Genomic DNA, 71,837 nt, shown 5'->3' on the forward strand with positions numbered 1-71,837 from the left:
CTCAGCCCTTCTCTCATCTCTTCGCTCTTTCACTCGCACTCACATTGGCGACGACGACCTCGCCCTTTCCACCTCTATCTCTCACTCTCTGTCACCTCTTTCGACCTCCATGCATGGCATGTCAGGTAGCCAGCTCGGCTTTTTTCCTTCACATTTGGGTTTTCTTCTCCTAGTATCAATTTCATATATGGGTTTGGATTTTTGGTGCTTGATGTGAGTTCAAGACCCTCCAAGTCAAATTTGAGTGAGATTGTACAGAAATTTGTTGAAACATAATTGTGGGTTCTTCTTCTTCTATGATCTGCTATCTCTGAGATGACATCCTCAATTGCTTTCTTCTTTTACTTCTCTTCTCTGATATGCTCTATCTGAGATGAAATCCCAATTTTGCATATCCTCTCTCTCTCTCTCTCCCTCACACACATTGATTCCCATCCCTAATTCCCAATTATCCATGTTCTTCTTTTCCTAGGTCCAAAGACCCATCTTCCTCATCCACATCATTAGCCACAAGCATCACCAATGAGTTTGCAAACCCAATTTGTAATATTTGTTCTTGAAATGGGTGGATTGGCATTGATTTTAAATTTTTGTTTGAATCAGAAGCATTTATTTGTCTAAAACCCAACAAAAACTTTCCAAGACAGACTTGAAAAAAGAAGTGGTACGACAATGATAAAATAGTAATACAGGGCCAATACGATGACAATAGTAAGACAATAAAAAAAACTTGGAAACTTCAGATTTATTGCGCGTATATTGCTTGTTTATTGCAATAAACATGCTCAGCAAGATAACTCTAATACAAGCTCTCTCCCTTCGTGTATATTGCTTGTTTATTGCATGTATATTACATGCTTATTGCGTATTTATTGCATGTGTATTGCTTGTTTATTGCATGTGTATTGTGTGTTTATTGCATGTGTATTGCTTGTTTATTGCGTGTATATCGTATGTTTATTGCATATCTCACCAAAAAACCCAAAAAGAATCAGTTGCTAGTTGGAAGAGATAACTAAGAGGAGAGGAGCTACGAGTTAGACGTCACGAAAAACCCAAAATTTGTTGCACAATCCCAAAACAAACTGAGAAAAATTTGTTGTACAATCCCAAAGTTTTATAAACAAGATTCAAGCATAATATTCCTCAAAAAGTTCTTGTATAATCCCACTGAAATAACATTCTCTACACAAGCTGAAAATATTAATTGTAAACCCATAGAGTAAAATTTTAAATTAAACCCGCAATTATGTTTCAACAAATTTCTGTACAATCTCACTCAAATTTGACTTAGAGGGACTTGAACTCACATTAAGCACCAAAAATCCAAGGAGAAGAAAACCCAAATGTGAAGGAGAAAAGCCGAGTTGGCTACCTAAGACGCCATGCATGGAGGTCGAAAGAGAGAGTGAGAGATGGAGGTGGAAAGGGTGAGGTCGTCGTCGCCGATGTGGGTGCTAGTGAAAGAGATAAGAGAGGAGAGAAGGGATGAGAGAGTGAGACTAAGAAATTGTGAAAGAGGATTTGGGCAAGCTCAAAACGACTAAACAAAAGTGAAAGAGGGGCAGAAGGAAGAAGAGGAAGAGGAAGCGAAGAGGAAGAGACTAGAGAGATGAGAGTATTTCAAAGAGCAACGACTTAGAAGAAAAAAAACTAAGCGAAGGATGGGCAATAAGCTGTCAATAGCGAGTTTTTATGAAAGGCATTTGTGATTGTGTTTCAAAATAAGGATATTAGTGAATAAATTAGGTGAGCCAGGGATAAAGCTGCCAATTTCCCAACAAAAAAACCCATCAACCCCAAGGCACTCCCTTTCCCGACCCCAATCCCTAGACCCACTCCATTGCCCAGATTCATCCCTAAAGACCCAACTCAGAGCCTCGACACCACAACCTTTCTATATGCAATCCAATTTATCAATTGCATATCTCGATGTCAACCCAATGGTTCATGGACATACGTTTATATAAGTAACTAGAAACAAGCACTATATGCTTCTTAATGTATTTGATCTGCATAATCCATGCATCATTTATGAATGCAAAATTTATATGAACAACCAGAAGCCCAACAAATGGATTTAACAGCCTATAACCGTTAGAAATTGAAAATCAAATTTTTAGTTGGATCACGTCCAGACACAATGGCTTCATTTTATATAGACAGGAAATGGTCCACCGTGCATACATAATTTTAGATTGTAAAAAATTTACAACCCACTTGATTCAAGTTTATTCTTCACATGTTGACCATGAATTTACCAACTAGTGAAATAGATGCAACGGTTAACAAACACAAACAATTAACTTGTTCAACGAGATGTGACCACATGCCCTCATCCTCAAAGTCAATTTGAAAGTTATATCAATTGTGCTATTATGTATACTGAATATACATAATTTCGCATAACATCCAGCAATTGTTCCCACGAGTTTAAGTAAAAACTAAGTTTATGTTACACTTAAAATATAGCAACTACACCATATTAATTTGTCTTAAGATTGTTGGAAATATGAGTGCTAAATTGCTATAAAATAAATAAATAAACACTACAACAAAACAGATTTTTACAACAGCAGAATGTATTTAAAAGAACTTTAATTGAGTCAAGGCAAATGTTGGACACTTTGACCTTAAGACGAATTACGCCCCACACTAATGCTTATGGTTCACTACCGTTTGCCTCCTAGGATACAACGACTCCCCTCCTTATGAAAGAAGCACTACGATTCACAAGGAACTTTGAACCAAAATTATGCAGGAACCTCTCTTTATGAAAACTCTAATGCTCTCTATATATGAAAGTATGTATGTAGAGAATTGATTGAATGAATAAAACTGTAGGAGGATTGTTCTATTTATAGATGATGAAATACCCTTTCTAAAAAGGTATCTCAATCTGAAAAGACAAACAATGCATCCCTTGGTCTGAAGATTTGTCACTCCAAACAAAGCATTCCTTGGTTTGAAGAGTTGTCACCCCCATGTGAAGATGTCTTAACCCAAAGGTCATATCTTTAACCCAATAAATTTTATTAATTTCCATTCAAATAGGAAAATCAATATTAATTAATATTAAATTTTCCAACAACAATATAATCAGTTCAGCATATCCCACTTCAATTTCACGAACCCAACAACAAACCCCATTATTTCCTTTCTTTTTTTCCTATCCACAACAAAATCAATTCTTTGTTTTCAGTGCTTTTGTTCCGACTTCAAAGTTGTTTATTAAAGGATCAATTCGTGGTTTACCTCTTTTCCTATGGATGAATTTGATATGTATGTACCTCTCTGCAATGATGAGCTAGAATGGTAGAGAGAAAGGAGGAGAAAAAAAGGTAGAGAGAGAGAGAGAGCGAGAGAGAGAGAGAGAGAGAGAGGATGAAGAGGAGATGGATGGCTGATGTGGGTGGATGTATCTAGATTTAACTCTCGGATTTGGAGGGAGGAGCGATGAAGGCGATTGAGAGAATGGAGTTGGAGTTGGAGTAGTCGTGAGGCTTGAGAATTTGGGTTAAGGGCTCGTCATAGTTGTCAGCCGCCTCTGAAGCCATGTTAGAGAGAGAGAGAGAGAGAGAGAGAGAGAGAGATATGATGGATTTGGGGTTTGGAGATTGGGTTTTGGTCTTGGGTTACTTGGGGTTTTTAGGGATGAATCTGAATGGTGGGGGTGGAGAATCTGGGGTTCTGGGTTCGTGGGGTTGGAGGGTGGTGGTCATGGGGAATCCAGGGATAAGAGAGAGATATATATATATATATTTGTTTATTTTTAAAATGTTTTTTGGTTTTTTAATATTTTATTCATATTTTAATCAATTTAGGCAACTAACGAAGAGATGTGACAGAAACACTAACAGTGGAACTATATTATAATAAATTTAAAAGTTTGGGGCAAGTTATTGTAAAAATTAAGAAGATAAGGACTAACATGTCTTAAAAGTGTAACTATAGGGGTACTAAAGTGTAATTAACCCAAAAAATTATGGAGAGAGAGAGAGAGAGAGAGAGAGAGAGAGAGATGTTTGGCAGGCGGTGGGATGGATGCGATGGCCGTTGAGATGGGGAACAGTGGGGGTGGTTGCGATAGGGGTTCAGATGTGTAACACCCTGATTCAAATTTAAGTATTCGTTTAATTAATTACTTTTATAAATTATGAAATTACAATTTTGCCCTCGAGAATAAGGTTATTTTGGTCACTTTTTAATCCAAAAGGATTTTGGAGAAATGAATGGCACTATGACGTAGATTGCATCGAGATAAGTCCGTAGACACGTAGTTAGCTCAAATCGGAGTTGTAACAAAAAGTTACGATTAATGGAAGGATAATTGCATAACCACAAATATTTCGAAGTGGGTTTTTAAAAACGAGATTTCTCTCTCTCTCTCTCTCTCTCTGATCTTCTTCTCCCACCCCTCCCTAGGGTTTGCACAGCCAGCCACCGTCGCATTTGACCACCAATCAGCACAAGACCGGAACCAAAAGAACCAATGCACTTCCCTCTTCCAACTCCACCCCATTCCCGCCTCCATCCGCATCCCAGGTTGTCGGAAAAACGCAAAATCGAAATGATTTCGGCCCAAAACTTCCACCACTCGTTCCGAAGATTCTAGCCACCAATTTCTTCAATCTAGGTATGCATTTTTATCCTCTTAATGTGATATAGTTGATGGTTTGGTTGATGTGTTTTGGAACTCAAATTATCACTTAAAGTTCGGCATATTTTCGGTAAGTTTCGATCACTCTGGGCACCCACATGTGCCGGGGTGTGTGGCGGCGCGTGGGCATTATTTTGGTGATCCACTTGGTCCTATAATGATCCCCATGTCGTCCCCAACATGAATGTATGCTCGGAGTTGCATTTGGATACTGTTTGACTGTCGATCGGATTACGCATATTAGGCATTATCTGGTTTCGATATGTTCAAACCGTTGGATCAACTCCAATTTCAAATATGTTGATCTAAGCATATCTAGGATCGTGTGGGAATTCATAGATCATGAATCGTAGCACCAGATGCTCTGATTCAATGATATAAAGTTTAGGTTAAATGGGAACCGATCCGACCATTCGATTCGGACCGAACTTGCAGGACATGTATAATTGTGGGGGACTTTTTCTTCCTACAGCTAATGGGCTGGGCTGCTGTAAAAGGCGGACTAAGGAGACTGTCCCCTTTGCCTGGTTCAAAATTAAGCCCCAAAATACCTCGAAAGAGTAGCAAAATCTTAGGAGATATTCTGGCTATCTTCAGGGATCAGAATAATGGTGACTTACAGATAATTTTGGCATGCTTTCAGATAGTCTTTTAGCTCAGCAGGAGTGGCATGTGGCATGGGAGCAAAACCAACATAAGTTTAGCACTAAGAGAGAGATTAGGCTTGGTTCATGAGAAAAGAAAGTATTAAGGTAAGGAATGAGGTGTTTTGTGGGGGATTTTGACTGAGAAAGAGGAAAAAGAAAGGCAAAGTTCTTCTGGCAACTGCCAGAAAAACAAATTGGAGAAGAAAGTGAACAGTGCACGAGGTAGTTAGATTTTGCAAGTTTAGAGAGAAAGCTTGCTCCCTGAATTTCGAGTTGCCTCTGTTGGGTAAGGGAAGCCTCAATTTATAGCTGCTGGAAATCACCATTCTTCAAGAAACCCTATTGGCTTCTACTTATTTTGGCTAAGCTTTTTCCTCCTTTCTCCTCCTCTTCTCTGACTTCCCTATCTTGGCAAAAATTGCCTCTGCTTTATTTGCTTGAATTCAGGAGATTTGGGAGCTCGGTGTCCCCTTTCCCAGCCTGCGCAGGGAGCTTCCCTTCTTGGTTATTGTTTTTTCTTCTTTCCTTCCCCCTGTCTTGGCTAAATCTGATGAAGGAAAGGAAATGAGAATATATGCTGGTCCAAGGGGTGCTTTTGATAGTGTGCAGGCCAGCATTCCTTGGTTCTTTGGGCGTCTTTGGCTTGGAACTTGCTCCCAGCAACTTTGCTTGATGAGTCTGCCAACCTCCTTCACGTGTTTTCTGTTTTTCAAAAGAGCTGAAGCTTTTGTGGGCTATTTTGGGATTTTATAAGGGCCAAGGTGGTTTCCTAAGCAAATGGGCTTTTGTGAAACATTGGGCTTCTTGATTGGGCTTATTTTTTGGTTGGGTTATTCTGCTTGGGCTTTTGGGCTACTTTTCTCTCTTGTGCTTATCCACATGTTTGGGCCTAAGAAATGGGCTTGAGTCTCGAGGCTCTCCAAGCAACCCGAGACTTTCCATTTCTCGGCTCATCAATGGGTCTCATGTTGATTTATTACCGTCCATACCACAACCCACTCAAGCAAGCCCCGGTTTTTTTGAGTGGCTTGGGCCCACTTAGGCTTGTTGCGTGGTTGGGTGTGCGATAATGATTTCGTGCTTGGCATGGCACATTGCTTGGCATGTTTTAATTTATCGTCCTGCGATGCTTATTTTTTGCATGGGCCTGTAAACCCGGTATATTTTATCTCAACCTTGAGCGAATTTATCTATTTAGTGTGCCACGTGAATTTTAATTTGCATGTGGTGGGTTTCGGTGCACTCTGCTTTACGCTTCTTCCTAATGGATCGTCGTTTTAGGCTAATAATTTATTCGGGTCCAACCATGTATTTTTTGGGTCTCAACATTAGCCCCCTTAATTATAAGGGCCATGAGCAGGTGTTGGAATGGGCCGAATAATTAAACCCAACCCAAAAAATCAAATTTGTATTTGTGGAGAACTCTTCCTCTTCCCGCGTGCAAAATGATCAAGCGTATGATTGGTCCCAATTGTTATTTGTAGCTTCCTAACGCCAACTGCCTTCCTCTTCTTTTTATTATTATTTTTCCTTCTTTGTTTCTCTTTCTCGCACTGCACACAAACCTCCTAGAATTTTCTTCTCTTTTTTACACACTGCATACAAACTTCTTCCTTTTCCTTTCCTTTTACGCCCAGCACTCCAAAACTTTTCTCCAACTATCTTTCCTGTGTTCTCTTTTGCTCTTCCACGAAGTCGACCAAGTGAGAAAGTGCAATCGGGTAGAAATCACCCATCTCCACCACTCGAAGAAAGCCCTCATCCGACTCAACCTCGCTGTCCCCTTCGTTCAAAGAAAATCCATTCGCTAATGCTGGAAGGGTTTTCTTTTGTGTGGATTTTGCCTTCAAATCCCCGATTTTCTCCTCTTCTTGGTGCATTCAAGGCCATCCCTTGGAAGATTTAGCAAGGTACCCCTTTTTCCAGTTTTCCCTTATATTCATTGGAGAATTTGTTGGGTTTCTCACACCCATGGGTGTTGCTTTTTGTTTTGGCAGCCAAATACCAAACCCCCTTTTTACCCATCTTGTTACCGTTGCAACAAGAGTGCTCACGGAGTGGGCACTAGCAAGGAAGGGCCCGTGCCATTGTCTGAGTTTCTTTCTTCGTTGATTTTGCTCGAGCTTGGAAAGGTAATAATTTTTCTTGTTGGCTTGGGTTTCTCCCCCTTTTCTTCATTTTTATTTTGCACGGGCTTCCTCTTTTGTGTGTAAAAAGGCTAATTTTGGCATGATGTGCTTTCTCTTTCATTTATTTATGTGCAGATATATACGCCTCTGCATAGGTGAGGGTAGGTGCTGGAAACCCTTGACGCTTCTACACTGGAACCTTCAATTTCTCAATCTTCTAATTTGGATTTTTGGTACTTCTGTCTTAACATTTTGGTAAATAATTCTACCAACTTTGGGTATTTTTAGAGTAGGTGTAGACTGGTGCTTGGCCTAGGCTTTCTTTCCTTGAGAACGCATGCCTGATCAATTATGGATTTCTGCGTGTGTTGCCTGTGGAGAACAATAACTGACAGAGTGCATGTTTTGTATTGCCTGGTTGAATATTTATTTATTTATTTATTATTATTATTATTTTAGAAGGGACTTGCTTATCCTGCTTGTTGATCACAGAGTGAGACTTTTACTTGTCATGAGCTTGAACTTTAAATTGCATGTTTGCTTGGATGAACTCAACTAGCCATACTTGACACGCATTTTACGTGTGCTAATTCTATTTTGCTTCTTTCCATATTTCTATGCGCAGGTTCCTGTCATTTTCCCAAGAGTTATCACAGCTTCCACTAATCTATTATCCATCCTCAGGGACCATCTCTACTCCACAGATGACAAATTGAAAAGAGGGAGACCTTTCCACTTGTGACATTCTGAGCCGGGCAGGGGTGTTGGATGCTATTTTTATTTCTAAAGCTTGTGACATTCGTATTGAAGCCAAGATGCTCCGGCACATGGTTAGACGATGGAGTACCGAGACACACACCTTCATCTGCTCCTGGGGAGAGTTTTCTCCCATGCTTGAGGATGTAGCCAACATTTTCTGGCTCCCACTGTGTGGCAGTCAAGACCCCTTCCACATTGCGTTGACCTCGGAAGATAAAGCTTGAGACTTTACGGAAGGGTGCTCCGACTTCTCCTAGTACTTCCCTGCGGTTTAGCAACAGGGTACAATTCTTCGGAGATGTTAATAGGGATGAGTCATGTCGTCTTGCAGCATTTATATCATTATGGCTTGGAAGATTCATTTTCTGTGATTTTTCTCAAGACTATTTGCACGAAAGGGTATTTCCTTTGGCCTTGGCAATAGCGCATGGCAGCACACTCCCTCTAGCCCCCATGTTCCTGGGACACCTATATTGTTTGCTTGACCAAGTTCAAATGCTTGAGAAAGGGGCGGCCGGAACCATGGTCTGTGGAGACTTTTCTGAATTCTAGTTTCTGCGGGTCTTTTTATGGGAGCGCCTTCAAGGGATAGAAGTATCACCGCTTCCCTATTTAAAGGCTAAGTCACTTGTTGGTTCTGATGAGGGCTCATACGTACTGGAGGGTCTCCCTTTGATTTGCGATGGTCACGCCGGATGCAAAGGAAGGTCAGAATTTTTTGAGCCGCTGGATGATGTTGAAAGATTTATCTTCCGCCCTACCGTGTTCTACCGAGGGATTTAAATGTATGCCCTTCTATGCCGACTCCGATGATCTAGTTAGCCCGAATGTGTGATGCAAGATAAGGTCAATTACTTAAAGGAAGCGTTGCTAAGCCCTGCATGTCCTCCTTTTGCCATACACTGCGACAACCACCTTGAAATTTCCGCATTATTCACCTTACCGAGTCCGACGGCAATTTGGAATTTAATCAAGGTGTGCGCTCTCACCCTATCCACTGAGAGCCCTCTTCACCGCACAGAATCTTTTGGACCGAGGACCATGTACCGGGAGATTAGCGCACCTTTGCCCTTGCTTTGGCCAATAGAGGACGTGCTGGCGGTCTCTCAAAAGCCTACCAAAGCTACTGGAATCGTTGCTTTGCTGCATTTAGCCGATTTCACGCTGCCCATTGCGATCGATTACTTCCCACCATAGTCCATCATGCTCGCTTAGTGTCGGAAGAGAAAGCAATTTCCTTGAGTGAGAAATGGAATTTGCCTTTTACTTCCAAAAGTGGAGAGATTGTTGGTGATTTTTCGAAGCTAAAGCGGAAGTTAGAGAAATTGGGTTCTCATAGCACCGGAAAAGTGCTGCACATGGGAAACGGCGAGAGGAAAGGCTGCGCGTCGAGAAGGCAAGCTATAAAGGACCAAAAAAATTCATCCCCAAGGTAGCAGCGAGTGGTCCTCCTAGCTCAAGAAAAGTTGCCTTGCTGAGCCTTTATCGCGATGTGACTGTAGCCAGTAAAGAGCAGGCAAGTAGCACCAAGGGCTTTGTCTCTCATGATAAGTCCCTGCCATTTGTTTGCTCTCTTTTGTTTTGCCCTCTTTATATATATATATATAAGTATTCCTCTTATTTTATTTTAGAGGTAAAGGCAAAGGTGAGAGTTCCGTGATTCGAGCCGTCGAAGCATGCGCATTCTCGAAAGGCGAAGACGCGGGACCCAAAGTGGTGGTAATGGTTGATGATAATAGTGATGATGGTAGCAATGAAAGTGGTGTGCTGCGGGGAGTGAGATTAGCACCCACAAGCAAGAGAGCACTCACCATACGAGTGGCATAGATGAGGACCTTGATGAAGACCAATACTATAGTCATGAGGAAGACACATATCCGGACCTTGACACTAGCAGAGTCAGACGCCTCAGATACACCTCTTGTTTTGGCTAGTGACCATGGGCAGCGTGTTGACATTGAATTGGTATAAGATGATGCTCTTGCTTGTTTTACTTGGCATATTGACATTGCATACTGCCCGTTGTGTCCTATAGTTCATACTTTATTTTTCTCCTGCAGGTCGTGCCCACCATTGAGGACACAGCGGTGCCTCCTCATGAAGCTGGTTTTGCCTTTTCCGCTATGTTGCTGATGTTGTCCTGAGCCTTCCGGCAGCGCAGCCTCATTCTTCTCATAACCTGGACACTCCTGACGTGCTGCTGGCGCCTCTCGCCACTTCGGCGATTCCTCCTCCTATTTCTTCGATCCTGAGCACACTTGACATAGCTGCCAGCACCTCTCTGCCACTTCCAGCGGTTCTTCCCCCTACTTCTCCAATCCTGAACACACGACATGGTGCCGGCCTTGTTCACTTCTTCGGCGATACCACCTTCTCTCTCTATCCCGTACACACACATGGCTGCGGTAGCTTTTCACCACTTCGCAACGGCCCTTACGAGATTATCAACAATTGTCATAGGAATGGTGATGCTTTATCGAGTTCCTCTGAGGCATTTATCAGAAAGGCATGTCTTGGCAAGATTGGAAAACTCCTACGGCATTCAAAGCTTTTTTTGACGGTGGTATCACCATTCTTAGATCCATTGATGAGCTTCTCCCGCTTTGCTACAGATTTGATGGTTATGTGACATTTCAAGGTGCCCTTATGTATCCAGAGACGGTTGAGGCCTTGAAAGGTTTATAGACAAATACGGAGATTTGATGGAAGCTATAGATGTCACCTCCTCTTTCTCAAGATGCACTGCCTTCCGAGCCCTTGGCCTAGTACTTCACGGGATGGACACCATGCAACTCCTTGATATTACGGACCACAAACTACTCTGTTGGCGAGATGCAATATGTGAGGCCATGATTCTGGGCTTTCGCGTGGTTTCTTCTCAAACTTGTGAAGAACTTAGCACGTGCCGTCTTTGGAGCACGGGCCATTCATAGTATGCAATTATCGCATGATTCTGATGAAGTAAAAGCTGCTGCAGATGCCTTGAATATTAAACAGCAGGAATTGGAGAACCAGGGCAGGGAGATGCATGCCCTTCTTCTTGCTAAGGTATTTCTGTTGCGTAGCAGTGAGTGCAGGCGACGGCGATTATCTCCTGGGGCTTCCTTCATTCTTTTCGGACATTCTCCATAGCCTCAAGGTACTCAGCTCATTCATCATTTTTTATCACGTTACGTCTTCCGGCATCAGCTAGTTTTGACATACATCCCTTTTTTTTTTTGCAGATTGTCCATCCTTGGCTTGGTAACTAGTTATCTTGGCATATGACCCTGCTTTCTTTGTGACTTAAGGACGCATGAACCTTCAGCACGTGTAGTTTTATTTTACTTTTTTTTTTTAGACTCTAACGACAACGTCGTTATGCCTCTGTAATTTGATATTAAACTACTGAAGTTTGTATGAATTTCCGAATGCTTGAGGCATGTTGCATGTTTCCTACATATATATATGTACTGCTTTGTTGGCAAGACTTGTCTTTGTGGACTACTCGAAATTTTTATGGGTTGGATATCGTTAGTGCAGGGCATTCTTTGTAATTTTTTTTTAGAAGCGAATTTGAAAGTTTCTTTTGCATGGTTTATCTAGATTCTAAGCGACAATGACTTCCACCTTTCCCAAATGGTTAAGCTAATATGTGCATGATTTCTGTTCGGGCTTTATAAAGCTTCCAGGTGTTGTGCGCATCATGCTGTTCTAGCACCTTAAAATTGCATGTTTCTTTGCAATACACTTCATGCTATTTTTTTGTAAAGCGATGCTGGGACCCCATCTAAGTGACCACACTTAGCGTGTCTCACCACTAAGTGGCATGTTTTGTTGTTTTTATTTACTTATTATTTTTTTTATATATAAAGAAAATTTGGAAAAGTGTAAGTAACAGTAAAACTTTTAGAGACAAATTTTTTTCAAAACATTCCTTCATTCTCATTGCATAGCGCTTGCTACCATAATGGTGCATCATACAAAAGTGTCTTTTTCCAAAACATGAAAATAAGACAAAAGGAGTTTGTTTATTTTTTTTTTATAGAAGGAAAATATAAAAGTACGGGGCATAAAGTTATCTTAGCAGTAGTAGAGCTTGAGCCACTTCCTGTTGATGGGGTCCATTAGCGTGCCTTCTTTGACAGAGACCAAGCGATATAGCTGCTGTTGTAAACTTCTTTGACTGCGGAGGGCCTTCCATTCGAGCATAAGCCCAAGAAGTTCCCGACACTTCTTTTCACATGTTCCACCACTTTGCACAGATCTCTGCTTGAAATGCGCAGGCTTCTTGTCTGTTATAGGCGAGCTACGGTTACGTAGTATGCGCCTTCCTCTTACTTATCTTTTTCATCAAAGCTTCAAGGTCGGTAGGCACCATTCCGAGCATGACTTTGCTTATCCATTAGGTCATTGCAGCTGCTATTATGGCGTTAAGGATAGTAATCTCGGTGAAATAACATCGGACCCATACATGGCGATAGGGCGGGACACCTGGCACTTCTTGAAGAGTGCGGTAGGCCCATAAAGCATCCGTGAGTGAACCTCCAACCTCCTTCATACTCATAAACCATTTTGCTTAGGATTCTTAATAAAGTCTTGTTCGTTGGCTTCGGCAGCCATTTTCTTGTGGGTAATAGGCGGGAAGCGTGATGTGATGCCATAACACTAGCGTCGACTTACTTGCTTATTAACAAGCGGGTGCCATTTGGTGACAATCTTATCACGGGATCCAAATCTACATCGATATATTCACGGATGAAATTGTAGCGGCGTGCCGTGACGCCTGCTTGAGGAACGCCTCAACCCACTTTGTGAAATATTCGGTGGCTGTGAGGATCCATATGTAGCCGTCAGATGGTGGATGGATAGTTCCTATCAAGTCAAGCCCCCAAATATGAAAGGGCCAAGGAGTGCGCATGTCCTACAGCAGCGTGGGAGGCTTGTGACTTAAGTTGGCATGAACTTGGCATGTGTGACACCTCCTCACAAAGTTGTATGCATCATTCTTCATTGTAGGCTAATAATACCCAACATTCAGCAGCTGCTGGTAAAGCCTCTTCATTCCTTAGTGCTCACCACATTCTCCAGCATGAATATCTTGCATGACTTGCTGTGCTTCTGAATTTCCCAAGCATTTTAATGGCTCACCATTAAACCCCTTGCGGTAAAGAGTTGACCCATCTATGAAGTATCTTTTCATTGTCCTTTTGAGCTTGCGTGCATGCTTGGGATTGGTTGGCAAGACTCCGTTGATGAAGGATGCCAAGTATGGAGCCCTCCAATCCTCCGCAAACGAGATGGTGAATGATTCCTCGGTGGAGGGTATCTTTGCACACTTGGGACAATTGGCTTGCATTTCAGCTGCTTGTTTCCTCATTTCTGGCCAGTAATAACCCTTGCGTTCCAGCTGCAGGCGCCGATACAAGCTAATTATTGGCTCCAAATTGCAAGTAACCTCATGTACCTCTTGGAGCTTCTCCTGCGCTTCTATTGTCCCTATGCAGCGGGTCAAAATACCTCCTGGAAGGCGTCTGTACAGTTCCTCAAAAATGATCGCATAATCCTTCAATTCTTTGATGTCGCTTCCTTTGCCTATTTTTTCTTTCACAAGCTTCCTCTAGTCATCCTCTTCCAGCTGCTCCTCTTGAGCCATTGCTTCAACAACCGGCGTGTCTTTCTTGATTATTGCAATATTGGGTTTTTCTTTAACAAATGAAAGCCTCGATCCCAAAGTGGCCAATGCATCAACATATCTATTAGTGACCCCCGGGATATGTTCCAACACAACTTGTTTGAAAGAACGAACAAGCCCTTCAGCAGCTGTACGATACGGCGCCAATGCTGGTTCCTTCACAGCGAAATTTCCTTGTAATTGACTCAGCACTAGGTTTGAGTCCCCAATAATTTTAATTCTTTCGACACCCATTTCCCTTGTCGTAGAAATCCCTGTAATAAAAGCTTCGTACTCCGCCGTATTATTTGTGCATGGAAAATTTAACTTAAATGAGAGAGCCGTGGCTTGCCCCTCGGGATTGACAAGCACTACACCTGCCCCTCCACCCTTCGATGTAGAAGACCCATTGAAGTAGAGGGTCCATGGTCCCGCCTCTGTGACTACAGCAACCATTTCTGGCAGCTCCCCAAGGACTTCTTTAGAAGTTGTTGATTCTTCAACCGGAAATAGAGCCGGCATGTCAATCGGCCTGTCCTCGATAGCTTTTGGGAGTGGCGCGGGTGATATCAAACTTCGGACAGTTACTAGCAGACCAGCGTTAGCGTCTGGATAACACGGCCTTGTAAGCAAATATCTTCGGGATCAGACTTCACTGAGATGTAGCTTGTGAGCAAGTAATGCATAGCTGGCTGTGCGGCATAGACAAGAGCAAGGCACAAGAGTTCGGTCTTCGGATATCTCACTTCAGCTCCCCTTAGTTGCCTACTTACGTAATAAATGGGACTTTCTTCCCCGTCATGATCATGTTGAGCAAGCAAAGCCCCACCGCTGTGTTTGTTGTAGCCAAATAAAGCTTGAGAGGAAGCCCCGGAATAGGTGCTCTCATAGTGGGCAGCTTGGTGATTATTTATTGCACTTTCTTGTAAGCTTCTTGGCACTTCTCACTCCATTTATACGGCGTGCCTTTCTTGAGCAATGGAGTAAAAGCACTCATGGTGGCTGCAAGACCTGGGATGAAGCGTCGGATATACGATAGTCTTCCCATAAAACTTTTCAATTATTTTGGGTTTCTAGGGGGCACAAGGGAGTTGATGGCTCTAGTTTTTTCGGGATCCACATCTATGCCCTGTTGGTGTAGCAGAAACCCCAAATTTTCAGATGAAACTCAAGCACTTCTTTGGATTCATCTTCAGTCCGTACAGGCGGCACCTTTCAGCACCCTCCTCAAAACTTCTTGATGGCCTTCTCTGGTTTTGGACTTCACCACAAGGTCATCCACATAGTCTTTGACTTCTTTTCCCACCATGTCGTGAAACACATTTCCGCGGCTCTTTGGTATGTGGTGCCCGCATTTTGAGGCGAATGGCATGACGTATAATAAAAAATTCCCATATGGTATTCGGAAGGCTATCTTCTCAGCATCTTTGGGTGACATCTTGATCTGATTGTAACCACTAAACCCATCCATGAATGACAACAAGCCTTGACCCGAAGTCGAATCAATTAAGATATCCATGTTAGGCAGTGGGAACTCGTCCTTTGGGCAAGCTCGGTTGAGGTCTCGGTAATCCGTGCATACTCTGATCACACCGGTTTTCTTTTTCACAAGGACAATATTTGCTAGCCATGTAGGATGCTTGATTGGTTTAATGAATCCGGTAGCTAACAACTTTTCAATTTCCACCTTGATTTGCTTCTCCACTTCAGGATGAAAATTCCTTCTCGGCTGCACGAGAGGTTTGTACCAAGCTCAATATTCAAAGTATGACTTACTAAGCTTGGGTTTAAGCCAGGCATTTCCTCATAGCTCCAAGCGAACACATCTCGGAATTCCTTTAGCAAAGATACCATGGCCTCCTTCTCTTTACTTGTTAAATAAATGCTGATGGAGATGGGCCTTGGGGCAGAGGGATCCTCACCCAAATCAATTGTTTCCAGCTGCTTTCGGCTACACTAACGATCCATCTTGCATATGTCTGGGTGCTGTCATCGGTTCTTGGAAAACACAAGGCATGGGTGCCTTGTTATTGGAACTCTCACAACTATTTTTTTGCATTACTTTCCCTCCATACTCGGGGCTTTCCCGTAGGACACAGTCAGGCCCCCAACCCCGTCATAAGCGGTACACGGTACGTCCATCGGGCAGCATCACCTTTGAGCATTGGGGATGATCATAGGCATGGTTGTTGACTTCTGAGTGCCTCTTTCTCTCTCGATCGACAATGGTGATGAGCTCTTCATTGTTTAAATCACGATTTTCAGTCCATGAAGGAAGGTAGGTCCCGAAATGCTTAGATGGGTTGCTTCCAGCACCGGTGCATTCAGTGTAGAATTCTACCTCGGAGTAGTGAGGTTCTTCCTTGTTGAATGGTGCTTGATTCCCAGGTATGCGTAGTGGCCTCAGCCCAATCCTTCCTTTTACGCATTGATGATAGGTAGAGACCACAAGTTTATGCTTGTTGAGCCACGGCCTTCCAAGCAAAGCATGGTAAGCCACATCCACATCCACGACATAGAACTTAGTAAGTGACCGAATTGGCCCAACCTTCAAATTTACTTGCAAATCCCGACTGTGACTTCACTCTTATTCCCAAAACCGCTGATGTTTGTTTGTGATTGGACAATTTTGGATAATGGGATACCGGCTGCCGTAGTAGCCTTGTGAGAGGTAATATGTTGTGGAGGAACCGTGTCTACCAAAGCTCTCCTTATGAACACGTCATTGATTTGTCCCTCCAAATAAAGCGACCTCCTATGGTTCGGGTATGGAATTTCCATGTTTCGTCCGTGAAGACAATAGCATTGTCATTTCCCAAAAATGACCCTTCTGGTTGAGCGATAAAGCATTGAGAGTTAGACTCATGGAGATATTCATCAGAGCTACAGCAGCTGCTTCTCTTGCTTGAGACCCGAAGCCAAGTTGGTCAAAGAGTGATTTGAACTTCGGGTTTCTTTGAAGGACCTGTGAAGCTGTGGGCCCCTGTTTCATGCTTAAATAACGTTCCATCATGCTTGTTTCAGCTTAGTGTGATTATGAAATGTCACGGTGCATCTGCCTGCCGATAAAGCCCAAGTAGCATTCTTTGACATGTCCAAAACAAAGACTTCGCTGTCTGAGTTGTTACCCCATCCATTAGCAAGCGGCCATGGTGTGTTGTAACTTGAAGGCCTCGAATATTTACACCAATATGCTTTCTCCATATTTCCGCAAGGTTCCCATATAGCTTCCGTCGGCTTTGGGTCATTCCTCCAAGGGTGGCAATTCATCATCATCGAGCAAATCATCGGAGCATGTAATGATAGAAGCTATGTCCTTTCCCCTTCGTTTTGGCAAGGGGTCTTCATCAATTGTTTGCTTCCTAGAGGGAAGTTCAAGGACTCCCTCATGTATTTTGGCGTGTAAAATCCTCCTGAGACTTTGATGACGGTAGTTGGATGCCCCACAATTGGTGATAATTCGTAGTACCTAGGATCATTCTTTTCCTCTCGAGTAGGAATTTTGTAGGGTCTGACAGTTGATATACGCCATGCAGTCATTGTGTCAAGGAATTTTCCGTTTGCGTGAATTATAGTCGTTGGATGGCTTGTCATCTATTGCCAATGTCTGATGCGCTTCCTTCTTTTCATTCCTCCAAGTCCTTTGTCCTGTTGGCTTGACGGACATACTTGTCTTCCTCACAGCTTCCAACAGCCGAGAAAATTGACTAATGCCAATATTCTCCAAATACACTTTATAATCTGCCACAATATTGCTGATGTAGATTTCAACAAGCGCCTCCTCCTCTTTCTCATCGTAGCAATCCAATGCCAAGTCTCGGAACCTACGCACAAAGTCCACGAGATCCTCACCATGCTTTTGGCGAGTGTTGTTGAGTTGAGTGGTGGTGACTCGTTCTTCATGCTGGAAATACATCTTACAAAACTTGCTTGCCAAGCTTTCCCAAGAGTGAATAGAGCCTGGTGCCAATGTCGTATATCATGTGTAAGCACGATCGGTGGGACTATTTGAAAATTCTCTAAGTCGAAGAATATGATCACCAGCATATGGTCCTAAGGCATCAATGAAGCGATTGACATGCTCCTTCGGGCTCCTCTTCCTTCCGTCAAAGGACAAAGGTTGGTGCTTCATAACCTTTAGGATATGGCTGCTGGAGTAAGCTTGAACGGCGGCTGAGGAAAATACTTCCAATCTTCCCGACTCGACTCAGCTCCTTTTCCAAAGATGGCAACAACGCCCTCCCGAGTGACAAAAGATGGTCCTTTTGCTCTGACTCCTTTCCAGAACAGCAGATTCTTCTTATGGGTGTTTTTCTATTCACTTCGCTTGGCTTTGGAGCCTAATTTTTAAGTTCTTTTATCATCTCCACATCTCCTCTGGGTCTCACCTATAGCATGAATGGCTGCAAATAAGGTCTGTGAGGGTAAAGTTCCTCACTTGCACGTTCTTCTTCTCTAGAAGAGGCATGTTGCCTTAACTCCGAGTCAGATGGCTTGGCCCATCCCGGAAGTCATGTTGTTGCTTCCGGTCTTCTTTCTTGGAGGCATTGATGAAGATGATGGCTTAATCCTCAAAGAAGTCGCCAATTTATGTGGGGACTTTTTCTTCCTGCAGCCAATGGGTGGGCTGCTGTAAAGGGCGAACTAATGAGACTGCCTTTGCCTGTTCAAAGTTAAGCCTCAAAATACCTCCAAAGAGTAGCAAAATCTTAGGAGATATTCTGGCTATCTTCACGGATCAGAATAATGGTGACTTACAGATAATTTTGGCATGCTTTCAAATAGTCTTTTAGCTCAGCATGAGTGGCATGTGGCATGGGAGCAAAACCAACATAAGTTTAGCATTAAAAGAGAGATTAGGCTTGGTTTATGAGAAAAGAAAGTATTAAGGTAAGGAATGAGGTGTTTTGTGGGGATTTTGACTAGGAAAGAGGAAAAAGAGGCAAAGTTCTTTCTGGCAGCTTTAAAAACAAATTGAGAAGAAAGTGAACAGTGCACGAGGTAGTTAGATTTTTGCAAGTTTAGAGAGAAAGCTTGCTCCCTGAATTTCAGTTGCTCAGTTGGGTAGGGGAAGCCTCAATTTATAGCTGCAGGAAATAACCATTCTTCAAGAAACCCTAATGGCTTCTACTTATTTTGGCTAAGCTTTTTCCTCCTTTCTCCTCCTCTTCTCTGACTTCCCTATCTTTGCAAAATTGCCTCTGTTTATTTGCTTGAATTGTGGAGATTTGGGAGCTCAATGTCCCTTCCCACCGCAATCATGCAACTATAGGGGAGCCTTCTGGTTATTGTTTTTCTTCTTTCCTTCCTGACTAAATGACTGATGAAGGAAAGGAAATGAGAATATATGCTGGTCCAAGGTGCTTTTGATAAAAAGTGTGCAGCCAGCATTCCTTGTTCTTGGGCGCCTCTGCTTGGAACTTACTCCCAAAGAACTTTGCTTGATGAGTCCGCCAACCTCCTTCACGTGTTTTCTGCTTTTCAAAAGAGTCAAGCTTTGTGGGCTATTTTGGGATTTTATAAGGGCCAAGGTGGTTTCCTAAGCAAATGGGCTTTTGTGAAACATTGGGCTTCTTGATTGGGTTTATTTTTTGGTTGGGTTATTCTGCTTGGGCTTTTGGGCTACTTTTCTCTCTTTGCTTACCCACATGTTTGGGCCTAAGAAATGGGCTTGAGTCTCTGAGGTTCAAGCAACCCGAGACTTTCCATTTCTCGGCTCATCAATGGGTCTCATGTTGATTTATTACCGTCCATAGCACAATCCACTCAAGCAAGCCCCGGTTTTTTGAGTGGCTTAATGACTTAGGCTTGTAGCGTGGTTGGGTGTGCGATAATGATTTCGTGCTTGGCATGGCACATTGCTTGGCATGTTTTAATTTATCGTCATGTGATGCTTATTTTTTGCCTGGGCTTGTAAACTAGGTATATTTTATCTCAACCTTCAGCGAATTTATCTATATAGTGTGGCACGTGAATTGTAATTTGCATGTGGTGGGTTTCGGTGCACTTTGCTTTACGCTTTTTCCTGATGGATCGTCGTTTTGGGCTGATAATTTATTCGGGTCCAACCATGTATTTTTTGGGTCTCAACAATAATAAACCTTGTTGAACCCATAGGAATTTTCGGATCGAAAATCGGAGGTCGTGGGCCTCTCGGGCCCGATTGACCAGATTTGGGAAGTTTAGCCACTTAGTTGACCTAGCATCTTCCGAGGCTATTCCACCATTCGAAATGCATAGTCGGACCTTAGGAACTTCTCGCTCGTCGTACACATTTGAATCCCCGGATATTAGGAATTTATTTTAAAGTTCTTGTTTCCCCAGTACAAGTTTGGTAGTGGTCATACTTATATATATGGACATATGTTATATTATATATGTATATATATATATATATACCTATACATTCCTTCTTGTTTATCGATGAGGATACTTCATTGCTTATAGTGCCAACAGGCACGCATTTCAAGAGAGTAGTTTGGAGAAAATGGGAAATGTTTTAAATGGGATGGGTGTTAGTATACCATTACGAGAATACGGATTTCACTTGGGTTTTGAATTAGCTATATATATCTCGGTTTTGAATGCATTTCGATGATGGTGGACTTGTTACCATTATCGTAAGTAGACATATTTCTTCTCTTTCTCTGTTTGGTTCTTCTGTTGTTTTTCATAGACTGGTTTGTTTGATTTTGTTGCCCAAGCCTTGGGTATTGGAACGATGTCTTGGAACGCGTATGTGCCCACCTAAGTGGTTAATTTTTTTTCCCGAAATTGCCCTTCTTCTCATCTCTTTCTAACAGCTGTTTGGTTATGAGGTGGGTCCCACGACCCACATCAGCATTTAACTTCTGACTTTGACTGTTAATGTAACGACCAGTGTAAATTGATAACACTTTGAAATGTGTCGGGTATGAAATTGATGAAATTGAAACCTTGGGGCTTCGACACGACACTAAACCTCCAGGGACTAAAGAGTAGTTAATTTTTTTTTTAAAAACCCCTTCCTCTCTTCGCCTTCTCCTCCCACCTCCCACCCCATCCCCTCCCCTTCTCGAATCCAGCCACCTAAACCTCCTCCTCAAGAACGGCTCCACCATTTGCTGCTCCTTCAATCTGATCCAACTCGAGGCTGAGGACGACGACGTATCCCACTCTTCTAATTGGCACTCACAATGTGCTTGACCTTGATGCGATGCTTACCATCAAAACTACAAAAACTAGAAAAAGCCCATAAATATATTTTCGCAGGAAGAAATTAGAAAACCCGTCAAAGCCTTGCCTTACTGCATATAGATTTTGATAGGTAAAGAAACAACCACATATATTCTTCAAATTTCATTCAGTTTTTCCACCTCCACCTTATTATCCCCTACCTTTCCCCAACCACAACCTCCTTCCAACTTCTTGTTTACAAACTTTCTCTCTCCCTCTTTCTATCTCAAGTTCTCAACTCAACAATACCCAAGTGTTGGAATTCCAGTAACAGTTCCTGGAGAAAGGTAAAGCTGTTCTCTTTCTCTAGAAAGTATTAAACTTCTAATTTGGGGTTCCATTTGTTTGTGTGTTTTTTTTCTGTTGGGAGCAATAATATTATTGTTACTTCTGGAATTCCAGTATTGAGTAGCTTGAATTTTGCTTCATGTTATACTAATTGACATACAAGTTCACATTTTTTTCTGGAACTTTGGAGAGTTCAGGATGACAGCTTAGAATATATAGATGGGTGGTTGTCCTCGGCCTCCAAGTTGGATGAGCTCGAAGGAGTAGTAGATGGTGGAGCTGCACTTTGGAGAGGAGGTGTGGGTGGTTGGATTCGTCAGAGAGGGAGGGGGGATGGGGTGGGAGAGCCAGGAGGAGAAGAGGGACGACGAGAAAGGGAGGGACAAAGAGAGGAAGGGTTTTTTTTTAAAATAAAAAAATAAAGATTTTTTAATATTATTTTATTATATTATATAATTGATTTATTAATTTTTTTTTTAAGGAATTGATGGGTCCTACAGTGGACACATCATCAATTTACGTCATCGAGTTTAAATTGATGAAATTGAAACTCGGGGGCCCATATTGAGAATGACCCCAAACCTTTAGGGAGTCTTTTGATGTTAGCTCTTTTAAAAATTAATAAAAAAAACTGTACTTGTTTATATATAAAATTGGGTAAATTTCACTTTACTACCCTCAAGTTTCACGAGATTTAGAGTTTGCTACATGAATTGTTTTTTTCGTGTCAATTTCATACCTAATGTTTAGTTTATCCATCACTTTCATACATCCATCAATTTTCCGGTTAAGACTTCCGTTAAAAGCTGACATGGAAATTAAGATCACAGTCAAATTTTGCCACGAGGAGAAATAATGAATAAACTAATTAAAAATAAAAATATTTAAAATTAAAAAGAAAAGTCTCACTCACTCCTCTCTTCCCCACTATTTGTCAACAACTACCAACACCAACCCCCTACACCCCCCATCCCCATCCCCAGCCACCTGTTAGTTTTTGCAATGCATTGTAAACATATTTGAGTTAAAATTAGTCCTACATTGAAAAACTATAGAAATAGAATACTGTTCCTTTATAAGACCTACTCTTAGAAATAGAATAGTTAGGATTGGGTTTTGCAAGTGGCCCAATTGAGTGGCTTGTGGGTTTGGCCTTTTGGTCAATGCCTAATTAGTTGGGTCAATGGTTAATTAATATATATATATATAATATATTTAATTAGTCAAAAGATGGGCTCTGTAATTTAAAATTAAACCCAATTAATTAAATTAATTACGAATTAATTATTTAATTTATTATTTGAATTATTTTTTAAAATTCAAATATCATATAAGTTTGTCTAATTGGCTTTTACCTTTATATGATACCTATTCCAACAGGTGTTAGCCCTCTATATGAACAGGAGCCCTGGTTATGTTTGAAAAACATAAAAAATGCAGATAACCAGAAATCATCATTCCTGTAGCCTAAGAGATAAACATATAGAATTCGCCATATAATCAAAGCCCGAGTGCTAGGACTTTGGTTTAAGATAGTTGTATCCCGGTGGAGCAGACGACTGCAGTAACTACAAGTATTGAGTAGGGGCAAAATTCTGTTTCAAGGACATTGCAATTTGTAAGACTCTATCTGAAAAACCAGTAAGTTTTTATTTTACTGTCTTATTTCATTTCGTGATTTTGTTTAATGTTTAATTTAATTGTTGAATTAAATTATTAGTGTAATACTGATTGTTGTATCACCAACACCACCACCTCCATCCCAACCTCCCTCACCCTCATCCCTGGAAACCTGTATCTCATTTCTACCATATATTTGGATGGGCCTCTGATTTAAAAAACAACCTACATCTGCATGATCACTTCAATGCCTTGTTGCTTGATCATATTTGGGTATTTATGATCTGGAGCCAAGTCCACATCGGAGTCAATCATTTAAGCCTAACACGTGAACACCACATATTAGGTAAGGGGTAGGGGTAAACATTCAAGCCCAACATGTGAACACCACATATTGGGTAAGGTAAAGACCCAATTTAGGCCCACTCAATCAACCCGCTCTAATACCATGTTAAATTCAGAGAGACAGGTCAATGACCCACTACTGACAACACCAATATTGTTCCTAACTCAACCCGTTTAATACACGCCAACTGGCGAAAAATTGAAGAGAAATGTAGAGTTCAACACGCACACAAGGGGTTTTCAACCTCCACCACCCTCATTCCTCTCCAACACTTTATCCACCATGCTACATACAACTTTGTGATTATATACTATGTCTTTTGATATTTATACCTTTTTTTTTTCTTCTTTTGTTTTCCGTCTATCTTCTCCTCTCTTTTTTTCTTTCTTTTCCTTCTCTCTTCTCTCCTCTCTTTTTTTTCCTTCTCTTTAGTTTTATCTCCTCTTTTTTTTTCTTTCTTTTCAGTCTCTTTAGTTTTCTCTCCTCTCTTCTTTTTTTTTTTCTTTTCCTTCACTTTAGTTTTATCTCCTCTCTTTTTTATTTCTTTCCTTCTCTCTTCTCTCCTCTCTCTCTCTGTTTATTTTTTTTTTTCTTTTCCTTCTCTCTTCTCTCCTCTCCTCTCTCTATCTTTTTCTTTCTTTCTTTTCCTTATATTTTCTCTCCTCTCTCCGCTTTTTTTTACTTAAATTTTTTCAGTTGTGAGTTTTGTAACATGCATGTTATTATTTATTAACCATACACGACTCGAAACCCTGCACAATAAAAGACGATCCAATTCGACTTTACTTACATGTTTATTAAATGGGTTAGGTTCGGGTTGAGCATTCTTGACACGTTTATTATCCCGACACGACACGACCCATTGCCAACCCTAAGAGTGAGGGCTAGGTGGCGGCTGGGTAGGTTGCGATAGGGTAGATAGGGGCGTTTGGGTGGGTAGACTAGGACGGGTTGGGTGCCGTGATCAATTTTGTGGTAGACAGATGAGAGCATTTCACCTTCTCTTTGGTCAGAGAAGAAAGTGTATGGAGGGGGAAGGTGAGAGCGCAGACGGTGGGGTTGAGGAGGGGTTTGTGGTGAGGGAGGTTGCCATCCAAATATATAGCAGTGATGAGAGAGAGGTTTACTGGGGATGAGGATGTGAGAAGTTGGGATGGAGTGGTGGCTGGGGATGGGGGTGTAGGGGATTGGTGTTGTTGGCTGTCGACAAACAGTGGGGAAGAGAGAAGAGTGAGTGCGACTTTTCTTTTTAATTTAATTTTTTTTAATTAGTTTATCGATTATTTCTCCTTGTGGCAAAATTTGAGTGTGATATTAATTGCCATGTCAGCGTTTAAAGGAAGTCTTAACAGAAAAATTGACGGATGTACGAAAGTGATGCATAAACTAAACGTTAGGTATGAAATTTACACACAAAAAACTTCATGTAGCAAACTGTAAATCTTGTGAAATTTGCGAGTAATAAAGTGAAATTTACTCTAAAACATTACTAATTTCAGTTTACAAATAAAAAACATGAATTCTTTTGACTTCAGAAAAAAAAAAAAGAATAGTTAACAATTTTTTTTTTAAAAAAAATATTAGGAAACCCATGCACCACTAACCACCACCCAACCACCCGTGAGCCATCCCAACCACCACCTCTCTCTAATTCCGGTTTACCAAATAAATTCTGGCCTTAATCACCGACCCGTTCCCAATCTTAAAATCGGGACTCAACGAAAACCCAACAACTTGACCCGACGAAACCCGCCTGCCTGCGAACTTAACAATGCTCTCCATATAACCAAGATGGAAGTAAGCTCCTCGACTATCCTCGGACTGACTCGGTGCCTAGTCAAGAAAAAACGCCAGCAAGTGCAACAACCACACCGCCTTCACCATCCTTAAAAACTCCCTGTAAAACTCGCTCCTCGGATGTCCTCCATCTAAGACATGTCGTCTCTACTCCAAGTCCCCAAACAACGAGAGAGAGAGAGAGAGAGAGAGAGAGAGAGAGAGAGAGAGGTGTGTGGTTGGGTAGTGGCATGATAAGAGAAGAAGAGGGCTTAAAGGCTGCTTGGGTTTCCCACTTTTTGGTGTTGTTAATTGTTCTTTTTTTTTTCTTTTTGAAGTAAAAAGAAGGGAGTTTCACTAAAACACCCAAAATGGGGATTGAAATTATAAAAAAACCTAAGCACTATTTAAACATATAAACACACTCAAAACCCATCATTACACACACTTAAAACCCATTTATAAACACACCCAAAAAGTTGACTTTGGGATTGATTTTGGGTGTGTTTCTATGTTTAAACAGTGCTTGAGTTTTTTTATAAATACATGTCTATGATTGGGTTTATTTATAAATTTGTATAAAAAGAATTCATGTGTTTTTATTTGTGAACTGAAATTAGTAATTTTTTATTATAAACAATTACAATTTTTAATTAATTTTTAAGACTCTTTTTTTTTTTTGGTCGAATTAATTTTTAAGACTGTAATAAAATTTTAATAGTAATTTAACGAAATGGACAAGATTTGCTAATTGGACACCAATTAACAGTGGCAATTTTCATAATTTTGATGTGATTTCAATGCATTATTGTAAAATTAGATGTTTTTTTTTGGTTAAAAAAGGGGGGTCAAACCCCAAAACAACAAAAGACTTAGCCAGAGGCTAAACTAACCCAACGAGTTCTAGGAACTCCTAATAAGTCATCAACTAATAAAGCACCAATCCAGCTTGGAGCTGCATCAAGCACACACAGCCCAAGATCAAGATCATGGCTTCATTTAGCCAAACAATCTGCCACATCATTCCTTTCCCTGTAGATGTGGCTCATAGCACAAACACCAAACTGTCTCACCATCGCACAACAGCTAGCAATCAAGGAAGCTAGAGGGTGGGAGCCAAGCCTAGAATGCGGTTGGATCTGGGAGTACAATGGCAGCATCCATTTCCACAGCGAGCCTACGAATGCCTTTAGCAATAGCAAGTTGTAGACCAAAAAACAAGCCCCAAACTTCAGCTTCTACGATTTACCAAGGTTCACAGCAAAACCACAGATCCAATCCCCTAAAGAATTACGAATCACTCCTCCAAAGCAACAATAGAACCTCAAGCACACCTCCATCCATTAAGCTTAAATCGCTCAGCTTCAAAGGTTCCTGTGCCAGCAAAGGGGAATTTTAGAAGCCTTTGTATCCCCAATCTGCTACTGATACCACTCCTTTACAGCAGCAACAATAATCTTCTTAGGCTCATATCTGACCTCATCATCTATATTAAAAATATGATTAGTTCTCCACTTCCATAAGACCCAGCAGGTAAAAACAAAAACTAGAGTCCAAGGCACATGATCGCCCCACATAGCTTTAGACAAAAGATTAGAGCGAAGCCAAGGATGGAACTCCATATGGAAGAAATGGGGATGAGCAACAGGACCAAGCATAGCATGCCAAACATTAGTAGCCTTCTCACAGTCCCTAAAAATGTGCAAGATGGATTCAACTGGCCAATTATAGTAATTACAGGCAGGATCATCAGCCAAATGCCTCCGAGCCCTTTGCTCATTAGATAAGATTTTGCCTTGAAAAACCAGCCAAAGGAAAATTTGAAGCTTAGAGGGAATCTTTTCAATTTCCACAAGAACTTCCAGTCATACGATAGGCCAGTCATTACCATGAAACAAGAGAGTATAAGCAGCTTTTTACAGAGAACATACCATTAGCAGTAGGCCTTCAAATTTGAGCATCAGGAATTGCACCGGTCACTCCCACTGGGGATGCAAATAATTTGTGAACCAACTCTCATCCAAACCGCCTTAATTTGTCAATATCCCACCAATCCCCCTTAAGAAAACTGAAAACATTACAGGCTACATCCCCAACTTGCAGAACCCCATCTTGTTCAAGAAGAGGTCTTCCATTCAGCCACCTATCCTGCCAAAATTTAACTGTCTCCTTTCCCAATCCCCCACAGCATACCCTTAGAGTGTAACTCCACCCATGCAGAATACCCCTTCAAGTAGAGGAACAAACCTGCTTTGGAAGCAGGGAAGGGTCCAAAATTGACGTATCCTTTAAGGTATTTGGCCTCATAAATCCTAGCCCAAAGACCCTCATCCTTATTCTGAATTCTCCAACCAATTTTAGCAAGCAAGGCTTGATTCATAGTAGAAGACTTCTTAAAACCTGTTTATACCAAAATGAACAGCCAATGAACATCGGACACGTGGACCAAACTGGAGCTATGGGAGCTTTCGGCACCTAGCTTCGGCATCATATCTACCGATCGCTCGATTAGGGCAACCTTACCTCCTGGGACACGTGGCAGTCCCACAATTGATGTCCACAGTCCCACATCGAAACTCTAAGCAAATTGCACACCTCCCAAGGCCTATAAAAGAGGACAACTATCCCACTTGAGGTAATCAATCGAATTTGCGGCATAACGCCTATCGATCCGTAGTTCAATCTCACCAACTCCGCACTTATTTAAGCATCGGAGAGCCTTCGGCCGGTACCACACCGGTGCCCTAGGTCTTACCGAGCGCTTTGTTATCTTGCAGATCAAACGCCCTACCGAGGTCCAGAGCATACCGAAGGCCCAACATATCTAAGTGACGCGGGAAAGTGCTGAACCATTTTTCACACAACGCTTACCGTCATGGGAAACGATAATAATTAACCTACAATTCCTAAAAATAACATATGGGAACCACTTCGGGACCATCGTTCTTACCCGAGGACGGACTAACATACGGAATGCCAAGCTGGGGCAAGCCACTGCACCTTAGCACTCCTTCTAACCCTCCGTGAATTCAAACTACGGCCGGTTGAGCTCTTGGCTCAAATGATTTCTCTTCGGAAGGAAATGACCAAGCTCCAAGAACATAATAACCTCCTCACATCCAAAGTAGACAAAACTCGCCAGTTGCTTAATCACAGGAAACGCAAAATATTCAATCTACGTAACCTTCCTAAAGTCCGCAGACTCCGGCGTAAGAGAGGAAGAAGGGGCAAAGGCAACGCCTGCGCTTTTCCAACAAATTGGTAGTCCCACTGACCAGCCTCATATACCAAAGAAAGTCTCACGCCGATCGCCATCGGCTCAATGACATGGATGCCGAACGGCAGAGGTCCCTCCAGATAAACGACTCTTACGGACTCACGAATGAGGGTCCTTGGAGACAAATCGCCTCCCGAAAGTCCAGGGTTTGGGTTCAGAGGCAAAATGACGACGAGTATGCCCTCTCCAAGGGCGCCGAACACACTACTGCTCGAAACTCCACGGAGTTTTCAAGGCAAGAGAATCGAGTCCGAGGAGAAACTCAAGACTATATTTCCGAGGAGATCCTAAGCCGAGACCCGCACCGTCTCGCTCTTCCAGAGAATCCGTAAGATGGAGGACACCAACCCGATCCTGTGGGCCTCGACAGGAGGTACAGCTGCATGGTAATATCGTACACCAGCCACAAAGACCCTTAACACACCTTCACTCCTTCCAATCAGCAGAGGATGCAAAGGCCTCGGCGATGAGGGACAATGCCTGCTATTCCCATCCTCCATTACCGAGTTGCTCAATCGGTTCTACCATCTCAACCAGGAATGTAGACTGCGTTCGACGAGCTAAAACAGATTTTTCTAAATCATTTCATGATCCAGACGGACCGTCTCAGTATTCTGCGCGACGACCTGCATTCGGCAAAGAGAAGACGAACCCCTACGGGAATATGCCGCACGCTTCAGTCATGAGTACTCGAGGTGCCCGGAGACGGACGATAGGGCAACCTACGGCACCTTTAAGAGTGGCATTCATCCTCTCACTTTCGGTACCTAGTACAGCAGCAATCGGCGCGACTTATGACGAATGATGAAGCAGCGCGGTCCATACCAAGGTTCAATACTTCAACTCCAAGCCCGGACCTTTGGCTCGGCAGGAGGAGCCGGCAACGAAAGCTATCCCGGGCGGATCGACGATTCATCGGCAGGCCACAATCGGAAGGATGATCGGGATCATCGGCAGTGGTAGCTCTAAGAAGGGACGTAGGAAGTACGGTCGCAATAATCACCGAGCCGCCGCTAAACCACGACCACGCCAGAAGTCTTCACCTCGCTAAACACGACATATGAGGCCGTCTTGATGAACAAGCATGACCAAATCCAAGCCAAACCACCAAAGCCCAATCGGCAGATAACCGGATATCGGCAAGTTCTATCGGTACCACCAGCAAGAAATACCACAACACCAAGACCGCATTAGCTCGAGGAAGATCGTTGAATGGCCGATTCATGAGGGAAAGCTAGACCAATACATCACAAGCCGTAGCAGCGCCCGCCTGAACGCCAACCGCAGATCAACATGATCAAGACGATCGCGGAGGCCCCACTCGACAGACCCTAACCGATCAATAAAACAATATGTGCGCGCCGCCACTACCCCAAGTCTTCAAAGATAGAAGGCGATCGGAGCCACAAGGTCCTGAAGGTGGGGTGGGAACCCATCACATTCTCGTGAAGAAGAAGAAGAAGGGTCATCTACCCCCACGATGACCTAATGATCATTCGGCGAGATCGCCACTACGATGTAGGTCGGATACCGATTGACACCGGAGCTCGTGAACGTGATTTTTGCCGATGTGTTCGGGATCGAATTGCCGACAATATGGTTAATCGGCAAATAACGCATCTCCTCGCTTTTTCGGGATCCGTCCAACCAATGTCGCTCTCCTAGGAAAACAATGACCTACGACCAATTCCTTATTGTCGATCTGCCCGACGGCATACAACATCATCATAGGACGAACGGCACTCACAAGAGTCAAGGCCCACCTATCCCCCCACATATTGCTGATGAAGTTCCCTACTCACAACGGTACGGGCGTCATCCGGTGACCCAGCTCAGCACAGACGCATATGCCACGCTCTTAAAACGGTAGCTTGCAAGCCGCCAATGGAAGTCATGACCGTGGAAGGACTACCTAACGGTAACGGGCCTGTAGACGACCTAAGAGAGGAAGCGCCAAAGCCGCTAGCGCAACCTGCCGAAGAGCTCGAGACGGTGATCCTGAACGAGGATTTCCCCGATCGGTGGGTGAAAATCGGCACCAACCTCGATCCCGACCTACGGAGGCAGTTCATCGATGTCTTGGGGCAATAGGCGGAGGTCTTCGCCGGTTTTACGACGATATGCCCGCATATCACCCGACGCCATCACCACAAGCTCAAGATCTCCTCGCCCATAAACCAGCCGATAAAGCGCGTTGTACGATGCTGAACGGCACGAGGCTATGCGCATCGAGGTTGACAAGTTCAAAGCCATCGGCTTTATCGAAGCTACGCACTTGCTTTGGCTCGCCAACTCACCATGGTTCTAAGGCCGAGGAGGATGGCGAATATGTCGACTATACCGACCAATAAGGCATGTCCGGCGATGCTTCTTGCCGAGAATCGACACCGTGGACGCAACCGGACACGAAGCTTCGCCTTCATGGACGCTTATTCGGTACAACCAGATCTTCATGGACCCGCCGAGAAGCGAGCATACGGCATTCATCACCGACCGCAGTTGTATCATATAATATCATGCCTTTCGCCCAAGAACGCGGGGCAATATATCAACGGCTCGTCAACCGAATTTTTGCTAAGCACATCGGGGGCATTATGGAAGTATATATCGACGATATGTTGTGAAAAGCCGAACGGCGGGGCATCAGAAAACTCGCCTCATGTTCGGTATACTAAAGGACTACCGATGAGGCTAAACCCAACAAAGTGCGCCTTCGGTGTATCTTCCGGTAAGTTTATCAGATTCATGATCAGCCAAAGAGGAATCGAGGCCAATCACAAGAAAATCAAAGCCATAATCGACATGGAAATGCCGAGGACGCAGAAGGACATTCAAAGCCTTATCGGACGTGTCGCTGCCCTGACCCGTTTCATCTCCAAGGCCACCGATAAGTGCGTACCGTTCTTCAAAGCCTTGAAAGGGGGCAAACATTATATCTCATGAACTACCGAGTGCGACCAGGCATTTCAAGACTTGAAGGACTACATGAGCAGGTCACCATTGTTGTCAAAATCGCTTCCTAGGGAAGTTCTCCTCCTCTACCTTTCGTATCAGCACCGCTAGCTCGCCTCGACACGGAGGCGGAGAAGGCGTAACTACCAATTTTTATGTCGCAAGGCTTTTCAAAGCGCGGAGCTTCGCATTCGCTTGAGCAAATGGCCCTTGCCCTTGTTGGTCAAATGGGCGATCGAGCTCGAGAATTTGACATACAGCAAACCAAGGCCTGCAGAGAAAGGTCAAGCCGCTGCCGACTTTATCTCCGAGCTCACACCCGCGCCGGCCGTAAGCACCATCCTCGAACGTCACACTACAAAACCAAAGAACCCGGGTGCCGATCGCTTAATCCTTCGGTACTGTGATGGACCCAAAGACGTTGACGGCTCGCAAACCAGAAGGATGCGGAGCCGGTTTGTGTTAACTACCCCGCACGGTTGCAAAGTCGAATATGCCCTCCGATTTAACTCTCCGAACCTTTAACAACAAGGCGGAGTATGAGGCTCCTCTTGGCCGGCCTACGCCTAGCAAAGAGTATGAGCGCCAAACAAATCAGCATCCACAGTGACTCCTCATAGTGAATCAAATAATCGCGACTTCGCAAAGCAAAGGACGCCCATGTCCGCCATTTATCAGCAGCCCACTAACTCCTACGAAAGTTCCAGGCTTATGAGATTCGCAGATCCCCGTGTCGAAAACAGCCACGCCGATGCACTCTCGTGATTGGCTTCGGCAATCAACGACAAGATCGGAAGAAAGGTGTCGGTGGAAATATTATCTCAGCCGAGCACGAGAACGGCAGAGGTGTGTACCGTACGGTACGAGGACACGTGGATGTCTCCAATTTACGCATTCCTGACGATCGGAACCCTTCCTATCGATAAGTCCTGTGCTCTAAGCTCCGCGATCGGCAAGATATACCCATCGACGATACCAGTTATAAGCGAGGCTACACCACGCCATATTTGAAGTGCCTCATTAAGGAGCAGGGGACTACGTCCTTCGAAAAGTCCACAATGGGGTTTGCGGCAACCACTTAGGGTCCCGCTTCGCTAGCGCACAAAGTCTTCCGCAGGGTATTTCGCCGACCCTACACCAAGACGCGAACATCCCGGTCAAGAAGTGCGACAAATGCCGCGGTTCGGTAGTGTCCTCACATCCCAGCGGAGCCTCTCACCGATCGTAAGCCCGTGGCCTTCGCCTGGGACTGGACTTGATCGGACCGATGCCGCAAGGAAATGGTCAGTCAAATATGTCTGTTGTCGCCAGTATATTACTTCACTAAATGGGTAGAGGCCGAACCCTTAGCTTCCATAACGGTAGCAAAAATGGAAGATTTCATCCGACGAACATTTGCTGCCGATTCGAATCCCTACGCAATTATCACGGATAACGGCAGGCAATTCGATTCGGAAGCCTTTAGGCAATTTTGCACTCGCCTCAAGATCAATTTGTTCTTCGCTTCGCCACCACCCCAATCGAACGGTCGGTCGGCGATGAACAAAATTGTCAAGAAGCTATTGAAACGGCAGCTTGACAAAGCCAAGGAGCTGGTCGGAGAAGATTCCAGAGGCGTTATGGGCCATCCGAACATCCTACCAAACGGAAACCGGGGAAACACCATTCTCCATGGCTTTTGGCTCGGAAGCAGTAGTCCCAGTGGAAATCGGAGAGCCCACTTACCGAACGGAGGCTTTCGCACCAAAGGCGAATGAGGAGGCGCTCGCCTTGAGCCTCGACATGATCGAAGAACGCCGAGAGCAAGCCAACCTTCGAACAAAGCTTACAAGCAGCGCTTTCTGCACTATAACTCCAGGGTCAGATTCCGCTCTTTTCGTGTCGGAGATTGGGTCATGCGAAAAGTCTCTCTGGCGACTAAAGACCCCCGGGAAGGAACCCTCGAACCTTCTTGGGAAGGACCTTACGAGATCATCGGCATCCAGCGATCGGGGACTTACCGACTCAGGGACTCCAACGGAAAGACCCTCGGTCATCCTTGGAACGTGGAGCATCTGAAATACTACTTCAAATGAAGTCACTTAGCTTACGGCAGTGTAGAGTTCCCTAGCCTACGGCAGGTTTTCACTTGTAAAACGAACTCCAAATGTATCTTTGCCTTCGGCATCTATTAATGAAAAGATTTTCAGCGCTTACACTCGCAACCTTCGGCATATTCATTTTTCAAAAAAAAAGACGAGGTAGAGACCATCGGTAGCAGTGTACTACATTCTAAAAACCCTGTTATTGCCTTCGGCAATTGAGGTACCACGGTATCCTTTCCTACCAATAGAGGGTTAACTTGTCTTTTACTAAGTTTGTTAAAAAACTTTAAGATTCTTATTTAGCCATCGGCACTTGAAAGGTTAATTTCAGAATCGCTATTATCAACCCTCGGAAGTGAAGTGTTAAGCCCTAAGTTGCTTACCGACTCGGGGTTCACTTGAAATTTGAACTTATTCTAGCCTACGGCAGTTAAGGTGAACGTCAAAGTTACGGTGATTAGTTTGCCCTCGGCAGCTACGGTGATTAGTTTTGAACCTCGGAAGTTAGCTTGCACTAGCCTACGGCAGTTAAGTCAAACGTACCGAAAGTAAAGCTACTTGGTTAAAGTAAAAGTGCTTGAATTAAAGGATGCCCTCGGCATCAAAGCATTCAGAACAGATGGCCTCATGACAGATACATTTAATAAAAACTTAAACAAAACTCAAACGGCAGTCTACTCCTCGACATCAAGGGCAACGGGATCTCAAAGGACGTCCTCCACTTCGTAATCTTCTATCATCTCCAAGAGCTCAACCAGCTTTAGTTGAAAATGAGAAGAAGCTTTTGGAGAAGATTATCATTGCAGAGCGTACGAAGCTTTCGTCAGCGCGGCGCCATCGGTTTCGCAAGAATGCCATCGCCTTCGGCAGCTCCCGATCACCAAGCCTCTTCTCGTGGCATCCTCTCCTCGCATCTCGATCATTTCTTCTGCTATGCCTTCGTGAAGAGGGGAGGATCGGCAATGAAGTTGAGGTTGAGCTTTTTCCCGGGGTTGTACCGCTTTGAAACGGTAGAGCAGATCCGCCATTTCCATGCCCACTTCCTTGTCAAGCAAGGAAGAAAACTCGTGGACCGACGGTACCCCGTGACGCTTCCCGGACGGCAGCCTCAATCTCGAAGTCCTTACCCGCCCGACTCTCAAAGGCCACCCGGATCGCCTCCTTCGACTCTAGAGCCTCCCTTGCCGCTAGCCGCTACCGACTCCAAGGTGCCGACATCTCACCGAGGATGGCTTGATAAACTTTAACTCGCTGCTCGGCAGCTCGCATGTCCTTCGCCAAGTTCACCTTAGCTTGGATGGCCTTGCCCGCCTCGGCAATCTTGCCCTGCCGTCTTCGTAAGCCTTCTTCACCTTTTCGGCGGCGTTAACGCACAGCCACATGTCCATGGAAGCTTGAAGAGCAAAGGAGAATGTTAGATAAGGATGGAAACAGACAGAGGAAAAGCTGAGAATTGTGAGGTACTTACCGAGGCTTAAAGACGGAAAGCGTGGCCACCTCCTCCCAAGGAGCTTCAGTCCTCGATCTCGAACAGCCCATTTATGAATCGAGGATCATGTGGTTCACAAACCGACCGCCTTTGAAGGACATGCCGAGTGACAGCCGGGGCGCCGTCGCCCTCGTGAGCAAAGATGGCTCGAGCAGCTCGGCATGTCGCCCACGCTTTGAGCGGATCGCCTCCGATCGATCGCGGATCGGCCTCTGCCGCAGCTTTGAAGGAGGTACCTCAGGAATACCTCGCCAGAGACGGACCGGCAATACCGCTCGCATGCGCCGATTCAGCTTCATCCGACGACGACGCTGCGTTGAGAGTTAGGTCGTCGTCAACCTCCCGATGACTGCGTTGCCGCCCGGCCGCCGCCTTTTTCTTCCCCGCATGCCAAGAATGAGGCGCCGCTTGAGGACTCGCTCATCCTCTTCGCCTCGGCAATCCTTCGCTTCTTCGCCACCGCAAAGCAAAGATTGGTCGATTTCCCATTGAAGCCATCAACTCTGTGAAAATGAGCAAGTACACTTACTCTCGGTAGGCTGACAAGTTGAGCTTTGATGAGGTTGGTGGTGAAAAGAAACTTGGATAAATTCTTCCACGGCAGGACCTTTAGCCTCACCCTCTCGATCCGCCGGATCTTCCGCTTGTATAGCGCTCGGCCGCTTCAATTTACTCGCACAAAAGGAGAAACGGAATTAACATTCCCAAGAAAGACATATTCTAGGAAACCTACCGAACGGTAGGATGGCCACCGCAATTTGGAAGGTAGTAAGAATGCGAAACGACGAGATGTCCCGAGGGCGACTCAATCGCCGGACAAGCACCCGCCGGTTCCTCCACGCTTCGAGAGGTCAGCACACGATAAAATGGCCACGCCGTAGCCTTCCCGCAGCTTGGCCCGAACCCAACCCCGTGGTCGGCAGACTTCGACTTCGTGACGCATGATGGGAGAATTGTTCGCACGGCTCTCCTCGCCACCCATGTCAAGGCAGAACCACGCCCATTAGTGCTACCTGGTTGGGGTTGAACTGCCCGGAGCATAGCCCATCCGCGCCAGTGATCCTCTCGAACGGCGGGTCAGAGGGAGCCTCACTCCTTGCGAAATACGCTCAGGAAAAGACGACTTCGCCGTTCTTAGGGCTGCTTATAGATTCGATAGGATTTGGGATCCTTATCCCTACCGAACTGGTATGAGGTATTCAGCACGGAACCTCGCAATCTCCATCTCGATGATCCTATTGGGCTCTAAATAGTCTACGCCAAGACGATCTCCTTCGAATCCCCATCGGCACCTTGGGATTACTAGGGAAGACTACCAAACCCTCGGCCGAAGGGACGGTTCGCAAGTGACTCTCCACGGTCGAAGTGGAAGCTCTAATTGGCGACTAGCGCCGCTTCCCGCAGGGGCTTGACTAACGTGGCGACCATCGCTATAAACAATAGCCAATGGCACCGGAGCAGCTTATCAAACCCTTTCCGATACCGTGTAGGAACGGAGCGGGCTCTTCACCGAGTATCTCAACATCGCGCTCCGTCACGGCATCGGCCCCGCCGCTTCACCGCCGAGTCAAAGAGACCGTCTGATGACTCCTCATCGAATGCATTGGGCTCATACTCGGAGAATGACTCGCTACCAGACATCTATAAAAACAGGGAAAAAGGAAACTAAGGCTCCTGCCGGATGCTATCCTACCGTCCCTATACTCCTACCTATGGCGACTAGACTACCGAATGGAACCCTATGATCAGTCTAGTTCAAACCAAGGAAGGACGTAACTCTTAAGATAAATAAGGGAGTAAGTTGAAGTTACCGAACGGTACCTTAAATCGACTCGATAAGAAACGTGAACTGCGCTACCGATCGCTCGCCGGAATCGCTTTGCCGCTAGCAAGCCGAAATCACCGCTACCGTTAGCCCTTGACGGAAATCGCCTTGAATGCCGGAAGCTCGCCGTAAATCGCCTCAACAGAGCTCTCGCTTTCTCACAAAGTGCAAAGTGATTTCACCTCCGGGGTCATCTCTATTTATAGGAGAGGAGTCGCAACGGTATACCTCAAAAACCAAACGGCGATTAATGCGCCGCGCACCATGATTACTCTCACCACGTGTCGCTCATCCTATGGGGACTGACGGCACGCGAGGCACGGAAGACGAGGCGCTCGATGTCCCTTCACCCGTCCCGCTCAACGAGACCTTCCGACTTCCCGACGCCACCGAATGAACAAGAACGAAAGAGCCAAAATTAAGCCCCTCCACCAGCTGGATTACCGAACGGTAGGGAAACATTCCTTCCAAGGACAACTTCAAATCCCCTTCCAAGAACTCTCGCAAGAGGACTTGGGGGACTCCTGTTTATACCAAAATGAACAGCCAATGAACATCGGACACATGGACCAAACTGGAGCTATGGGAGCCTTCGGCACCTAGCTTCGGCATCATATCTACCGATCGCTCGATTAGGGCAACCTTACCTCCTAGGACACGTGGCAGTCCCACAATTGATGTCCACAGTCCCACATCGAAACTCTAAGCAAATTGCACACCTCCCAAGGCCTATAAAAGAGGACAACTATCCCAGCTTGGAGGTAATCAATCAGAACTTATGGCATACGCCTATCGATCTGTAGTTCAATCTGACCAACTCCGTACTTATTTAAGCATCGGAGAGCCTTCGGCCGGTACCACATCGGTGCCCTAGGTCTTACCGAGCGTTTGTTATCTTGCAAATCAAACGCCCTACCGAGGTCCAGAGCATACCGAAGGCCCAACATCTCTAAGTGACGCGGGAAAGTGCCGAACCATTTTTCTGCGTCAACAAAACCCAACCCTCCGTTACACTTAGGACGACAAACCAAATTCCACTGACATAGATGAACTTTGGTTCTTTTTCCACTGCCTCCCCAGAAAAAATTTCTATTCAACCGGTCTAGCTCATCACAAACACTTACAAGGAGTTTAGTAGTTTGCATAGCATAAATAGGAATAGAAGAAGTCATATCCTGCGTAAGAAAGAAGTTTACCTTTCTAAGAAGCCAACCGACTGTGCGCCCTATCCAGCAGCTTCTTATATGTAGGATGAGTACCCCTTCCATGAAGAAGAGGCAGAAAAAATTAGATGTTTTTTTAAAGTCATTGGACCTCATCTAAATTAGGTGAAAATTGGGTTATTATCTACCACAATAGTAAGTTCCCTATGGTAGTTTAAACCAAAGCTCCCTTGATTCTATAGGGTTAGGAATATGAGAAAAGAGGGAAGAGAGGAATTGAAAAATAATTGATTGTAGGAAAACAGAGAACATGATGGATTAAATAGAGAGTCTGTTCCATGGAGAAACTAGGAGAAGAACCAAAGGTCTTCTAAAAGGAGGAAAGCGTGCAATTTTTTCTACAATGAGGAACCGTGTTTTTTCTTTTTAATTCCAGGCGTGTAGTTTTTTTTGGGGTTAGTTTGAGTTCCTGTTTAATTATTTAGTTGTGGGCCAACTTGTATTGATTTTATTTGGGCCCTTTTATTTTCAGACTCTTTACATATGTATTATGGGCCTACCAAGTTATATATGGTAAAAATTTGGGGCCCCATAAATTGGAGGCCCATGGCTGTTGCTTTTGGATCCCAAGCTCAAGGCCGGCCTTATTAAGAGATTTCGAGGAATCCCCGTCCCCGTCAAAGGGCTATCTCCGAACCTCGCCCTGAATCCCTTATTCTTCCATGCCAAAATGGAAGAGCTCCAAGGCTTAGCCCATTTGTTAAAAATAAAAAATAAAATAAAATAATTGCAGGTATGATCTTCAATAACTAAGGCATCTAAAAATCCATAATTTATCAAATCATATCAATTATACTTGTCCACATTGTTTTTAGGTTTATGAGCTTTTGTGGTATATTAAAATAAGTATTTTGTATTATCATAAAATGTGATGATAGATTTGGTATGAAAAGTTGATTTTGATTGACCCATCACAATCCCGACCCACCTCCCACCTCAAGAACGAACCTCATTCTTCTAATATCAGCGTCAAGGGGGGCAAAAACAAAGGCAAGGCAATGGCAAAGATAACTGCAACGGCCATGATGACTACAACGACAAAGGCAAAGGCAAGAATAAAGGAAAAGGCAAAGACACAAACAAAGGCAACATCAAAGACAGGGCTAAGGAGGGGCCGCCAGAGTCGACTACTGTGATACCATGTCAAACAAAATATATGAGAATTTTCTTATACGTTTTCTTTTCCAATATTAAGGTATTTATAAAGATGTACAAAATGGTAAACCCCTAAAAGGGTTAGAAATCCTAATTACAATAGAATTATACAAAAGTAAGTAATTGCCAAAAAAAAAAAGGAAAATAAAATTTATTCGTGAAATATTCTAGTGAACACCACCCACCTCAAGAATGAACCTCATTCCTCCAATATCAGTTATCAAGAATCTTAATAAATGATTTTATAAGCGCCTTGCCTAACTTTTGATTCTTCTAATGACATGTTTACTAACTTAGAATTGGAGAAAATATGAATCGGGGTGAGCATGGGTCGCTCCAAGGTGGTATTCCTTATATTAGTAATATTGTAAACAAGGGAGTAGTCATGATTGGAGAAATTATATAATGGTACGGTATCACAACGTCACCTCGTGATACTCTCATTCAAAATTTGCTACATATTATATTATTATAAAATAAAAATAAAAACTCTTTATACAGCTGGATTTAAAAATCTATTTTACATTTTCAACTTAAAAAATAAAAGAACTTGAAAATGGAAAGGAAAAAGGAGCAGCCCTAATTAACAACCACATTTCTCGCGGACAATGCCCTCTACCGTCATTGCCTGCCATGGATGTCGCTCATCTTTGTTTATTCCCATATTTCATATTTCTTCACCTCAATTTCTCAATACAACCTTAAACATGAAAAGGATGCTTGAGAATCTAGCAGACCTAATAATTACACCTCGGTCTCTCTCAATCTAGGATTCAACAAAATATATTGAGGATCCATAAGGAGGTGAGTTTATGGTTTTAAGGGATATGTTGAACCCTTTATGGTCCTGCAAGGCCAAGAACATACAATTTTGAAGGTCAAGAAGTCTAAAATCTTCTGATAGATTTCTATGGCAGGCAGTTGGGGTGGGGCGTTGTAGAGAGGTGTTTGTTTGTCTGTTTGTTTTTTTTTTTTCAAATTTTTTTAATTTTAAAGATAAGAATTAAATTCAGCTTGCAAAAACTTAAGACATCTGCCACTCCCATAACCACCATTGTCGTCGGCAACACTGTTCTGTGCCTGAAAGAGCAAGAGCACAACTTGGGTTTGGTCCTACCAGCACTCAAGAACATTTATCACTCTCTTACAAGGTGGGGTCTTGAGAAAGATATCAAAGTCTCAGCTGCTTTCTCTTCCGGCTGTTTAAACCAAAAATCTGGTTTCTATAGAGAGGATGTAGCTGAGAAATTTGTAAATTTTGTGGCCTAAAATAATCCCATAGCCCACGTGATCACCGTACCTCATCCAGATACCATTAGTTAACAGACATACTTGATACCCCACATGTCACACCAATTAAAAAAAATACAGAACACAAACTAACCCCGCACCACACGGGACCACCCCTAATACAAACTAATATAATTTAATTCTCTCTTGCTGAGTTACCCAACCCCTGCTCTTCGAGACTTCGACCAAAGAGAAAATCAAAATTCCATGTCGCTGCTGCTGCATGCCAAAGACCACCCATGTTCTTGAAGACTTACTTAAAGCAAACTAAGGTAATCTTCAATCCTTCATTTTCTTTAATTTTCTTCTTTAAATCTGTTGACGTTGAAATTTTAGAGATTGTTTAGGGTTTATGAAGTATAATTAGGGATTTACAATTGAGTTGACATTCTATACTACTTGATTGATAGATTGATCTGTTTGGTGCTAACTCTTCCTGTGTCTACAACAACAAAAGAATGAGCATTTTCATGTATGAGACTTATTAAAAATCAAATTCGGAACAAGATAAGTGATGAGTTTCTTGCTGATTGTATGTTACTTCATATTGAAAGAGAATTTACTAATAATATAGATAGTGAATCAATAATTAATGATTTTAACTCTGTGAAGACTCGAATAGTGCAACTTATATAAGTATTATTTGTATTTGCATTTTGCATTGCATGTTTATTTCTTGTTGTTGTCTTTTTTTTCCTTGCTAGTTTCTATCTATATGTACTCTGCATTTTGGGGGTTTGCTATCAATGAAATGCACTCGTACCATCAAATTTTCTATAGGTTTGTACATAAGATAAATTTAGCCCATGATCTTTTGAAATCCTGGTCTATCCCTACGAGCTAACATGGTAATACCGTATCATTCTATAATTTCTTCTAATAATATATTTTTATTAGCTTAGAATTAAAGAGATTATGAATCGGGGTCACTCCAAGTTGATACTTATATTAGTAATATTGTAAACCAGGGAGTAGTCATGACTGAGAATCATTTATGTTCGCTGCTTTATGTGAATAGTGTCAGAATATATAACCAAAAGTATAGCATTTTTGGAGAAAGCCCTCACAATTTCATTAGGTAAATCATCCACCTCCTTAAACCGTTTCCAATAACCCATGTGTATTGGGTTAGAAAACTTGAGCACCAAGGACAAGCAAAACAATACAATATTGGAAAGTACTAGAAAATCTAAAATACTATAAGGTATTTCTGCAAATCCTACTTTGCTTTGAAACATAAAACCAAGGTAACATATTCAGAAAGTCAGCAAGCCTAGTCGACCGACAGTGAAGGACAGGCACTGGTAGGCCAAGCTATGTCTCAAACTCTTTCAAGTTACTGTGAAGTATCCATCATTTGACTGGTTAAAGCCTTTCGTCGCTTTTGAGACTCAGTTGGTGTTTTTACATCTGTTGCCAATCCAAGGAGTTGGAAAAATCTTATTACATACCAAGTCAAGTCAATTTGCCACCATTCAAAACCTTGTCGAGCGGAATAATCAAAAGCATGATGATTGTTGTGCCATCCTTCTCCAAGTGCAAACAAACCCAACCACCTAAACGTACAATCGCAAAAAATTATTTAATATCCCTCATCATGAAGAAGAACGTTTAATAATATCCCAATTTTCATATTTATTCAAAATGTACCAATTGTTCCTTGACATATCACCAGTGTGATATACTTGTTTACCCCACAAGTGACCAGCTGAATTTACTAACAAAGTACTGTGGAAAACGCATACCATCCTTACCCCCTGCAATGTAAAAAGAAATTTATGTTAAATTTTAAAGAGACGAGTCAGAAATCCACTTCTAACGACACCGAGGCCTACACCTTGAATATTGGATTGATGTATGGTTCATGACTATTTAATCTTTACGTCAATCAAATATTCCAATGGTTTGGTAAAAGCCACCAAGAAAACCTTAATATGGTTGGAACATTTATGGCCTTTTATTTTTAAAAATAAATAAAGAAAGAAAGGAAGAAATCTCACCATCCCCCATACCAAGAAGGGAACTCCACCGGCGGCATATAGTAAACTTCCAAGTAGAACAACTGAATGCAGAAGATAAGTACGATGAAGAAACATATAGAAGGGTTGCCTTTTCAAATCTTCAACGTTCTTCAGTCCTCCATACTGCAAAAGTTTCCATTTAGAACTTGAACAAAATTATAGTGTAAGCAAATATATTTGTTCTAGAAAGAGAGAGAGTTGGGTTTGGTATTTTTACTTTTCCAAACCGAGAGCCGCTATCGAGGATCCAACCCATGTGACTAAACCAAAATCCTTGACGAGGACTATGAACATCTTTCTCAGTATCAGTAAACTGGTGATGATATCGGTGTGAGCTGACCCATTCTATTGGACTTCCCTGCAAAACCAAAAAAGCAAAACACAAACCCGTACTTGTAATGTTTTTTTTCTTTTTTTATACAAGAGATAATGTACTTTAATCTAATCTAAAGTATAAGAAGGGAGATTCGAACTCGGGTACAGAGCAGGGATCACATCAGCTATAGCCAACATGTACTTCTCATGTATTTAGAATAATCAATCTACTGCTTATACATGTCAAATCAGATAAAAATAGCCAAAAAAATGAGAACAAAAAATGAAGCAAAATTATGTTGCTCAACGTTAAAATTCACATACCTGAAGTGAGAGAACCCCGAAGTAAGCAAACAAGTACTCGAGCCATTTCGGAAGACGAAAACTCTTGTGAGCAAGATTTCTATGGAAAGACAAAGTCACTCCTAAACCCGTCACAAGATAGAGAGCACAGGCCACCCAAAACGCAGGCCACGTGAAATGAAACGGCGCTATCACACAAAGGCAATGCAGAATGAAAAACACAACTGCAGTGGCTATGTCTAGTGAATTCCATTTCCTTCCCCAAAATTCTAGGCAGGGCCTCATCACAATATTAACCAAAAGCCCCATCGATCCTCTTTCAAATATCTGCACTGCACAAGTTGTAAACTAGATGCAGAAGCTTATTTATACCAACTATAAATAATGGACGTACGTGATATTAGAAAAAGTTGGTTGCCTGTTCCTTACAGTAAAGTAATTTAATTAATACAGCTTCTTTTGTCAGGATAGGGTAGGTAAATGCTGAACCAATTTAATACCACAGTTTTGACCATTATTAGGAATTGTGTTGGTGGATGGATTTGAAAAAGGATTTAACTAAACTATTTAAATGAATATGAGAAATTAGATGGATGAATTAGTGACACCATGTGTCGCGGTATTAGGATCATAAGGAAAATTGTAACTTATCTTCCACTTTAAACCTCATACATTTCTCAATAATACTAGACACATGATATTTAGGACTAATGATGTTATGATACTTAGACCCAATAAGCAATTATCATATAATGTGTCACATTTCATTCACAAAAAAATTAGTACGTCGCGTTAATTAGTTTTTTTATTAAACAATTTTTGTCGATGAGATTTGAACTTAAGAGACCCTCCTCCAACAAAGTGAATACTAGTGTCACTAGACCAAGAACATTAGTTGGTAATAAAAAAAGTTAATATAATAGGTGGTGTTTCCTACTAATTTAATATACATTTTTAAGAAGTCCATAAATTTCTAGGAGTATTTAGTGAGGATATATATAAAGCACACTACAAATATATGAGATAAATTTAATAACACTAAAAATGGTACCATTGCAATATTCTCAAAGAGATCTTTAAAAAGAGACTAGTTTTGAAAATATTTGAAAAAAAATTATTAATTGATGTATTTTTTCTATTGCATTGAACTATTGAACAACCGTTATGGATGTTCTTAACAACATAATGCATAAATTGCTGTATTTTTTATATTTTTTTTATTGGCATATTGGTTCCATGGTTAGCCTACTGCAATTGCAATAGAGAGTTCATCACATAGCACCCTCTATTGCAAGTGAAATTTTACTGGTTTAGTTCAATATCATGTAATAAAATTCATTGATCCTAATTATTGCAGATGCTCTTATATGCTATTCCATCTTTTAAATTTTCTTCATTTTGAAATTTCATGTACTATCAAAGTTTCTCATCGAAACGCATTTTCAATAGCTGCCGTTGACTGGTTGTGTAGTGTCGGTGTGTCTTTGGCCTCTCTTTGGTCTTTGTTTATGAAAGTTCATCTTTACCAAAACAAGAAGTAAGAGATGAAACATTGAAAAGAATATTTTCAACTAGATATTTTTCCAGGCAAGTAAAGCAGGAATTATCAACCAAAGAGAGTACATGTCAATCATGCCATTTTGAAATGATTTAAAAAGGTTATTTTACTATCACCTACCTATATCAAACGAACTACTTGGAAAAAGAAATCTTATTAAATACTAGACATAGTAGAATGACCTGTTTTGGACAATGACCTAATAAGTACCACCACCCAAGTTTTTGTTTTTTGTTTTTGGTGTCAAGAGCACTTTCATTCCAATCGAAAGAGAAGTACAATAGAGAGCAAGGCTACCAATAGTAGGGGTGGGTGCAGTTTGGTCTAGTTCGATTTTCACCTCACACCAAAATTAGAATAAGTATTATTCAACCAGTGCAGTTCGGTCCAGTTTTGGTAAAAACATTTATAAAACCGTATTCCGGTGCGGTTTTTAATTTTTCAGGTTTCATACAAGATATTTTGTTATATATTTTTCCAAAAAAAAATTTAAAAAACAAATTCAACTAAAATTGTATTTTGTGGGATTAAAAATTCACAAATGATCCAATTTCATGCAAAGAGAGATGATTGTGCCTAGAAAAGAAAGGTGCTTAAAAGTTGAACTTGGAGAAATATTAGTTATGGGATTAGAAATTTAGCATTGGAATTAAATAACTTTTTTTTAAATAAAAAAAATGCAGCTCGTCTGGTCCGGTCCGGTGCGGTTTTGTAAAGTGTGAAATTGGCACTAGAATCGATTTAAATCGGTCCGATCCATTTCGTGCATGTTTGTTGACTTTTTAGTCAACACAGTTTCTTTTCCCTTTTTTCCATCCGGTGTGGCTTGGTGTTATGATTTTTCGGTCTCGATACCCACCCATGATCAACAGCCACAAACAGACAACAACAAGGCTACCAACAGCTAGAGAAAAAAGGAAGGCTACCAACAGCCACAACAGAAAAAAATCACAATTGTGATAACTTCTCCAGTCAGAAAAATGATTCATTTCTGGTGTGGGGGTGCACCATAAATTTCTGACGTATGACAAATTTTTCATGGCCGTCACATTAGAGCTGGAGTGTAAACGTGTGAAAGTGCTACTTTTGGTTAGCTACTTGATCCCTTATTTCTTTGGTAGAGTCTCCATTAATGGTTTTATGTTAAAGATTAATCTGAGTCATTAAATCGCATGTCCATTTTTAATTTTTTCTTTGGTTTTCCAGCATCTTTCTGGCAATTATAGCATGTCTGAATTTATTTTTGGCCATCCTTTTTTTTTATTTTTATTGCGGGTTCATTATTATTATTAGTTTTGGGTACCAATGGAGTGTTTCGTTAAATTGACTTAGACCTTTTTTTTCAGTTAAGTGGTCTTGAAGTTAAGTCTCCATGGCACCTATGCGTGTGAATTTCCCTCTTCTTTATTTTTTCTTGAGAATGACAATGATAATATATAGCGAAGATGTAAAATCCATAGGTATGGATCTGATATGGTCGTTTTATTTTTCGTAATCAAAGGGTTATCTGCTTATGGTTGAGTAGCTACACATGTATTTATATGGTCGTCTTCATAACCGTGAAGAAGCTTGGAAATTAAATACATACATTAATACCACGCAGGGCTGTCAGGATGGGCTGTCAGTGAGTAGTACCGCTGATTTTTATCCTCCTTCGAAAATATGTGAAACGTTGGTTTAAAGTTTCATTTATTTATTTTCCTGAGTAAGTACAAGGTAGGTTCACAAAATAATGTGATGACACTATTTTTTTGGTTTTTTTATTTATTTTTCAAGAAACAATCTTGTAGAACCGAAAGATACGGAAAGAGCACATGCCCAATTATATCATAAGGGTCCCGATACCTAGGCCTGGACTACAAAGTGTACGGATTGGACACAGGGCCCCTACAAAAAATGGGGCTTCCTATTAAATCTTTTTTACCAAGAATATAGTAGCAAAAATGACATTTTATGTGTGTTATTGATACTTTATTCTGAAATGTAATGAGCATTTTTATTTATTTTCATATAGTGGGCATTTTTCACTTAAACTAACAAACCTAGAACGTAAGCTTGGATTTTATTTGTATTTTTGTTCAAAATGAGTTGAAGTGTTGAACATAAAAAGGTCCAAACTTTTATTTACGCTCATGGCCTCCAAAATTAATGAACCGGCCCTACCAATACCAAACGGATTCAACATCCAATGATAAAGCAAAGCGAGAGCTCATCTATGGGCCACTAGATTGGCCTCTCTAATATTGATGATATTGTACTCACGGGGAACACTCGAGGTGTCTTCTATACAGTCTGATATACATCTCTCTCATAACATATGGATGATAGAGAGACTCATTATCATTATCTTAGTCATAAGATTTAAAATGAATTGATACTTTTGTTAGCTTCTGAACTCAAAAGTGCAAGCAATAAAAAGATTGAAGAAGCTTAGTATTTTTCTTTGATTTTTTATTGTACTCCAGATGGTAGCAACCAAGAACAAATGAGTTTGATAGTAACATGTGTGGATGTCCCTACTAATCCAATAAAGGTTGAAGAATTCTTTTTGTAATTTTTGATTGTGAATGATACAACAAGACAAGGACTTTATGAAGAGTTGCAGAAGGTGTTGTGAAAACTCAAGCTTGATATTGATAATGTGAGAGGACAAGGCTATGACAATGGATCAAATATGAGTAGGAAATACCAAGGTGTCCAAAGAAAACATTTGGATGTAAATCCTGGAGCATTGTACACACCTTGTGGTTGTCATAGACTTAACTTAACACTTTGTGATATTGCAAACTTATGTGGAAAAGCAAAAGACTTTTTTGGAGTCATACAACATATTTATACATTATTTGCTAATTCTACAAAGCTGTGGAAGATATTGAAAGATAGTGTTAAACACTTAACTCTAAAATCGTTGTCAGTTACACGTTGGGAAAGTCGTATTGAAAGTATAAGAGCAATAAAATTCCAAGCTCCGGATTTAAGAGAAGCTTTTGCACTTTTTTTTTTTTTAATTAAAGGTCTAATAAAAGAAAGAAATGATAGATTTCCTTTGCCTGTGGTAGATAGGATTTTGCAAGAATTGTTACACAGGCTAATGGCCCTGAATTGACCAGTGTTCCCCTGTTCGAAGGACATTATCTTTAATCATCCTCCCTTTGGGTTAGGGACTTTGGGAATCAGGGCAATATGGGTTTTGTTGAGTTCCTGTAGACAAATTCTTACTTCAGCTAGCAGAAAGTGACGGTGATTTGGTATTGGAAATTTTGAGTTCTTATTGAGGATGGTGATTTGGTATGATATATTAGGTGTTGTTAATGTAGTTAGCAAAAACTTACAATCTGAAGACATACTTATTGATGTTGCTATTGGTAAAGTGAAAGAGTTGATTACTTTTTTTTTGAAAAGTACAGAGAAAATGGGTTTACAGAAGCTGTAATTTAGAGCATTAGATTGATTGATTGGATTGCACTTTTTTTTTTTAAAGTGCATTAAATTGATTGGATTGAAATGTACATCATTTACTCATTGGCAATAATTTAGATTAGAGCATTACAATAATAGCAATAAAATTGGATTTCAGGCCAAAAATGGATTATGTAACTAAGCAATTTTTGGAAATTTTAAAAACATAGAAAACGAAATTGCCAAATTGGAAAATCGGAAAATTACCTTACTGGGAAATGCCCAATTTCCGAATATATTCAAATCACAGAAAGATTGAAAATGACAAAATCTGAAGAACAACGAAAATATAGAAACGTGATATGGCCGAAAAACAAATACAAAGCACTGCATATAAAATTGGAAATTTGGGAAAATACCAAATTTGTATTACCAATCTGATGCACACAACCCAACAGTTCAGCAAATGTGATGGTCCGTGGAACTATTAAGCCTTTTGAGTCACCCCCTTCGTATTTGCACATCTTCTTTGAGGTTACCCATTTTCCATTGTAGCAAACCAGAATAACAATTGTCTCCATTTCTGACCATGACAAAATAACATTTCATTACCACAGTACAACCACAATAACCAATTAATAAGAAGGCAATACAACAACAATATAAAGGCAATATAACCACAATATAACAGCAATATAACAGCACATAACAACAATACGACTGCAAAATAACATGAACGCAACAGCATCCACTACATCAAACCGGAAATCCTAAGTTTCCAGATTTCTAGATTCACATATCCAGATCAATCTAAATGCAATTGGTCAAACCCAGATGGACGAGCATGAAGATTCAAAAAACCTAACGAAAGCAATTAAACCCAAAACCAATTTAACAGAATCCCAAGCAATAAAACAAAACCTATTTCACATAATCCCATATATATTAAGAAAATAACCATCAATCCTACCTTTTCAAGGTCGCCGATCCAATAGAGCTTTAAGGTTGCAAGCACCTGTTGAGAAGACATACCTAAAATACGGGATCGAGGGAAGGGTTCGCGATTCAAAAGAGAGAGCGAGAGAGCAAATAGGGAGAGACAGAGAGAGAGTGAAGCTATAGAGAGAAAGAGAGAGAGAAAGAGAGAGAGATATATATATATATATATGTTCATCCGTTCTTGTGTTTACTCCTATGATGGAAGGGCAAAGTTCCCCACTGCCTTGAGAACCATAAACTGGTCAACAAGTCAGCTTTCTTTGGTGTGCGAGCGTGCCACTACCAGCAAAATTTCTAGCAAACTTAGTTTGGAATGGATAACTTGCGTCCCAAGTTACTGATTTCTGCAAACAAACGATTGTGAATTTGGGTGAGGAATATCTCCCAAGTAAGTTCTTTTCCTGCCTCAGACTGGTGAGGACTTTAACAATTTATCTCAGTATAAAGAGGTTGCCTTGGCCAGAATGGTTGATGGGATTTAAATTGTTTTTAGGCGGAACTGCTTTTACAAAAATATAATGAATACTTATGCTAGAGAAAGATGAAGGGACAGGGACTTTATTTCATCGAGATAGAAGGTTCGTCCGACTGGATCGAGATGCCCGGCTGGACTGGAAATGCTTGGGCTGGACTTGGACCGTTGACAACCTTGACTGCTAAGCTTCAACTTGTAAATCGATACCAAAGGCTGATTCTGGCAGAGCTTTGATGTACCTCATGCTTTTGTGAAGCTTTTGAGTGGGCAGAACGCAGTTTTCTCAATCTGCACGGGCATGAGTGACTGTTTTTGAGGGCTTCAGTGGGCTAGAGACTGCACTGTGAATTTTGTTGAGGTTTTCCATATTTGGAGGAGACTCAAACCCTGCCTGTTTTGGTTTTTTGCTGAACCAAATTTGTAACGAGAGAAATCTCATTTTGAATGACTTGCTTCTTAAATCTGGATTTTGGGAATTCTGATCTGGAGCTGGTTTCACTTGAAATTCAAGTGGGCTTGTTGGTTGATTTTGAACTTGTCTTTTGACGGTTTTCTTGTGTAGGATCTTTGTTTGATTGGGTGATGAATTTTTCGTTGTCCTTTACCCTGTTCACTCATCTTTGTATTTATAGTGAAAATTAATAATGGGCGGCAAATCTCTTTCAGAAGATATCTCCCCCCTTTTTTCTCTTTTAAAATGGAAAGCAAGAAAGTAGGATTTTATCAGCTTTTGGCAGGTAGGCTTTCAACAGATAGGCAATCACTTCCCTGTTTTTCTTGAGAAAGAACCTAATCTCTCGTCCTTAATTTCAACTGCCCCTTGTGAGATTTCACCCGTGATGGTTATTTCTGGACAGCTCCCTACTTTCCTGCTTATCTCTCTCTGAGCTTGTAGCTTACTTATCTCTTTGGGAGAATTACCCTCTCTGTAGAGTAGAAAAAGATCTCTGATTTAATATATATATATATATATGTATATGTAAGGGGGATTTTTATCTTCTGATTTTTTCAAGGCTTTTTTCGAACAGCTTGATGGCATAAACTTTTCAATCACTTCTCTTATGACAGTTGCCATTGTTGACTTTCCTTCATCCCAGAGATGTCACGTGGGGTTGTTTCATATTTCTGGGCTTCCTCCTTTCTATCTCAATGGTAATGTGAGGCCTGTGTTTTGGGTGGGCTTTTCTTAGATTTTGGGCTTCATTTTCACTGGCTGGTGTGTCAATTTTAGGCCCAAATACTTAAGTCCAATCGCTTTTGAACGGTTTGCACTTTAATTGACATGGTTATTAAATTGGCGCTGGTAAATTCCTCCGCTATCCCACGCCCGCCATGCTTCCCCACTAATCTAGTGCCCGTGTGGCACGCTTTTCGCCATTACTAGCCCTTTATTAGCTAGTCAATATCGATGACGCTTTGTCTTCTCCATGTCGCTTCTTCTCTTTCCCACGTCTGGCTTCTTTAAAAGAAGAAAAAGACTTTCAAAAACCATTGTTCCTGTTCACCTGAAAACCTAGTACTTTCAAACTTCGTTTCCCCTGAGCTTTTCGATACTTTCCTTTTGCTAAAAAGAAGAATAATTCCGAGAAATGTCTTCCACGAAATCTCGTGCTCAATCTTCCTCTGTTCCAGCTCTTCCGCACTATATTATCATGGGATTGATAAGCATGCGATAGAGGTTAGGAGCAAGCTCCATCCTTTTGCCCAGAAAAACCTAGATGAAAATGTCCTCCATTTGTTCGAAAACACCTTGGTGCTGGGCCTCACTGGTTTGGCCCCGTTCCTCCCGAGATGGCAGAGCTGATGAAGAAGGATGCTGAGGCCCCTCTATGTTTCGAGAGCTCTTCTGCTCTGGCTTCTCATTCTTGGGTTAGCAAGAATTTGAGTCGTTCGTTCCCATCCAAAGTGAAGTGAGAAATAGTCCACAAGTGGGCTGATTGGATTGACAAACTTCTTCCTCGATTTGGGGCTCACTGGAAGCGGGCTGGAATTTATGACGCCATACTCCTATCCAGCAATCTATCAACAGGATAAGAACTCGCTTGTCGTGCTCTATGTTTCGAATTCGCCAAGAATACTTTTGATTTTCGATAGGCCCCATGGCTCCAACTCGCTGGGCATGGCTCAGATTTTTGGTTTTAGGCCTCATGGAAGACTCATGATGCTTTGGTGATTATCACAGAAGAAGGACCAGCAAGCCAGCTGCCATTCAATATTTCCCACCGATCAACTGTAATTGCTCCTTCTCCAATTATCTCAGAAAATTTAGTGCCGAGAAGGACAAAGATCAGAAGATATGTTGTTTCTCCAGTATTGGTGAACAGTTTGTTCTCGCCTAATCGCTCTTCTGCAGCTCGCTTGAGTATAGACATTTGGCGAAGCTCGCATAATCATACCGATGTTGGACTTGGGCCTACAGCTTCTAGCCCATCTATTCAAGAACTCGATACCGCCACCCCGAGTATCCGCCAAATCTGGCTCGCTCCCGGTGCCTTCGATGATTCGGACCGCCGCAGTCTATTTTCCCGAGTTAAGGTTTCAGATGTAGTTCTCGCCGAGGATCGTGTTCGGCTCAACCATTGATGTCGGTGAGAAGTCCCCAAGCGGTCAATTGATGAGTACCTGATGATCTTCGGCATTGTACCAAGAGGTTGCAGCGCAGCGGGCAAGTGGTGATCGGGAGAACCTATCCTTGGTTTCAACCGGACATCGTCTGCTTGAGAAGGAGCCAGAAGAAGAATCGCGAACTGATTTTAGGAAGAAGTTCCTGAGTGTGACCTTACCCAGAGATCTGCCTCACGGAGGAGGAAAGCCTCCAAATTATCATTTAGGGGCGGAAGTCTACCATCCCAACTTCTGTGCAAGGCAACTTGGCTGCCCTCAGATGATACCCCTCAAGTCATACAGAAGCTGTAATCGGGCTCTTCTTGGAGGGACGCAGATGACTTGGAGGTCCACAAAGATGCTAGGTGTGCAGTGAATAAGATCAACAATAGTGCAGATGCCCTTTATCCTTCATGGGAATTGAACTCCTGCAGTTCTGCGGAGTTTGATGCTTGGTGGAAAGCCAGATTCCGTGATCTGCCTGCTTCTAGCACCGCACTTCAAGTCCTTTTTAAGGGCTGGGACAATTGGAATGTTCATACAGACGAAGAGACTCACAAATTCATGGTGCAGACCATTAAAGACATCAACATGCAAGTTATAGAAGGTAATCTCTCAATTCTGTCTGTTGTTGCCCATTCTGTTTTTAGTGATGATGCTAATCTTTTCTGTCTGTACTCAGATCCCTCTTTGATAAAGAATATAGGCAGCCAACCAGCCCAAAGTGGAGAGGTGTTTGGTAAGTTGTGATGTTTGTTCAGTTTCTCCTACTACTCCTCTACTGGATCGACCTTTGACTTTTGTCTTCTGTGATAGTTAATTCTATTGCTGGGATCTGGAGCTGCCTCCGGGATGGAGAAGAGGAAGAAGAAGAAGAGGAGGAAGATCAGTAGAATGACTCTGCTGAGGCCACTTCTCCTGTTAAAGAAAAAGAAAAGAAACCGCCCACCGTGACTCCGTATTCTTTGACAGCTTTCCTTTTGAGTTCTTCATAATCCTGCTCACTGTGACTTATTTTCTCTGTTGCAGTTGGAAGTCCTTCTCCTCCTCTTACTAAGTCGAAAAGACTTAGAAAGAAGTTTGTAGAAGAATACGTGGTCCCTGAGGAATCAAGGCCTTACCACCACTTCGCACGGATGACGATCTAAGAGAGGCTTTTGAAGCTGTGGAGCAAGAAAAGGAGCTGGAAGAGCTAGAAGAAGTAGGAGAGGGGCCTCAAGAAAAAGCCAAGTCAGTGGAAGAAGAGGTGAGTCTGTATTTATATCTGGGAGTATTTGTTCCTGCTGCACTTTGATTTACTCGCTCGACTTCGCATTTGTAGGAGGAAATTCCTGCTGAGGTGATAGTGGAGAGCATTGCCTTGGCTCGGAAGCAGCAGGAAGATATAGGGACAAGGCTAACTAACTCAGAGGTGGCCCTCTTTGATGATCCAGAGGCGGAACATTCTACTGCTGCTCCAGCAAATGAGGACCAAGCGGAACAATCCGGATCAGAGCCCGGGAGCAGCAACAAGTGGTTCCCGCTCCTGGAACCGTAGTAGAAGTGGTCACGCTGCCTCGGGTTTATGGTGAGTTCTGTCCTTACTCTCTTTTCCCATCTTTTGTGGTTTTGTTCTGTCCCTTTGTCCCTCTCGACCTCAAATCTTTACAGTAGAAACACAAAAAGTGACCTTGGCGGTGAGGACCACCCTTTGCAGCCTCCGATTGTTGCTGTGAGTGTTTTTTGTACTTTTATCTTCTTCTTTTCTGTCTCTGCTTGTTTTTTACTTGTGCTTCCTTCTGCAGATGCCTATTCATTCCCTTGTGTTCATTTGCCACGGCTTTTTTGTCGACCCGAGCCGGGCAGAATTTGAAGCCATGGACCTAGATGCCCAGCCTAGACAAATTGAAAAGCTCACCTCCTGTTGGCAAAATAAGGTCCAGGCGTGGAAGAAGCAATGGAGAGATCAAGATCCGCAGCCATCAACTAGAGCCGATGAGGACAAGGAGGTCTTTGACCACTGATGAAGGATCTGATCTGCCGCATGCATGTAACATGGCCCCAAAACCTATCCTCGAGATGAGCCTTGCCTTGGCGAGGGATGTGCTCAACCTTCACGGCTGCATGAAGATCCAAGCCTACCTTCAAAACCTCGAGTTCGCAAGGCCACCTATGAAGCCAACTTGGCTGATTTTGCAAAGGTATGCGAATCGACCAGATGGTTGTGGGGTATAAAGAAGCCAAAGCTATCATGCGGATAAATTGAGAAACAGATTATGCGGAGCTTCAAAACACCGGCAGAGCGCCTGGAAGTGCAGACAGTGCTCGGGCTGGATTGAGCTCTAAGACCAAGGCCACTTTCCTTGTGCAGAACATGGTTGCAGCTTCTAGGCCAGCCCTGGAGATTGTAGAGGCTTCAATTCATCAGGGTGTGCTGCTTCGAAAGGAACTTTCTATCAAGAAGACCAATCTGCAAGAGACCCTCAGAAAATTAGGATTTTGATTTTGCTTTTCTTATTATTTCTTGATGAATAGCTTGTCATGGGGAAAGCCCTATGACTTTTTTTATTTTAAATAAAGTTTATTTTTGTTGCAATTCTAGTTTTTGATTCCTATTGACGAAATAAACAGGATCAGAAGTAGAAGTAAAAGTACAGAAGGGAACAAACTTAAAATAATTTTTAGAACAAAGGTAATCTTAAAAGAATCAAAAGATCTTCAGTGTAGCCTTATGTCTATCCCAGGGTCTGTTTGTACAGCCTGTGAATCCCACATGGTTGGATAAAACTTTTTTAACCATTTGCCATTGATTGGGGCAGTATGAATTTCTCCGTCCCTATCTTGTAACCTATATGCCCCCATTCCAAGGATTTGGTTGATTATGAAAGGGCCTTCCCATGTAGGTGACCATTTTCCATAACCAGCCACATGTGTTCCAAGGGGCAGAACCGCTTTCCAGACTATCTCTCCTTCTTCAAAACTCTTGTTTTTGACTCTTTTGTTGTAAGCCCTTGATACAGCTTGTTTTCCTGCCAGGAGTTTGTTGAGAGTGTCAATTCTGCCTGCATCCAATCCTTCCAATTCCAGCAGCATGGCCTGGGAGTAGTTCTCTCCTACTAAGTTATATTGGTGAGCAATTCTGAGGGACTGAACGGCTATCTCCATAGGTAGAATTGCATCATGGCCGTAGGTTAACACATAGGGGTCATGCCAGTTGCTTCTCTTTTTGAAGTTCTATATGCCCAAAGAGTCTCTGACAGCTTCTCATGCCATTGTTTTGGATTCTTCTCAAGCATTTTCCTGATAATGTTGATGATCACTTTGTTGCTTGACTCCGCCTGTCCATTGGCTTGGGCATAATAAGGAGTGGACTAGAGCAGTCTGACTTTGAATGCCTCTGCCATGTCCAGCATTTCTCTAGATATGAAAGAGGATCCTCTATCAGTTGTGATTGATTCTGGGATGCCAAATCTTTGTATAATCTGTTCTTTTATGAAAATGATGATCTCTTGAGATGTAGTGGATTTAACAGCCTTGGCTTCCACCCACTTAGTGAAGTAGTCTGTGGCAACAATGATAAAGCAGTGCTGCTGGCTATTGGCTGGATAGATCTTACCAATGAGATCCATTGCCCATCCTCTAAAGGGCCATGGTTTTACCACTGGATTCATGGGAACTGATGGAACCTCTGGACTGGGCCGTGTCTTTGACAAGATTCACACCCCTTGGAATAGTTAATGCAATCTTTCATCATGGTTGGCCAGAAGTAGCCATATCTCCTAATTAACCAGCACATTTTTCTCCCACCTTGATGCGCTCCACAGATTCCTTCATGGGTTTCCCCCATAACTTTCATGTATTCTTTCTTTCCGAGGCACCTTAAAAGTACCTCATCCTTACTCTTTCGGACCAAATCTTCATTCCACATAAGGTAGTTTAAAGCCATGATTCTGACTCTCTTCTCAGAGGGCAAAGTTGATATCGAGATAGGTCATGATAGGATTTCTCCAATCATCTTCAGTGATTGTGGCAGAGTTGACATTTATCTCCATCCCCGCCGTAATGTATGGTAGGCTTTTCTTTCCTATACTGATGATTCTTTGTACACGCCTTCGGGCATTTGTATGCTCATACACCGCGCCAATTCATTGGCTGCAAAATTTTCTTCCTTGGGATATGTTCCCAAGTGGCTTCTCTGAATTCTCACAAAGATTCCTAGTGCCACCAAGTAGACAGCCAAAGAAGGGCTTAGGCACTTGTATTCCCCAGCAATTTGTTTTAAAACCAGATGGAATCTCCTAGAATTTCCACAGATTGGATTCCTAGTTCTACCAGATTTAAGCCAATGATTAAGGCCTCATATTCTGCCCTGTTGTTGGTGCATTGGAAATCCAATTGGAAAGAGTAGCAATGTCGATTCCAAGTGGTTCTTCCAAGACAATTCCTGCCCCTTGAAGTTATATCAGTTTTTGATCCATCAAAGTATAACTTCCAAGGTGCAAGATGAACTGAGTAGATAGGATTGTTGAGGCAGGTGTGAGCTCTGGTTAATAGATCTGCATTTGCTATGTCTAAAGAGTCCATATTTTCAATCTCCTCTCCGGGATGATCTGCTAGGAAGTCTGCCACAGCTTGTCCTTTGACGGCTCAAGAACATATCCAAGGCAAATTCACAAGGCCAAGGTCCATTTTCCACCCTCTTAGCATTGGTCTTGTTAGCATGTATTTGATCAGATCTGTTTTGGCAATGATATAGATGGTGTATGGCAGCATGTAATGTCTGAGCTTTACAGCAGTGAAGTACAAGGCTAGGCAAAGTCTTTCAATTGCAGAATATTTTCTTTCCACTTCATAGAGTTCGCTTAGGTAGTAAACCGCCTGTTCCTTTCCTTCCTTATTATCCTGAACCAATAAACTTCCAATGGATACTTCTGACGCAGATATATAGAGCTTGAGTGGTCTGCCTCTCTTCGGTGGGGACAGAACTGGTGGATTTGAGAGGTAATGCTTGATTTCCTCAAAAGCTTGTTGGTGCTGTTCTTCCCAGTTAAAGGTTTGTTCTTGTTTCAATCTTAACAAAGAAGAGAAAGGCTGGATCTTTCCTGCAGAATTGGATATAAATCTCCTTAAAAAATTAATTTTTCCTAAAAGACTTTGTAATTCCTTCTTGTTCCTAGGCGGCAAAGCTTCTATGATGGATTTTGCTTTGTTCTTGTCGATCTCTATGCCTCTTTGGTGGACCAAGAATCCTAGGAAATTTCCCGCTTGAACTCCAAAAATGCACTTCTTTGGGTTCATTTTCAGATTATGTTGCCTCATTCTTAGGAATGCTCTTCTTAGATTTGTCACGTGGTTTTCCTCCTCTGGTGATTTAATCACAATATCATCAATATAAACTTCCAAGGAATGTCCTATCATATCGTGGAAAACAGAATTCATTGCCCTTTGATAGGTAGCCCCTGCATTTCTCAAGCCAAAAGGCATTACAGTGTATTCAAAAGCACCTATATGCCCTGGACACATGAAGGTGTCTTGTGGATGTCTTCTTCGCCATCATGATCTGATTGTAACCTGCGTTGCCATCCATAAAAGATAGCATCTGGTTGTGGGCAGCTCCATCTACTAGCATGTCTGCCATTGGCATAGGGTACTCATCCTTGGGAGAGGCTTCATTCGGTTTCTGTAATCCACGCAGATTCTGACCGCCCAGCTTTCCTTTTAGAATCGGGTACAATATTAGCTAGCCAATCAAAGCATAGATGGTAGGCCTGATGAATCCTGCCTTGAGCAGCCTTTCTATTTCTTCTTTGACTTTTAGTTCTGTGTCCATGGACATCCTTCTTCTGGCCTGCTTGACTGAAGGTATCCCTCTTTGATTGGCAGCTTGTGTTCTACCAATTCCCTGTCTAATCCTGGCATCTCATGATAATGCCAAGCAAAACAATCTTTGAACTCTTGTAGAAGTGCAACGAGTTCATTCTTAAGTGGTTCTTTCAATAGTGCGCTGATAAAGGTAGGCCTTGGATCCTCCCCTGTTCCTAAGTTTATTTCCTGCAAAGGATCTTCTACCTCCGCAGAGAGTCATCCAGGCGGCTGGTGCAAAATCTAGCACTTCCTCCTGTAGTTCCTCTTCCTCCTGGCTTTCCGTGCTTTCATGAGTGAATTCTGCCATATTGATGGCTGGATTCTGCGCAAAAAACTTTCTTTCCTCCCAGTATATCAACAATCTTTTTGTAATGGACCGGATTGTTGCAGCTCGATCCTTTTCTTGTTGATTGGGACTAAACATCAGCGCTTTGGAAATTTAGAACAAAAGGTCTGTTCCAATCCTCCAAAGAATTGGTTAGACCTTCTTCAATGAGCCTCTGGGCCGTGACACCATGGGGGCGGCCGTTCTGGTTGACTCCAAAGAAGGTGAAAGGACCAAGGTCATCATGATAGTACCTTGCCTCACAACACATGGCAGAAGGTAGGAATGGCCGTGGATCGGCCTCTATTATCTCCATGTAGCCTTCTTCATTCCATAAAGCTAACTATTGATGAAGAGTGGAAGGAACACAGAGACTCTGATGAATCCAGTCTCTGCCAAGCAATGCATTGTAAGTGGTAGAGGTAGTATCTACCACAAAGAATGCAACCTTCAGCTTCTTGCTTCCTACCAAAACATCCACATCCAGGATCCCAAGGGTTTTGGTGATGCCTCCTGCGAAATTGGTGACGGTCAGCCGCGGGTTGGAATTAAATCCTTTTCTGTTCTCCCATTTTGCTCAGCATTCTGTGAGGCAGAAGGTTGATGGCTGCACCTCCATCTACCATAGTTTTGGGGATAGGAACACCTCCAAAGTTTGCTGTTATAAACAAGGGTCTGAGGTGGTTTGCCATTTCTTTGGTTGGTTTGAGAAGCAAAGTCGACTGAGCCGCCTTGTGGGTTGTTCCTTCTGTCCCGGGATTGCTTGTTTGCTGCTCGCATTTCTTCCGCTTCGCCAACCTCGCATTCAAAACTTTCTTGGGAAAATACGCTCCGCCTGCAGTGCTCTTCTCCCTCTACCGCCTGTAACTTTTCTCGCGTAATGAACACCATATTGATGCCTAGGTCAAGACGTAACAAGTCCTCCACCGCACCAAAGGCCTCGCTCGTGATCCAACTCTCCTTCATAATCCATCTGCTTCTCCATCATATTCCTCCGCCCATTCTCCCAGCTTCTTCTGCTCCGAGGAGCGATTCTGTCATCTCAGATGGTTCATAATCCATTGCTCCTCTTCATATTCCTCAACCCAGCCTTCTTGCCCTTCTCCTGAATAGGATCGGTTTTTTCCTCCGGTTGGGGAGTTTTAAGTAGATCTTCCGAGGCGGAGGTAGGATGGATAGAAGGTTTCTCTGAGGATTCTGCTTTCGTCAACTTCTGTGGTTGAGAGATTGCTTGTTCTGTCTGGGAAGTATTTGCTCTTTCCCTTTTTGGCGACTGGCCTCTGGAAGCACCTGCGTTTTCTCGTTATTGAGGAATGTGCAAGATCGCTCTCAACCTCCTCATTTGGGTTCTTGTTAGCTCCATTGTTGGTCTCCCATTCTTCCCGATGTAATACCACCCGCTTTCAATGATGGCCGCCAAAGGTTTATCACTTCCGCACTTTTATTGATATTTCTCCTTGGGCTGCTTAGTCATTCTTCTGGATTGACAGCCTAGGTAGTTTCTCTGTCTGCCTTATCATGGGGCGTGGTTCCGATCCGTCAAAAACACTTGGAGTGGGCAACTGCTTTTCCAGACTACTCCACCACCTCACACTTGCACTGCTGCAGAGCACTATTCCAAATGAAATGGTTGCTTTTGGTCTTTCCATAGTCTCTTTTGAAACTATTCTCGCTTCTACCGAGTCACCTCTATAGTCAGTATGTCCTTCTTTCGTTCTGGCCAATTTAGGTTGACCATATTAACTTGTGGCGGGGGAAAAGGATCTGTGGTGACGGATGGAGGTTTTTCTGCTAGCTTCAGCCTTCCTGCTGTTATCCCTTCCTCGTATGACATCTCTGAAAACAACACAATCAAGGTAGAATGATTCCAAGAATTGTGCCATCTGCAATACTGCTCGCCCTTGAGTTCTTCTGGTTTGGGCATTCTGTGAGGCGTCTCTATTGCTTTCTGTAGCAACATTTCATCAAACAAGGCATCTACTTTGGTCAGATCGAAGGAATACACTTTGTTCTACATGGGTTTGTTTGGAACAAACCCTCCTGTGAATGGTGGCGGCTTCTGATCCCTTGGAGGCTTTGTAAGAGTTTTACAACTGATGAGATGCTTTAATTTTGCCATTTCCGCAACTGCAACCTCTCTCTCCTCCGATTCCTCCGCATCTTCTTCTGACTCCACTTCAATCATATGTATTGAGGAAGAAGGGGATTTATAATACGTGTCTTTGGAAGAGTTTCTCTTCTGCTGCCTCTCTGAGCAATTCCTCGATTTGGCCGCTTTATCCGCCAGCTTCGCCAGATCTCCAAACAACATCCCATCAAATCTTTTCCTCAGAGAAATTTTGAGGGCAGCCTGAGCCATTTGGATGAAGTGTCTTTCTTCGATGGGGATTCGGCACTTCATTTTGAGCTTCCTGAACCTGTTTATAAAGTCTTGGGCAGGTTCATCTTCACTGCTTGAGAGCGCAAGGTCACTGATGGTGACTTCTGGCCAATCTCGTAATAGTAGTCATGGAAGACGCTCTCCATTTGCTCCCAAGTCTGAATAGAATTTGCTGGCAGGTTAGTGTACCAAGTGAAAGCTTGTCCAGAGAGAGAGTTCCCAAAAAGTCTTAGCTTTAACAGTGGGTTATTCTCTATGGCTATGCATTGGAGAAAATCTGCCTACGTGCTCAACTGATGAAGCATGAGGATCCTCTCCGTTGAATAAAGTGAAGTTTGGTACTTTAAAACCTGGGGACAAGGGTATCTGATCAATGTAAGGTGGATATGGCTTCCTATAGGTGGGCCTTTCCCCCCTGGCCTCAGGCTCCATCATTTCCCTGATCATCCTCTCGCAATGCCCCCACGCTATTTAGAGCATTAACAGGAGGAGGTTTTGTCCTGCTCGGGGGCATGATTAAATCGTGGTTCTCGCCTATATGGTCTAGGCGTAACTTCTTCCTGTGCTCCTCCTGCCTTCCAGCCCGGTGGTTCCTCCAGCTTGCCTCGCTGCTCTCGCTGCTATTAGCATAAGGGTAGTTTCCATCCGCCTCCTTCCTCTTGCGTGGAGGGAATGGATTGGGGTCCATCCTTCGGGCTGTAGGGTACATCACCGGCCGCTCAGCAATTTCCATAGGGTGATCTTGTGGGGCCGCTTGTCGCGGAACAGCCGAGGCTCGCCGATTCTCGGAACTTGTCTCAAGGCGCAGACCTTCGGCGTATTGGGACAGCCTGACGCTTTGGATAGGAAAAGCCACTTCGTGTCCACCTTGGATTTCCCCGCTCGTATCCCACCACTGCAACGAGAGGATTCTCTTGATATGGCCACGCCAATCCTGGTGGGGACCATAGGAAGGTCTAGTTGCCGGACCACCTCATCGGGATTGGGAATTCGCCATGGCGCCTCGATCCTTCCCGACTGCTCGCTGACTCGCCATTGCATCATGGTCGCATATTATTTAGAGTATCTTGGCTCCTTTGTGTTGTGACCTCTTGTCGTAATACGATTCCTCAGATTAGGTTCATCCTTCCGAGCCGGTCCCGACCTCCCGCCTCCGTGGCCGCCATGTGCTAAATGCCGGGCATCACTTTCTTCGATTCCACTCTTCCCGAGGGCCACTTGGTTTATTTCCATGTCGTGGTGTGGGTTTTGGCTAGAGCTTCCAGATTCATGAACTGCACGTAACTCAATGAGAATATGTATACCGAGAAGTCCCATCTGGGCGTGCCAAATTGTTCACCCGCTTCTTGTGTTTACTCCTATGATGGAAGGGCAAAGTTCCCACCGCTTGAGAACCATAAACCGTCAACAAGTCGCCTTTCTTTGGTAAAGAGCGCACATCGCTAACAAAATTTCTAGCAGACTTAGTTTGGAATGGATAACTTGCGTCCCAATTTACTGATTTCTGCAAACAAACGATTGTGAATTTGGGTGAGGAATATCTCCCAAGTAAGTTCTTTTCCCTGCATCGACTGGTGAGGACTTTAACAATTTATCTCAAGATAAAGAGGTTGCCTTGGCTGAATGGTTGATGGGATTTAAACTGCTTTTTAGGCGGAACGCTTTTTACAAAATATAATGAATACTTATGCTAGAGAAAGATGAAGGGACAATGACTTTATTTCATTGAGATAGAAGGTTCCGATCGGATCGAGATGCCCGGCCGATTGGAAACGCTTGGCAGGATCGGACCGTTGACAACCTTGACTGCTAAGCTTCAACTTGTAAATCGATACCAAAGGCTGATTCTGGCAGAGCTTTGATGTACCTCATGCTTTTGTGAAGCTTTTGAGTGCGAATGCAGCTTTTCAATCTGCACGGGCAGGAGTGATCTGCTTTTGAGGGCTTCAGTGGGCTAGAGACTGCACTGTGAATTTTGTTGAGGTTTTCCATATTTGGAGGAGACTCAAACCCTGCCTGTTTTGGTTTTTTGCTGAACCAAATTTGTAACGAGAGAAATCTCGTTTTGAATGACTTGCTTCTTAAATATGGATTTTGGGAATTCTGATCTGGAGCTGGTTTCACTTGAAATTCAAGTGGGCTTGTTGGTTGATTTTGAACTTGTCTTTGACAGTTTTCTTGTGTAGGATCTTTGTTTGATTGGGTGATGAATTTTTCGTTGTCCTTTACCCTGTTCACTCCTCTTTGTATTTGTAGTGAAAATTAATAATGGGCGGCAAATCTCTTTCAGAAGATATCTCCCCCCTTTTTTCTTTTTAAAATGGAAAGAAAGAAAGTAGGATTTTATCACAAGGTAGGCTTTCAAATGATAGGCAATCACTTCTGCTTTTTCTTGAGAAAGAACCTAATCTCTCTTCTTAATTTCAACTGCCCTTTGTGAGATTTCACCCGTGATGGTTATTTCTGGACAGCTCCCTACTTTCCTGCTTATCTTTCTCTGAGCTTGTAACTTGCTTATCTCTTTGGGAGAATTACCCTCTCTGTAGAGTAGAAAAAGATCTCTGATTTAATATATATATATATATATATATATGTATATGTAAGGGGGATTTTTATCTTCTGATTTTTTCAAGGCTTTTTTCAGAATTGATGGCATAAACTTTTCAATCACTTCTCTTATGACAGTTGCCATTGTTGACTTTCCTTCATCCCAGAGATGTCACGTGGGGTTGTTTCATATTTCTGGCTTCCTCCTTTCTATCTCAATAATGTGAGGCCCTGTGTTTTGGGCTTTTCTTAGGTTTTGGGCTTTATTTTCACTTAGGTAATTTTTTGGCCCAAACAATATATATATATATATAGCTGCGCCAGAGAGAGAACAAGAGAGATGAGATAGCCCAAAATTTCTGAAAAAAGTGATATGTGTGCAATCAGTGAACAATAAAAATGTATTTATAGGTGATACTTTTAAAATTTTAGGGGAGGAGTGGTATTTTTACAAAATTTTTTAAAATGGTAGCATTTTGAGCTATTTCCCAATATTTAACTTTATCAAATGAAAACATTTAAATTTTTATGAATTTGATTTTTGATTGTTACATGTTCATTGATGGTGACTTTTAGTTATAAAAAATTGTTTTACGACATTAAGTTATAGCAAATTTTTTATTTATAGTATTTTCGTATTAAATTATATGAGGCCCCAATTTAAGTTTTACACATGGCTAAATGACCCAGTCTCATATCAATACGGTTAATCTGTTGCAATGTAATTCTATGGTTGTTCCAAGTAAGAGTACACCTCTCAATTCCAAGACCCAACTTTCTCCCTTGGATAGTGATCTAGTGTCAGACCCTACTGAGCACTGTCACCTTGTTGGTTCTCTTAAGTATCTGACAACACTTACCACAGACATTGCCTTTGGGGTTCATCATGTCGCACAATTCTTGAGTGTGGCTCGCACTTCTAACCTCGCTGCTGCTAAGCGTATTTTGCGCTATCATTTTTCGATCCTCTTTTGGTCCTCTTGCACTTCATGCCTAGGCATTCTACTTCCTGTTATTGTATTTTTCTTGGTATGAATCTAATCCATTGGAGTGCGAAGAAACAACCATTTGCTTCTCGTTCTAGCGCTGAGTCTGAATACCATTCTCAAACTTTACACTCAATGTTTGTCAAAAACCGAAAAACTTTATACTCAAGGAGCTAGACTTGCAGCCTTATAATGATACTGTAATTCATCACTATCAATCCCTTTTTTTTTGGTACACCTAGTTGCTACATTTGGTTGAACTTAGGTTGTTTATGTACCATATGTTTTTACGAGCAATGGATGCCTAATTGACAACTTAATTGATTAATTATGATGTAACATTGACAACACTACTGATGTACCTAAGTTTGTTTTTCCTCTGTGATTTTGTATTTTCCTTCGCAGATTTTGATTGCAATATAGTTTTGACGTAGTGATATGAAAGGAATAGTTAGGATGTGTAATCTGGCCTTCAATATATGTAATGTGGTTTTCACCAAAGCCTACACCTAAAACATGTAGAAATCCACAACTCAGAATTTCATCCAACAATTACTGCGACTGTTGTTCTAGTTCTTTGCTATAACAATGTGTTTGTTTTGTTTCAAACCTGAAGCAGTGGAAAACAAGAGCTTCACCTGCTTCAAACCCGACAAAACATCACCTATCTTGGGATTATTCTTACCCCCCTCAACTCTCCAGCTACTATCAATGCACCACTTTGCAATTTCACCAAGCTTTACAAAACCCATTTTGCATGTTTCGTGGGGGATGGTCAACCTACGGTCAACGCACTCCTGACTGCCAAGGAGCTCATTTATCTCTTCTAGCCTCCTAGAATTTTTATATGTTTCTCTGTCCACCAGAGGCTCACCTCTTAGAAGCTCAACTAACAGTAGCCCAAAGCTCCATATGTCTTCAGCCATTTCTGATAGTTGCTCAGGATTAGCTCTGTTGCTGCTGCCGCAATAGTTTGCAGCCCCAAAACCTCCTAGTTTTGCATTGTACAATTCATCAAGAAATATGTTTTCAGATGTTATGTTTCCATGATATACTGGTGGCTTCAAGTACATATGCAGCATTTGAATGGCAGAGCCGATTTGAAATGCTATTGATATCCTCTTATCCCAGTCCAGTGTTTCTCCTCTTTTCGTCAAGTTCAAGCTCAAATCTCCCTTACCCATGTACTCAAACACAAAATAGTGTCTTCCAAGTCCATCTTGAGAATGCCACAGAAATGAAATAATGTTTGGATGAGAAGAGGATTTGACCATAATCTCTTGTTGAAGTTCTGTTTCAGCAGCTATGTCTCTTAGAGATTTAATTGCTACTAGAACTCCATCAGTCGAAACTGCTCTATAAACCACAGCAGAAGGCCCCTCTCCGATTCGGTTTTCCACCCGAATAGCGTCTATGCTCATTAGCATAAGGCCCTCGTCTGAATCCGTTGCGTTTACGCGCTCTAGTTTCTTTCTAACTACAGCTAATGCCACAGCAAGAAAATAGAGCGCATAAACGCTAAATCGCAAGAAAATCCAAACCTTTAGAGATGTTTATATGAGTGAAGGATATAAAGACAGGAGTTCCAGGTTTTCCATGGAGAACCCATTGGCATTTCAGTCCCTCTACATAGGGAAAGCTAGTAGATGCGACGTAGCCGCTATTTCCATCATGTTTGTATAATCTTCCTTTCCATAGCAAAGTCCTAGGATTGTGCAGGAAACTATTAAAAACAACTTTGATACATTATATGTATAGTTAAACAGTCATATTTGCTTGGGATAGCTTACCTGCAGAATAACTGAGCTCCCATCCTCTTGACTCAAAAGAAACTTGGTCACCAGTTCTGAACTCAATGTAATCTTTTGAGCTCATCAACTTGAAATTCTTCTCATATCTTCCGTTGTTTGATTTCAACGTAGAACACTCTGCAGATTTTGATTTTGACTTGCAAATTAGCAGGTGATCAGCACTATCTGTTGCAACTGAAAGGTAGTTGATGGTGAATCGGATAAACTTTGCTGTCGGGTAGTGGATTGCCCATCGACATTTTTGGTTTGGGGGATATGGCTGCAAGCCATTGGAGTGGTTTACCATAATTCCTCCCCTCAAGTATCCTTTTGGCTTCTTTAAGATAACCATTGCATTAGTTTCACAGGTTTCTGGAGGAAAAATAAGGGGAAAACAAACTTGATTACGTTAAAGAAAAAAAAGAAAAAAACACCGGAAGAAAGGCTCTCGTTAATTTGCAAAAAAAGAAAAGAAAGGAGAAAATCAACATGAACCTTTCAAAACTTTGCAGCGCGTATATGAAGATATTTTATGGTTGACTGTTATCATATTCTTTCCAAGTGAACAGAGAAAAAAGAGGGTCATGCATATTGCAAAAGAAGATGGCATTTAGCTTTCTACTTCCCTGTTTGATTCTTATAATACCTGAGAGTTTCAAGGCGCAGTTCCTGGTTTTCTGGTCCCAAACATATGGCATGATGTATCGATAACCATTCAAACCAACCACATTGAAACTCATATACTTTTCTGTATCCCTGAACAAAGGAGGATCACCATTATCCCTCCACAGTGGAGAGGCACAAGAATTACTAACTGTCATCCCACTGCCATTATTACTAACCCATCCACTTCCATCTTGGTTGGTAACCTCCTCAGCAATATTGGCAAGCATATAACCCACCAAGCTATCAACCTTCTCATCACCATTTGGAGGCCCCAAGTAAGAATTTCCATGAAAAAGCATTGAACATTGATCAGCAGCATTTTGAGGGGTTCTTGCCCAAAGAATATTTACTTTCAACCCTGCAAAAACCTCAAGTTGAAACCTTCCACTACACATGTCCATCAGTTGCCTCTGTTCCTTGCTGTCTAAGAACATCACAGTGTAAGAAAACACAATATGGTAGATACTGTTATCATTTACTTCGAAAAGCCGATGACAGTTCAGGTTCCCATCAAAACCTTTGATGGAAGACTTGTTGAAAATTGATCTCCCAATGTAAACTACTTGGTCTAGGGTCATGTTGAGTTCAGGACCTGTATAGAAGCACTCAGCACCCAAATCCACTCTATCAGTGACAGGAACATTATTACCGTCTCCATACTGTCTAATAATAATCTCCCACCAGTTTCCCAATGTAGGAACCTCAGAATCCTTAACAAGATATTGAGATGAAGTTAGTGAAGTAACAGACTTTCTTATAGCTTCTCTATCAGATTCTTGCCAACCAGTACCAAACCATAGAATATTAACAGAGACCGGTTCTGTCATGAGTTTCCCTCCATGATAAGAAAGACCAAAAGAGCTTTCACCTGAAGAAAAACACTGAAACTGAGCAAGAAAGTACAGTGAAGTGCCTATTAGAATAAATCCAACCATTTGAAATTTTCGAAAAATATCGTAAATGTTAATGGTGTAATGGAATTATCATGGTAAGTATAGCGTGGGTTTCAGCCGGCATGTGAAGGTAAAAGGTCCTAAAAATTAAAGTAAAACAAAAGAAATAAAACAATGAGTTAGGAAAATGAGAGCAACCCAATGGCCGGCCAAATAAACTTTTGATGGTCTTTGAAAGGAACAGACTTGATAAACTAAGAATGGCTGACGGAGTGGATGACAATTGACATGCATAAAAGACGGGTAAATGGTTCCATTAAGGGAAAACTAGTTAAAAATTCCTTGTTCTTTGTTGGTTTTCCAAGTAAACCACTGGCTTCCAATGCAGGCGAGCAGCACCCAAGTCCACTCTATCAGTAAAGGGTACATTGGTAATTTCCCACCAGTTTCCGAATGTGGAAAGATATTGAGATATAGCTACCAAATCATACTAGAAGAGAAAATTGTAGGAATGCCTAATGCTGAGTTTAATGGGGGTGTTTACAGTGGGTTTGATCCATATTTACATCTGGATGCTAGAAATAGGATAGAATTTCACAGATGAATCAAAGATCCTCCTATTCTAAGATCCAAAAGAATATTGATGTCACAAGCTAACCCTTATTACGAGCCTTGTTACCATTGATGTCATATTTTTTAACATATGTCACACATATACATATACATATACATATGTTTAACAATCAAACCAAAAATTGACCAAGAAAGAAAACAATCAAAACGAAACAAAATAGAAATATGATTCCCCAGCTCTGTGAATCAAAGAGGTTTATAACCAAAAGCAGTTGTTCCAAGGTAGAGTTTTAATATCAAGGTTGTATCTTACAATAGCTGGAAGCAATTCAATTAAGAACGGAATTGAATGTGAAGAATATAGGTTCAAAAGGGTCCCTTCTTAAATGAGCAAGCCCCAATGCCCATTACTCAACAGCTCCAATGGAGAATGAATACAAAATCTTTGATGTGGAAAGAGACATCAACAGTAAATCTGATTTACATTTCATCTGGAAAGAAAAGCTGAACATATGGGGACATATTCTATCGTTTCCTTCCCTCAACACAAATTCAACCACCTCAAGTGGCAATGCTAAAGGAGAGAATGGCGGGGACTCCCAACGTAGTGGAGATGATGGAGAAGAGAGCCACTGAAAAAAGGACAACTCTTCTGGTTCAGGAATCTCTTCTAATTCAGGATAGCAAGGAGGACTATCAAGATCATCCTAAAGCACAAAAAATCAGATAAGTAACATAGAAAAAAGGCAAGGCTAGCATCTAAAGTAATAAATAAATAAATAATCTAGGGCTAGATCAGTGCCAGATACTGTGGGGATAACAGTTGTCCCATTTTAATGTAATGGGTAAAACAATAATCCACTGCCCTCCATGACTAAAGCAATAATCCAGAAGAAAAGGGTCAGAAGCTTCTTTTTTTATTTTTTGTTACAAGCCTTAATTGTATTAAGAAATAAGTTTATAAGAGATAAGAAAAAGAGGTCATATTTCAGTTTCAATCAAATCATCTCTGCATTTATTACAATAACATCTTAACACATTAATTCTAGTAAAAATTGTCATATGAAATATTTTGATCTTCCTAATTCCAACCAGAGCCATTATATTCTGTCCCCTTCCCTTCCCCGCTAAACCTCACCAGAGCCTCCACCTCTCGTTTCAAGCAACCTCTTATTCAGTTCGTTAGAATTTAGGACTGCTTTAACTTCTGCCAAAAAAAAAAAAAAAATCTCCTCTACCATGAATCATGGTATCAAATGAAAACTCTTAAGAATTTGGAAGGGAGCACAATGTAATAATGAATTGGTTCTCATCATCAATGTTTTTCAAGATCCAAGATGATTTTATAACTCATCCAATTGCTCTTTCATAAGATTAGCTTCATGCATTTGCAGTGCACATAACTGTTTACTCATATATATACATACATACATATATATACAGAGAGCTTCCATTGAGGGATCCCTCAAATAAGCTTATTTGAGGACACCCCTTGTAGGCCCCACTCCGGATTGTATTTCACTAATCCAAACCGTCATTTTGTAGATACTCATTCAAAGATCATCTTTACAAAAATCACTTGAATCCGATATCATTTGACCATTCAATTGATTTATTGAAATTTTAGTACTTTCTTGAAGCACCGTGTTCATTGAATTTGTAGGACACAATTGGATGTCGAAACGGTTTCCGATTTGTCTAATTTTTTGTAAGAATGATCTATGAATGAAGACTTAAAAAATAGATGGTTTGGATCATTGGGAAAACAATTGTATGGTACCTAAAGGGCGTCTCTCAAATAAAATTATTTGAGGATCCCTCAATAGAAGGGGACTGCATATATATAGGGTCAGGATCGGTGGACATACATAAAACCACACTTTTTTACATATATCTTCAGCCCTTGGATCTATCCTAATCTAACGGTTCAGAATTCATTTAAGATGCATTTAACTTTGCATTTATTTCTTTATTGGCAACAAACACAAACTTCTAAAACTCCTCTCTCTCTCATTCTTTTCTTCTTCTTTTTTTCGATTATCTCTATTTAATTTGATTTCATGTCTATTTCCCAACAATCTTATTCACTCTTCCTCTACGACTTCATAACCCATCTCCCTGTGCAGCTCTGTTCCTTCCGCAACTCCCTCTGTAATATTCTCTTAACTTGAAGCCATCATAGTTGATAAGATGCTTGGAAAATATCTTATTGCATCAATTAAGATAACTATAGTGAGAATCTCCCTTTACATGTTTAATGAAATCCAATAGGGGATATGATTTTGGGCTACAAGTTCCCGGATTTCCATGTTTATCTAAAGTTCAACTGTTATATTTTTGTAATCTAATCGCTAGCATATATCCCATATTGGTGTTGAAGGAGAAATATTACTATTGTTGTGATTTACAAGCTATCTATAAATCCCCCAATCTCTAGCATATATCCTTTGAGTTCAAATTGTTGAGAGAATTTACTTTACCATTTACTGTATCAAAATTTCTTCTCTCATCAGGTCTCTTGTTACAAATTACAATATGAGTTGGTTCAAATCGAATTCTGGTTGGATGGCATATAAAGTTGGAAGCCAAGCCATTGAATTGCCAAAACGACTCCATTTTTTATCAGGCTCAATACAAAAGTATCAAACTCAAAAAGTCTGAGTAGGTGAAAAATATTCCCTTAGTCAAAATATAGGTTCAGGAAATAAGACAACTTATTCTTTTTCTATGAGAATTGGAAGGAGAGTTGCAGAGGAGAAAAATGACTTGCTTCAATGAAGAAGACAGATCTTGGCCCCAACAAAAAAATAAAATAAAATAAAATAAAAATTAAGGAAAGGGAAACGGAAGTTCAAAAGAGGAGAGAGAAAGATGTTTTCAGAACATAAATTCATCTTCCCAGAAAAGGAGTAGTAGTATTTTGTTTTATATTTTTTTTAAGTGAAAAAGTTATGTCAGCATTCATCCCAACCTTAGAAAGTGGTCAGTTCTAAGAGTTTCAAAAGTGTGTTAAATTTTGTGGTTTTTTGTGTGTCCCTCGATCCTGACCCATATATATATATATATATATATATATAACGATTTTCTAACTTTTTGCATAATCTATCAGGCATATCTTTTTCAGCAACCTGTCTCACAACAACTCATTTCTCAGACATAAAAGAATTGAACTACTGATTTATCCACAATTCATTCTTCTCTGCATAGCAGTTCATCTTTATGTACAGGGTTTTAGATAAGCCTAATGCACCAGTTCAGCTTGCATTTTGACATGGCAGTTGTCATATACTGAAGACATCTCATCTGTTAACTTCCCTATTTCAAACTTGTTGCCACCATTGAGAACTAATCGACCAAAGCTCAATATCAATCACAGTGATATTGAAGACATCTCATTTCTCAGACATCAATCACAGTGATACTGAAGACATCTCATCTGCTTAACTTCCCTCTCTCGCAACAACTCATTTCTCAGACATAAAAGAATTGAACTACTGATTTATCCACGATTCATCCTTCTCTGTTGAAATATAACCTTTTTGGCTGATTTTCTCACCGCTCGCTGATTTTCTCGCTCGCTGATTTAATCCAGCTTCGCTGATTCGATTCTGTCATTCGAGTTGTTCGGGTCCGCTGATCGCTCACTTCATTGATTCTGCCTGATTTGTTAGAGCAGAAGTAATTTTCTATTTTTTTGTTGTTCTGTCTATTTTAAATGATGTAATGAGAACCATTAGATCATAGTCTAGGTGGATTCTCTAGCTTAGATTT

At 41.9% G+C, this 71,837-nt stretch overlaps 3 protein-coding genes and 1 long non-coding RNA gene across 5 annotated transcripts; 1 reads left to right on the forward strand and 3 right to left on the reverse strand.

Annotated features, from left to right (window-relative positions):
* The first annotated feature begins 22,735 nt into the window (after positions 1-22,735).
* Positions 22,736-39,263, forward strand: LOC148919118 (uncharacterized). The gene is made up of 2 exons (XR_016125389.1): positions 22,736-22,992; positions 38,822-39,263. It is a non-coding gene; the product is annotated as an uncharacterized LOC148919118 (long non-coding RNA).
* A 2,172-nt stretch (positions 39,264-41,435) lies between these two features.
* On the reverse strand, positions 41,436-43,373 carry LOC103327012 (palmitoyl-monogalactosyldiacylglycerol delta-7 desaturase, chloroplastic-like). Of its 2 annotated transcripts, none has more exons than XM_089049324.1 (5): positions 43,049-43,373; positions 42,627-42,767; positions 42,401-42,532; positions 42,039-42,145; positions 41,436-41,944 (listed from the first exon to the last, which is right to left on the reverse strand). In XM_089049324.1, the coding sequence occupies exons 1-5, from the start codon at positions 43,334-43,336 to the stop codon at positions 41,725-41,727; spliced, it is 888 nt and encodes a 295-aa protein (XP_088905450.1). In that variant the 5' UTR covers positions 43,337-43,373; the 3' UTR covers positions 41,436-41,724. The 2 variants fall into 2 exon arrangements, with proteins under 2 accessions (XP_088905450.1, XP_008227503.1); XM_008229281.3 differs by having other exon boundaries at positions 42,389-42,532.
* Positions 43,374-64,603: 21,230 nt separating this feature from the next.
* LOC148919119 (protein EXORDIUM-like 1) lies at positions 64,604-67,473 on the reverse strand. The gene is made up of 3 exons (XM_089048974.1): positions 66,581-67,473; positions 65,935-66,306; positions 64,604-65,849 (listed from the first exon to the last, which is right to left on the reverse strand). Exons 1-3 carry the CDS (start codon positions 67,425-67,427, stop codon positions 65,770-65,772), a joined length of 1,299 nt encoding a protein of 432 aa, XP_088905100.1. The 5' UTR covers positions 67,428-67,473; the 3' UTR covers positions 64,604-65,769.
* On the reverse strand, positions 64,714-65,565 carry LOC148919120 (calcium/calmodulin-regulated receptor-like kinase 1). The gene has a single exon (XM_089048789.1). It carries the CDS (start codon positions 65,563-65,565, stop codon positions 64,714-64,716), a length of 852 nt encoding a protein of 283 aa, XP_088904915.1.
* Positions 67,474-71,837: the final 4,364 nt, after the last annotated feature.

The sequence above is a fragment of the Prunus mume genome, linkage group LG3, assembly GCF_029339155.1.
Source record: "Prunus mume cultivar Tortuosa linkage group LG3, ASM2933915v1, whole genome shotgun sequence".
Classification (NCBI taxonomy): domain Eukaryota; kingdom Viridiplantae; phylum Streptophyta; class Magnoliopsida; order Rosales; family Rosaceae; genus Prunus; species Prunus mume.

What these genes read in the sequence shown, in the direction of transcription:
- LOC148919120 (XM_089048789.1), bottom strand. Translation starts at nt 65,565, where the DNA reads ATGAGCATAGACGCTATTCGGGTGGAAAACCGAATCGGAGAGGGGCCT.
- LOC103327012 (XM_008229281.3), bottom strand. Translation starts at nt 43,336, where the DNA reads ATGGGGCTTTTGGTTAATATTGTGATGAGGCCCTGCCTAGAATTTTGG. An exon ending in CCTTCTTGGTATGGGGGATG is followed by an intron (nt 42,146 to 42,388) that starts GTGAGATTTCTT and finishes TTTACATTGCAG; the next exon opens with GGGGTAAGGATGGTATGCGT. An exon ending in GATATGTCAAGGAACAATTG is followed by an intron (nt 41,945 to 42,038) that starts GTACATTTTGAA and finishes TTGTACGTTTAG; the next exon opens with GTGGTTGGGTTTGTTTGCAC.
- LOC148919119 (XM_089048974.1), bottom strand. Translation starts at nt 67,427, where the DNA reads ATGACAGAACCGGTCTCTGTTAATATTCTATGGTTTGGTACTGGTTGG. An exon ending in CTGCGCCTTGAAACTCTCAG is followed by an intron (nt 66,307 to 66,580) that starts GTATTATAAGAA and finishes TTTTTCCTCCAG; the next exon opens with AAACCTGTGAAACTAATGCA. An exon ending in GGAGCTCAGTTATTCTGCAG is followed by an intron (nt 65,850 to 65,934) that starts GTAAGCTATCCC and finishes GCACAATCCTAG; the next exon opens with GACTTTGCTATGGAAAGGAA.